Source organism: Lactuca virosa, chromosome 7 (assembly GCF_052849685.1).
Source record: "Lactuca virosa cultivar CGN04683 chromosome 7, Lactuca_virosa_CGN04683_v6, whole genome shotgun sequence".
NCBI classification, from domain to species: domain Eukaryota; kingdom Viridiplantae; phylum Streptophyta; class Magnoliopsida; order Asterales; family Asteraceae; genus Lactuca; species Lactuca virosa.
This window is the reverse complement of record NC_136432.1, coordinates 179,414,079-179,486,167: the sequence shown is the minus strand read 5'-3', so window position 1 is coordinate 179,486,167 and position 72,089 is coordinate 179,414,079. Positions and strand designations below refer to the sequence as shown.

General features: G+C 37.2%; 1 pseudogene; it reads left to right on the top strand.

The window, feature by feature from the left end:
- Positions 1-24,739: 24,739 nt before the first annotated feature.
- LOC145127356 (secreted RxLR effector protein 161 pseudogene) lies at positions 24,740-25,748 on the top strand (annotated as a pseudogene).
- Positions 25,749-72,089: the final 46,341 nt, after the last annotated feature.

Sequence of the window (72,089 nt, the reverse complement as noted above, 5' to 3'; positions counted from 1 at the left end):
ACTTGCTTTCAAGACAAGAAGATTGAAGATTTAAGTTGTTATTACAACATAACAACAAGAGGTATGTAAACCTTTCTCCTTTGTAAATTTCGAAATTAGTAGGAGCATGCTAGGGTTCTTCATGTGTTCATAATGTTATGTAACTAATAGTAAAACATAGATCCAATTATAGGGTTGCATGCACACATAGAATTGTTTGTATAAAACCCATCAGTGGTATCAGAGCCATTGGTTTTGTTGTTTTCAATTAGTTTATACAAAAGTATGAATAGGAAAATTAGGGTTTATGGCCAATAAACCCTAGGAGGCATGGTTTTCGAAATTAGGGTTCTTGAGCCCTAAATTTTGAAATTGATAAGGGTTTCACAAACCCTTTCCTTAGCCCCCAAGATTTCGAAATTTGGGGTTTACAAACCCTAGGGTTTCGAATTTGGCCTCCTCCCCTAGATAAGATCCTAAATTTTAGGGATTAGGATAATACCTTATTTTGTAATTATCTTTTAATTATTTAAAATATGGTAATTAAAGATTTTGAATTATGTCATCCCATATTTTCGATTTTAGGGGATTTAAGGGATTATGTTAAATTAATTGTTTAATTTAAAAGATAATCCTTCAAGATTTGATAATTAAAATAAATTGTCTATTTTAAGGATAATTATTAAATCAAGAGAGTTTTAATATTTAAAATTTTAAATTAAAATGTTTAAATTTTGAAAATTTTAAATTGAAATTAAAACCCTAGTGTTTTAAAATGTTTAAAATACACCCTATACTATTATAATATTACAAGATTAATATATATATGTATAACTTAAAATGCTAGTCTTACCATTAGTAGGCCTCATTCACGAAGCCAATCTATAAGGTGATGGGTTTTGAGCATTCTAACACTCCTAAGTGTACATGCAACCCTAAATACCTTGGATATATGTTTTCTCTATTATACATGCAATTATGAACTTTCCAAGGTATTACCCTATCTAGCATACAATACTTGATACTTGGGTAATCAAATGGATAGAATACATACCTTTGTTTGATGTAGCTTGTCTCCATGAAGCTTGAGTGCCTAGTGCCCCAAGTGTGACACCTCAAATGGTTCACACAACACCAAATGCACATGGAATGACTTGAGAGAAATGGAACACTCCTTGAAATCGTCTAGCCCTCATATTCACACATTAGTGCACGATTTCTTGAGCCATGTGATTCTTTTATATGGTGGCTATTAGGGTTACACCATGTAACTCATAACTTTACCCATTCCTTATGCTCCATGGATTTTAACCTCCATGGAGTATCCATGGGTCACCCTATGGACTTAGTCCACCATAAGGAATCTTGGATCACAAGCCCACATATATAAGAATGAATGATTTACACAATCAACCCATATATTTAATTAGTCTCCTTTTGATCACTTAATTAATTCCAAATTAATTCTTGATCAATACTAATTAAATAACCTTATTAATATATTAGAACTTATAATATATTAACCAACCTTAAGTGTTATTTCTCTCATTATAGTCTATCCAAATGCATGATGCCATGCAACCCAAATGGACCATGCCGGGTCGGGTCAAGTCTTACCAATTATAGTTATGGACTTAGACATTAATCCAACAGTCCCACTTGGATAAGTCTAAAACTATTATTGCGTATGACTTCAGGAACCGATCAACAATCGTAGCTCTCAAAAGCTTCTGTCGAACTCTGACCTTGTCGATGAACTCTGACCTTTGTCAATGACTTGTCCATTAGATAAGGGATCATATATTCCTCCATTCTAGATATCATATAGACTGAGACATGGATTATCAATCATTCTCTCTGTCCATTTGTTGTTTCCCGATTTCCGATTCATGATGACTGACTGATTGAACAAATCAAATCAGTCCTGGCTTGGCCAAGCACTCACATGTACCATCTTTAAATCATCGAGGGGCCCACAGATATCGCTTTTATCCTGAAGGTAAAAGGAATGGCTAAACTTCGACTCATATGGCTTGTTCTACTACTTGTTGAATCATACACAAAGGCATGTTTTATAACATCGAGTTACCAATGCGTTTTCGTGCAATCAATGTATAACCAACTCATAGTAACAACTCATATCTCTAGGTTTGAAGAATATAAGATATTATCATCTCATGATCACTCGTGATAAAATCCATGAAGTGATTCAAATGAGTGTGGGTTGAATCCAATACTCAGAACTTATGAGCACTCATGAGTGTTGTAGCACCACTTTGTCCACCAACTTGGACCTCTACAAACCAACCCATGACAGTCTTGATTCATATCTACTTCCAACATATGACCGACTGTGGATGGTTTGAATAACTTAATCATTCAGGAAGAGCGACTTAGTTATTCTGGAAGTCAAAACATGCAAAGTGAAACACAAGAATAAATGAATCAAATATGGTATCAAACCCTATGAATATAAATAAACACTTTTATTTATCACCATACTGATTACTCATTATTCATTGTTTCGGTTTTATCAACTTTATACTTGAATTAAAAACACTAGTTGTCCCATGCTCCAAGCATGTACACTATGTTTTTCTTAAACAATAGCTTTGCCATACACCGAGTATGCACTCTATGTTTGTCTATGATCCTTACTTTGTGAAATAAACCAATTGAACATAATTTCAATGATTCTAATTTCACACTCCCAAATCCTTATCGAAAAATGTGAGAATTTCAAATTCCTATTATTTATCGAAATCTGTTTAGATTTTAAACTTTTATGCACTGACCCTCCTGTAATGAATATGTACAAAGTCACAAAGACTTGTCAACAATCATTATAAGGTATTCCAATGGAGATCAACTCCATGGAAACTAAGTCTCATATTCAAAGTACATTGCTTTGGACATGCTTCTTGCATTAAGTTTTCTAATCTTACACAGATAACTTCCACCTATGGAGACAACTCCATATTCTCATTTTGACTATCACTTCTGAATAAGAGATGCCTCTTTTCAGAATATGTCAATATGGTCCTTCCAAAATTAGCACTATACTTCCAACTGTCCCTGAGCAACCAATCTTTGGTAAACCTCAGATTGTCCTCGACAATTGCTTAATCATTTTAGTCATATCCAATTCTAGACCTTTTCCCTTCTTAATGCCTCTAGGCATTTGGAAAAATTTAGAAATGACAAATATTATAGCACATGCAATCGATCCTGTACCCAAAGCAAATGGTACACGATTCATGATGTCTCACATAAAGATATGATTCTAGACCAGTCTTTTGCTACAATATTTTTATTTGCCATGTTTTCAAAATTTGACTATGAAGAGGGATGTCGTAATCATAATCGAATTTTGAGAACGCAATATATAGAATTTCCTTAAGTTGAACCAATCCAACATGAAATTCATATATATATTCTTGACTAAAGATGATTAAGGTCTCAATCTAAGCCTTTAGAACTGAAATGAAGTATATCCTCTCCCTTAATTATAGCAAAACAACTTTTTCAATCCCTGCAGCCTCACGAATTGAAACTTTTGTTTTCTATAATTAACATTGCTCCCACTAGCTTTGAACACTAACAATAATTATCATGCTCCCACTAACATGATGATTATTAGCATAACACTTATGCTCCCACTAGCTTTGACATGTACTCAGAAATCAGTTGGACTTCTAGAAATCAATACTTTATTGACTTCCTTACCAAAGTTCAGATTTCTGATACGAGATGCTTTGATAAAACTTTATCAAAATCATACACCTTTCCTTAGATAGCATGCATGTGTGTCTAAACAATTTCAGAACTATGAAAAGGGATGTCGTAATCATAGTCTCAATTGTTTAGACCTTTTGCCATCTGCTTCAAATCTACTTGGTGGAAGTGTTTCCTCACCATCATTTTCATGAATCGGAGAGAAACCTTATGACCCTTAGATTTTATGGTGTATGTGTTCTTATCCATGTTAATCGTCAAAACCATAGTCACAAGACAAGGATAATGACAAATCCAAACTCATATGGACTGAACTTATGCAATCTTAACTTCTTGCCACCTGGCAGTACAGGGCCTGCCATTGATTCCAAGTTGTTATGCAACCAATTGAGAACTTTCAGAACTCCTATGCAAAGCCAACTTTAACTGGAATGGGCACAGAATATGTCAACATGATAGGTTATAAACCTCAAGTCGTGTGCTAGTGAAGAACCTCTGGTTTTATTCTTGATTAGTTCTTGAAATTCTTTTTAGGATCTTTAAGACTCCCACTGTCCTCTTGACATATAAGACTATCTTGCCAAATATTCAAGAGATAGTGCGGATTCTTTATCAAGACAAACACTTCACACAATTGGCCTTAGTTGGTCTTTGTTTAATCCAAAACATCACAACTTACCAACTTCAAATGTACAAGAGTAGGACATTTTTACTCTTACATTTGACAAGTGTTATAAACCTTTCTTTAAGATATGTCACTCAACTTATAGTGTTGGAGTATGACTCTAAGACTTGTTTTGAAACGAAGTATGACTCATCTTCTTGATTTAACCATTTCAACAATTCATGACTCATCTTCTTAGTCATAAGAATGCACTAAGATGTCCTTAGAAGACCAATTGTGATCTGGTTCGTTAATCATTAAGATGATCACAAAACATGATACTAAAGTACTCTCCCATCTTTTCAGATTTGAGAAACTTTTATCTGTCTGCCTAATTTGATTCTTCCCATTCGTTCTGCCATACATTGAGACTTTTCCAATGTTTCAGAATTATACTTAAACTTGTAAGTATAACCATATTTACTAAAATTTAGTAAATCATGACGAATAGTCTTAACGAGCTTTGTGGTGGACTTGACCAGTGCACAAGAATGTGTACTCGATCCCTTTAGTCCTTAACTTGACTCACACATCCATGTGAACAAGTCTTAATTTTCCAATGCTTGAAAGTTCTCATTCATCATACTATTCAACTTGCATGATTCCAAGTTTCTATCCAACTGAAGCCTTGGGAATGAGAATCTTTCCTTATTTGGTAAATTATGACACTACCACAAACGAAAGAATCAAGTCCATTTTTTTTTCAAATATTGCTATCAATGGAATCATATAAACAACCATTTTCCACAAATGCCACTTGTAAGGATATTTAAAATAAATATAAAATTAAAAACTTTTATTTTATTTCAAAACTTTGCGGAAAAAACTTATCCTTATAGTGCAAATGCATACGGAAAAACTTGTTGTTATCTATTCCTAAGCAATATATCATAACTCCTAAGTAACAGCTTCAAAATTCTGGTGCGATCAAAATCCACCTACGCGATCAGAATCAGCATATACTTCCTTTAAGCTTTCTCTCTATTCTTTGATTCTTAAAACATCAACATGTGACCCAGTCACATCATGTAATGAGGATCTTAGAATAGAAACTTAACAGAGTTAGATAATGGGCTCTACCTGAAGTAGAGTCAGACTTATTGACTTTAACATCCTTAGGTAAACTTGGCAGCTTTGCAATCAACGCCCCTTCCTTTGGCAAAATAAACATATGGACCCTTTGGTAATGGGACTATCTCAGACTTAGCCTTTCTCTTTACCATTTGGTCAACCGGGTTGACTATGGCCAATCCCTTTCCATTGGGAAGAGAATGCTTTTTCTGGATTTCCAGTGTCACCATTGTCACTGTCCATAAAGTTTTTGGGAAGTTGATCTTCCAATCAAATTTGCTTTACTATCGTTCCAAATCATTGCTGATTCAGCAGCACCAAGCAAATAGATATGATCATTAAGGTTCATGTCATAGTCTGTTTCATAGTAGTCCCAAAGGAACTCACTATGTGACTTAGAAAGTGATTGAACATCCAACTTTCTCAAGACTTTGACACCCAACTCTCCCAGCTTGTCAATATGTGACTTCATCTCTAAGATGTGATCACACATAGACCTTGCTTGCCATTAGGGCTTGAGTGACCTTGAACTTGTGGGTTAGGGAGAATAATTGGAGGAGGTGGAGGAAGTAAAGTTCCAAGAGATTTGGGAAGATCATAGATGTCTGAACTAGACATCTTTTGGGAGATATTCAAGATAGTTGATCTAAAGTCCTTAATATAACACCCAATATGAAATATTAAGGCTAGGATCCAACAACCTATTTATAATTGGAAGAGGGATGCCGTAATCCGAGTTATAAAATAGTTGAAGGTAGGTAAATGACGATTTACTAATTTCCACCATGAAAAACGAAATAATGTAATTAGGTTTTTAATTGGATTTGAAACTCCTAGATCTTTTGAGATTCATTGAACTTTTCAATGGCATGTTTCAATCTCGAGTGTGCCCTTCAGGTTTTGTGACTGGGATGCCGAGGATCACAAAACAAGGTGTGAAGTAACCATGCAAATATACTTGGTACCCTTAATATTTACCCCTCAATCGATGTGCCGGTTAACCACGCGAGCTCCACCGATACTATGATAAATATTAAGTTACCCTTTGCCTACTTTGTTAAATCCAGGTTAGTGTGCCGGTTAACCACACACGCTCCACTAACGGTTTAAACAAAGTGCAAAGTGTAATTTCATGGATTAGCACCTTATTCACATTTTCCTAAGTAACTAAGATTGGGAATTTATAAGTGTTTAGTTACTTAGTATTTATCATTAATACTTTTAATGAAGGAAGAATTATAGTCCTTGTCCTACCCGTTTGGCTAACGACCCTCCACCAGTCAAGGAAGCGGTGGGTGAGAGTGGACACCCATTAAACTGCCATTTTATAGGCAGTAACCTTATACCCCCCTTATAGACCGGCTTCGTGAATGAGGCCTACTAACGGTAAGACTGACTTGCTCTTATACATATATTTATTATTAACTTATAATACTATAAAGTATAAGGGTTGAATTTTAACTTTTAAAATTCTAAGGGCTAACTTGGAATTAAAGTATTCATGGGGAAAACTTTACAAATTCCAAAACTTGAGGGCAAGTTTTTGAAAATATTCAAAACTAATTAATTCCATAACTTATGTGTTTAAAGTAGTTTTAATTAAAAAAAACTCTTCAAGTTCCATAACTTGAGGACAAGTTATGGAAGACTTTAAACTAATAATAGAATGTAACTTTTCTTTATTTTTGTAACTTATGGAACTAATTAAGGTTACACATTTTATCATTTAATGAAGTGACTCTTGAACCTCCATAACTTGAGGACAAGTTATGGGGTCATAAAACCATTTAATGAGGACAAGACTCTTCATTTTTGTAACCATTGCCAACTTTTTATGAGTTTTATGAAACTTAAATGTGACTTTTCATATAACTTGAGGACAAGTTACAAAAACACACTTTAGAATCAACTCTTAGATTAAAATGGATTGAAAACACATAATCAATTAACTTTTCTATTAATCTAATAAACTCATATGAACAAAGATAATTCACATCAATTTTTTTTCAAGTAATTAGCATAACTTTTAAACTAATACAAAACATGAATCTATTGACAATTATCTTTGAAATTGGATTAGCATGAACATTACCACATCAAAAACAAGTTTATAAGTCCAAAAACATGTAAGGATAATGTTCCTAGTCCATTTCTAGCCAAAACAGTCGAATATATGCTCTCAGGGGTTCCAAAATTCGATTTTTAAGCTAATTTTGCAAGTATAACAAGAAAACAAACCTGGCTCTGATACCACTGATGGGTTTTGAGCATTCTAACACTCCTAAGTGTACATGAAACCCTAAATACCTTGGATCTATGTTTTCTCTATTATACATGCAATTATGAACTTTCCATGGTATTACCCTATCTAGCATACAATACTTGATACTTGGGTAATCAAATGGATAGAATACATACCTTTGTTTGATGTAGCTTGTCTCCATGAAGCTTGAGTGCCTAGTGCCCCAAGTGTGACACCTCAAATGGTTCACACAACACCAAATGCACATGGAATGACTTGAGATAAATGGAACACTCCTTGAAATCGTCTAGCCCTCATATTCACACATTAGTGCATGATTTCTTGAGCCATGTGATTCTTTTATATGGTGGCTATTAGGGTTACACCATGTAACTCATAACTTTACCTATTCCTTATGCTCCATGGATTTTAACCTCCATGGAGTATCCATGGGTCACCCCATGGACTTAGTCCAACATAAGGAATCTTGGATCACAAGCCCACATATATAAGAATGAATGATTTACACAATCAACCCATATATTTAATTAGTCTCCTTTTGATCACTTAATTAATTCCAAATTAATTCTTGATCAATACTAATTAAATAACCTTATTAATATATTAGAACTTATAATATATTAACCAACCTTAAGTGTTATTTCTCTCATTATAGTCTATCCAAATGCATGATGCCATGCAACCCAAATGGACCATGCCGGGTCGGGTCAAGTCTTACCAATTATAGTTATGGACTTAGACATTAATCCAACATAAGGGGGTATAAGGTTAAGGCCTATAAAATGGCCGTATAATGGGTGTCCACTCTCATCCACCGCTTCCTTGATTGTCGGAGGGTCGTTAGCCGAACGGGTAGGATAGGGCAAACCCTTCCTCATTAAAAGTATAATGAACTATAAAAGTAACTAAATGGTTTTACAACAATTCCCAATCTTAGTTACTTTAGGAAAAGTGAATTGGTGCAATCCCATGAAATTACACTTTGCACCCTTGCTAAGTCGTTAGTGGAGCGCGTGTGGTTAACTGACACACTAATTGGATTCTAAGCATAGGTGGCAAAGGGTGACTCATTGTTTTTCATAGTTCGATGGAGCGTGTGTGGCTAACCGGCACATCGAATAGGTGACTGTAACAATAAGGGCACCATGTACATTTGCATGGTTATTGACACCCGCTTTGTGATCCTCGGCATCCCAGTCACAAACTAGAAAGGCACATCGAGATTTAAACATGACATTGAAAAGTTCAATGAATCTCAAAAGATCTAGGAGTTTTCAATACATTTAAAACTTAGCTTTAAAATTGTTTTTCATGGTGGAAATTAGTGAATCGTCATTCACTTACCCTCAAATTATTTACTTGTTGGATTACGGCATCCCTTTTCTAATTTGTAAATAATGTTGTTGGATCCTACCCCTAATTTCTCATTTGGGTGTTTAATTGGGGAGATTAATTTGTGTGGGAGAGTAATCTTTGATGGGACCAATTTCAATAATTGGATCCGCAACATTCGAATGATCACTCGATACGAGGACAAAGAGTATGTCCTCGATGAGAAGCTGAAGGAGATTGACATCAACATTGCCACTGCTGAAGAGATCGCGACCTCTGAGGGCCACGAGCGTGATGCTACGAAAGTCCATTGCATCATGCTAGCGACTATGACTGCAGAACTCCTATGAGGACATGTACCCCTATGAAATGCATCAGGACCTGCTGGACCGGTACCACCAAAGAGCCAGGAAAGAGAGGTACGAGATCATCACTTCGATGATCACTACCAAAATGAGTGATGGAGAGTCCCTTACTGCCCATCTGCAAAAGATGTAGAGATATGTCGATCGCCTGCTGAAGCTAAATGTTAACTTTGATGAAGAGCTGGCAATTGACATCATCCTTCACTCCTTGCCTCCCTGCTATAGCCAGTTCCGCATGACCTACCACATGAACAAGGAGGAGGTCTCTTTGAGAAAGCTTCAGGGCTTGTTGAGGACTGCTGAGAGCAACCTCAAGGACAAATCTGTTGCACCAACTCCAACTCCCGCTGCTGCCCTTGTCTTGGCAATAGGACAAGGGAAGGGTAATAAGAGGAAGGCTCCCTCAAAGAGTCACCACAAGGGAAATTCCCAAGACGGTACTTCTTCTAGTGGAACCAAAGTTGGTTCTGCTAAACCCAACTTTAACCCTAAGGAGGCAGAGTGCCACTACTGCCACAAGATATGTCATTGGAAGAGAAGTTGCCCAGAATATCTGCAAGCCATCAAGGATGGGAAGATCAAGCCATCTTTCGCAGGTATTTACACAATTAAATCTAATGGTCTATCACATGCTACTTCTTGGGTTCTTGATACAGGATGTGGTTTTCACATATGTTCTGATTTGCATGGACTAAAAAGAAATAGGGATGTGGATCATGGAAGGATGAATCTGATCATGGGAAACAGAAGATCGTCGCATGTGACCAAGATTGGAGTTTATTCCTTAGTGCTTAGTTATGGATTGGGTTTAGATTTAAACAATTGTTGCTATTCGCCAGATATGGCAAGAAACATCATTTCATTTCATGGTTTATATAGACAAGGTTTTAGATATTCATTTGATAATGAAAAGGGTTCTATTTATGCTTATCTTAATAATGTTTTATATTTTGAAGCATTGCCTTGTAATGGAATATATGAAACTATGATGGTTGTAGATAACTTAGGAAATGATGTTTTGTGTGTGGATTCTTCCAATAGTATGGATAAAGCATGCTTGTGGCATTATCGTCTTGGACATGTCAACAAGAAACGCATAGCCCAACTCCAAAAAGATGGAGTGTTGGAGTCATTCAACCTTAGGGACGATAACGTGTGCGAGTCTTGTTTACTTGGAAAGATGAGCAAGTCACCCTTCACTAGCACCTGTGCGAGGGGTGAGGGTTTATTGGATCTCATACATACAGATGTATGTAGACCCTTTATATCTACCACAAGGGATGCAAACCGCTTCTATGTGACTTTCACCGACGATTATAGCAGATATTGGTATATCTACTTAATCAAGCACAAGTCAGAAACCTTTGAAAAGTTCAAAGAGTTTAAACAAGAAGTGGAGAATCAGTTGGGCAGGAAAATCAAGATGCTTCGATCTGATCAAGGAGGAGAGTACCTAAGTCTTGAATTCCACGACTACCTCAAGGAATGTGGAATAGTTTCGCAATTGACGCCACCTAGGACACCACAGTTGAATGGTGTAGCTGAGAGGCGTAATCGAACCTTGCTAGACATGGTTTGTTCCATGATGAGTCGTGCTTCACTACCTATCTCATTTTGGGGGTATGCCTTAGAGACTGCCACCCATATCCTTAACTTAGTCCCTACGAAAAAGGTTGCCAAAACACCTAACGAAATGTGGACAGGGAAGGCTCCCTCCTTGGCACATATCAAGGTTTGGGGTTGCGAGACTTTTGTAAGACGAGAGACTCACGACAAGGTCGAACCTCGTAGTGAGCGATGTATTTTCATCGGCTACCCGCAGAAATCCTTTGGATATCTCTTCTATAGACCAAGTGACAATGTTGTCTTTGTTGCGAGGAGAGGGGTTTTCCGAGAGTGAGAACTCATAAGCCAAGGAGACAGTGGGACGCAAATCGATCTTGAAGAGCTTCAACAGTCGAGCGATGAAGGAACCTCTAAGATTGGCTCAACTAGAGGAGGAAACTCCGGTTGAACCGATTGACGAGTCCTTACCTCTTAGACGTTCCGAAAGGGTTAGTGTTCCGCCCCAGTTTTTTGGTTTTCATATTACTATGGAAGGGGATACGTTCATTAGTGATAGTACACTAGTGAATCTGGACGAACCTAACAGCTATAAGGAAGCCATGGCAGGCCCGGAGTCTGTGAAATGGAAGGAGGCTATGGACAGCGAGATTTAGTCCATGTATGACAACCAAGTTTGGAATTTGGTTGACAATGTACCAGGTCGTAAGACGGTCGGGTGCAAATGGATCTTCAAGAAGAAGGCTGACATGGATGGAAACGTACACACTTATAAGGCACGATTGGTTGCAAAGGGTTTCACTCAAACTCCTAGAGTTGACTATGATGAAACCTTCTCACCAATTGCGAAGATAAAGTCTATCAGGGTGATGCTGGCCATTGCTGCATTTCATGACTATGAAATATGGCAGATGGATGTCAAAACCACTTTCCTTAATGGGAAGTTGGCTTAGGATGTTTACATGGCTCAGCCAAAGGGTTCTGTCAATGCGAAGCATCCCAATAGAGTGTGTAAGCTTGAGAAGTCCATTTATGGACTTAAGCAAGCGTCTCGCAGATGGAATCTTTTTTTTGATCAGAAAGTCAAAGAGTTTGGTTTTCTGCGAGGCGAGGATGAATCATGTAACAACCTAAAATTTCCAAGCTTGTTAATCAATTAAACCTACCAGTGTTAGACTCATTTTGCTTCCAGTTATCATTGTTTGGAACCTGTTTTGAGTGTTCTAACCCTAGTACATCAAAGGAATAGGAGATTGGAAATAGCAGCTTAAGTTCCAAACTGCCTGCAACCGTAAACCTCCTCAAAAAGGGAGTTTACGGTCAAGACCAATGAGTTTACGGTCATGGTGACCATAAACCCATCCCTGTATATATGGCACTTAGCCATTTTCAATCACTTTTCACCAGGCCTAGAAATCGGATTCTCTCTCAAGGATCATAAACTTTTGCTTCCAAATCTTCAAGAACAAGTAAGTGATTCCTTCTTTGGGTGTTAGATCCTTCCTAAATCCATGTTTCACTCTTGATTCATCCAAGGATTTCATCTTTTATCTAGATCATCAAAGATCCTCAAGAACACGCTTGTGTTTTGGACCGAAAACACCTTCTTTGCCTTCAAAACCGTAAGTACCATCCTCCTTTACATCTATCTAGTTAGGATCCTTCATTTGGGACTTAAGATCATCACTCTTTACATGAACAAAAGATTTTACGGTCTATGAATCTTCATGGACCGTAAACCCTTATAAAGGGTGTTCTTATATCCCTTACCCTTTCTAAGTCTAAGCATGGTCCCTAGAATCCGATACCTTTGAATGAAACCCTTGAAAACCATCATTTGTGCAAGATTTGATGAGTTTACGGTTGGATCTCCTTAGACCGTGAACTCCATGACCGTAAGGTCATTAGACCATGAACTCCATGACCATAAGGTCATTAGACCGTGAACACATAGACCGTGAGCTCCATGACCGTAAGGTCATTGGACCGTAAACACCTAGGACCGTGAACACTTGGACCGTGAACTCAAATGGTCATACCTCTTTGACCGTAAACTGTATAGGGTGGCCATATACCATAGTTATGCAATCATATGTGATTGTATCCCATAAATGTTAGAGTTTCCAAGCCAATAACGGTGTTACCCTTCTTATTTGGTCGTCTATACACTAAATTCATACACATACATGTCTATATGTGTCTATTAGGATCATTGTGTGCTCAAGGTTACACCTGACACCCTGCAATACTTTTCCAACCACACGTCGGAACCACTCACTGCAGGTGAGTTCATACCCCTTAATCAACCTTTTAAATTATTTTAAATGCTTTTATGGAGGGAATACAAGTTGAACTATTATGGTTATTATATCAATCACATGCGATTAATAACTATCATCAATGAATTTCTTACTTTTCAAACTGTGTTATCAAACAAACTGCTTTTAAATCGTTTTACAAATTGACATCAAGTCATCAAGATGTATTATTTAACTCTTCAAATGTTTTACAAAACTTCTTTTCAGAACTTATATTTTGTCAAATGCATATCTATATAGATATAGTTATATAAGTAGTATTGAAAGGACTTAGGACTGATAGCTCGCCTTACTTCCTGTTCCTTGTTTGGTTGTGGACTTAGGGCATCGGTTGTTTGTCCGAAGGTCGTTTGAATCTTAATTATATATTATGTATATGTATATGGATATAAAAAGTTCCTTCATCCAGTTCAATACTTTTGGGTAGTACCGGTATACAAACATGTTCATACATACAAACAACATTACTAGTAAACTATAATGGGTATAGTTTAAGAGATTACTACTCACTATTACTAGTACAACAAAACATACAAGAGTCAGTACATTTATGAGTCACCACAAATGTACTATAACGAGAAACAATACATACTATACACTATACAAGAGAACATACTATGATGAGAAACTAAGAGAACTAACACTATACTATACATGAGAACATACTACACAAAGATCAGAATACGATAATTAGAATGTGAAATACTACTTCTCGATACAACAATACATTGTTGTATCACTTTGTAACCAGAGTCTCCTCGAGGGAGAGCGGGCATCGTGTGCATAGATCTATACGGGACAGACACTCCCACACCCCGACTGCTAGCTATAGTCCTAGCCGGTAAGGCCAAGGGGTGACAAAATGCCACCTCACTATTTTATGACGCCAGAGGGTCGTCAAGTATTCAGCCGTCGATCAGCATGGTTACAAACTGATTCACATCTAAACCTTTAATTGACCAACTAGAATTAAAGGCAATAAGACTTCCCAAGGAGTATAGTACATTTAATACGACTTGGAGTCTTCATTTTATCACTTTACAGTCAGTAGTGTCACTACTGAGATAAAACATTATTTTCCCTATTGTATTTACCTTGTGATCTTCTCACATAAAGGTTAATGAAAACTATATTTTGATAATGAAAGTTATACTTGGGAAAACTCATACATTTACAAATGAACAAACATACAAAAGTCGGATCTTGGTAGAAGACTACATTTCAGTAGAAAATATAGGATTTTCTAGGAAGTACAAACAATTGCAACTTTTACGAACATTTCACAAACACTTACATTACGTTGTTACAAACATTTTCATACAAACCATGGCACTAAATACTTATGAACTCACCAGCTTTAATGCTGATAAACTCTTTCATAATAACTTGTATTCTCAGGTCATCATTAGTCAGGTACCGATGAAGCTTTTGATAAGATGGAGCACATTCAAGACTCATCTCTTATTTTGACTCATATTTTTGGTGTCTTATAAACTATACAGAACGCGCATGTATTTAACTATTATGCATTGTTATGATATTGTACATGACGTCCTCCGCCCCAGAACGTTTCCGTCGTTCCGGTTTTGGGGTGTGACAAATCATGTGTATATGTCAAAGCCAGTGGGAGTATAGTTATCTTCCTCGTATTGTATGTCAATGACATACTACTCACAGGAAACGACATCCCGACACTGCAGGAAGTTAAGTCCTGGCTCGGGAAGTGCTTCGCTATGAAGGACCTCGGAGAAGCTGCCTATATTTTGGGAATAAGGATAGTGAGAAACAAAAGTGAGAGACTAATAGGACTTAGTCAGAACACTTACTTGGACAAGGTACTAAATCGTTTTAGTATGGAGAATTCAAAGAAATAGGAATTACCAATCCAAAGTAATGCCAAGTTGAGTAAGACTCAAAGCCCGAGTACCGAAGTCGAGATAGCATAAATGAGCCGAGTACCATACGCTTCCGCAGTTGGCTCGATTATGTATGTTATTAATTGTACTCGCCCTGATGTGGCCTTCACTTTGAGCATGGTCAGCAGATATCAAGGGAACCCTGGCAAAGCACATTGGACCGCAGTCAAGAACATTCTTAAGTACCTTCGGAGGACCAAGGAATGGTTTCTAGTCCTCGGTGGGAGTGATGACTTAAAGGTGCGAGGGTATAGTGACACCAGTTTTCAGATCGACAGGGACAACTATCGTTTGCAGTCGGGCTGGGTCTTTACCCTTAATGGAGCAGCAGTGACTTGGAAAAGTTCCAAACAGGAAACCGTAGCTGATTCAACATGCGAATCAGAATATATAGCGGCGAGCGAAGCGTCAAAGGAGGCGATATGGTTAAAGAACTTCATCGGAGACCTTGGAGTTGTGCCAACCATACAAGAGCCTATGGAAATTTTTTGTGATAATGAAGGAGCGGTTGCCTTGACCAAGGAACCGAGGGATCATGGTAGATCTCGACATATCGACAGAAAATATCATTTTATTCGACATCGGGTGGAAGAAGGACTCCTCGTAGTAAAAAGCGTATCGTCGGAGGATACCCAGCATATCCCCTTACAAATGGACTGAGTAGGGTTAAGCACTTGCAGCACGCTAGGAGCATAGGGCTGAAGGACGATATTAGTTTAGATTAGATAGTTTAGAAACGTGTAATTGATAAATTGTAAATAACATTCGATGATTAAATAAAAGAGTATTATTTATAAGTAAAGTTACTGTCTTTTGTTAATTGTTTACTTGTTGTTTCATTTTGCATGTTTTGACTTCCTGAATAAAAGGATTATTCAAACGGTCCACAATCGTTCATATGTTGGAAGTAGGTATGAATGAAGACTGTCGTGAATTGGTGTGTAGATTGTCTAAAGTGTGTTAGACATAGCAAAAGTTTGCTACAACGTTCATGAGTGCTTATGAACAAGTTTTGAGCATTGGAATAAACCCACGCTTGCTGGAATCACTTCATGGAATTCATCACGAGTGATCGCAAGACGATAATATCATATGGTCTTAAAACCTAGATATATGGTTTATTGTTTGCTAATTGGTTGTGCATTGATAATACGTAAACGCATCAGTAACTTGATGTTATAAAATGCATTGTTGTGTATGATTAGTGGATAGTAAATGCATATAAGTCGAAGTTTATCTGTTCCTTTTATCCTAAGAGGGTAAAAGCGATATCAGGGCCCCTCGATGATTTGATTTGACTTATGTGTCGGGCCTGGTCAGGACTGAATTGATGTGTTCAATTAAGTTCTATGTCAAATGAATCTGAGATCGAGAAACAAACTGCTGGACAATAAGTATGACTATGTTCCATGTGATTGCCCACACGATATCTAGAACAAAGGATCATACGATCCCTTATCTAAAGGACAGGTTACTGATAAGATCAGAGTTCGACAGCGTCTTTGAGAGCTACGATTGCTAATCGGATTCTGCTTGCATTTATGGTTACTAGACTTATCCAAGTGGGAGACTGTTGGATTAGTGTCTAAGCCCGTAACAATATTTGATAAGTACTTGACCCGATTGTGCATGGTCCTTTTGGGTTGCCTTCACCAAAGCAACTTGACTGGAGAAATAATAGAGAAAGAGGTTATTATGGTTTATTAATATATTATAAGAATAATATATTAAAGGAGAAATCATATTTGTTTAGTTGATATTGTTCAAGAATTAATTAAGAATTAATTTTGTGATCAAAAGAAATTAACTAAACTAGGGGGGCTGAACTGTAATTATGTAATAGTTGAAAAGTAGGGAAAAGGATGCCCTAAGGGATAGGATGGACGAATTCAAGGGGATAAGGCCTTAGAATTCGTCCAAGGATAGGGCTTCTAGAATTATCCTTGGGCTGCTTGATGGCTAAGCAACCAGATAAGGATAAGGACTGAAACCCTAATCCCTACACTTATATAAAGACCCCCTGGCTTAGGAAAATCGACCACTTGTGATTAGAAGTTCCCAGAGCCGATTTTCTATCTCTCCTCTCTCTCTCTCTCTCTCTTGCCTCTCCATTTGCTCTTGGTGTTTGTGAGCCATTAGAGGTACTACACTTATGGTACTTGCTTTCAAGACAAGAAGATTAAAGATTTAAGTTGTTATTACAAGATAACAACAAGAGGTATGTAAACCTTTCTCCTTTGTAAATTTCGAAATTACTAGGAGCATGCTAAGGTTCTTTATGTGTTCATAATGTTGTGTAACTAATAGTAAACCATAGATCCAATTCTAGGGTTGCATGCACACATAGGAATATTTGTATAAAACCCATCATTACAATCATCTTGCGGTAGAGTCTGAATAATAAATAATCTGGAACCGGGAAACATCTAGTAATGCCAAAAATTTGATCCGTGAAAACCAAAAATCAGTGCCACATCGCATCACTAAATATATCATCGTCTTCAGAAGTCTTCAAAAATCCAAACTCAAACAATCATAAAATCACATCCGGATGATATTGTCTCCCTATTTTTGATAACCAATGACCGGATATTAAAAATCAACAAATCATCGGGATGGAGAGTGTCGGATACCAAGAGCTATGCAAGCTCTCCCTAAATGTATGAAGGGTCTCGATAAAATACGAGAATGAGAGTAAAATAAATACTCTGCGGTCATATGCAGCTGCCTGATTCAGTCGCCGAAAACTGCTCGATCAAATACCAAAGTAACAATAATAACTCTGCGTGAAAAAATCTCTGTTGTGCTGAAAGAATACCGATATACCCAAACTGCGGTGCCAGAACTCTTGAAGTGGTCTTCAAAAGAAAATAAAGTCCACATGCTCGAGATACATGGTTCGTCAACCGAAGATCAAGAGCGACAAGTCATAAAATCTTCATGAAGCGAAGAATGCGGAAACAACTTTGTTGATCAGTCGCCGTTGCGGTGCAAACATTGCGAAGAATAATACGATGTCCGACTCCGGTATGGAGTAATCCTCATGGAAAGAATAAAAATTTTCAAATATAATCAGCAAGAAGTAAACCAATGTGACTATCAAAGGTTAGGTTGTGGCAAAAGATTGTATTAAAAAAATAATTGGTTTTAGAAAAAAATTTGGTCTTAATAAAAAAAATTGGTGTCAATAAAAAAAATTGGTTTTAATAAAAAAATGGTGTTAAAAAAATTAGTTAAATAACAAAAATAGGCTGAAAAAATTGGTGTAAAAAAATTGTTTAAACATTAAAAAAAATGGCTGAAAAAAAAATTGGTGTAAAAAAAATTGGCTAAATAATAAAAAAAATTGGCTGAAAAAAATTGGTGTAAAAAATGGGTGTTAAAAAATGGTGTTAATAAAAAAAATAAGGCTAAAAAAATAAAGAAAAAGAGGGGAGGGGCTGATGAGAGGGGGGAAGGAAGGAAGAGGAAGAAAGGGGGGTGGGGGGGTTGAAGAGAAAGGATGAGGAAAGGGGTGGGGGCGCTGAAGAGAAAGGAGGTAAGGGCTGAAGGGAGGGAGGTACCGCAGTGAGAGAGGAGGTTGCAGGTTTAAGAGGAGTTAGGGATGAGAGGGGTTGCGGGTGAGAGGAGTTACGGATGAGAGGGGTTGCGGGTGAGAGGAGTTGCGGGTGAGAGGAGTTGTCGATGAGAGGAGTTGCGGTTAGAGGCAATAAGAGAGGAGACTACTGTCAGAAGATGAGAGGGACTCCGGGTACAAGGCCTGAGAGGAGTACCGCAGCTGAGAAGACTTCGGTAGCAAGTCTGAGAGGGGTACTGCATCTGAGAGGATTTCGGTAGCAAGTGTGAGAGGGGTACCACAGCTGAGAAGACTTCGGTAGCAAGTATGAGAGGGGTACCGCAGCTGAGAGGACTTCAGTAGCAAGTCTGAGAAGGGTACCGCAGCTGAGAGGACTTTGATAGCAAGTCCGACAGGGGTACCGCAGCTGAGAAGACTTCGGTAGCAAGTCTGAGAGGGGTACCGCATAGGCTTCTCAGGAGGCTCTGGTAGGGCAAGTTTTGGACTTCAGTTCGGGGAATCGAGGAGGGAAAAGCTGATGACGAAAAATGCTATTTTTCATGAAAAATGATACCGAAAAGGCCATTTATTCATATTTTAACAAAGAGAATCTTTTCTAAAGTATTTTAGGTCAAAAGAGGTGTTGGGAAGGCAAAAAGGTTGAGTGTGCAGGGGTTTAAAGGGACAAAAGGTGATGAGATTGGTCAAGTCACACGGTTTTTTGTCTTTTGAGGGAATAATAAATGGAGTACTCTTTCCAAATAGAGTAAAGAGGACAAGTGACTTTTTGAAAACACTACATTACGTCCAAACTCTACATAATAAAGATTCACAGCAACATTTTTTAGTTGAAAGGTATGAATATCATACCTTTTTATGATGAACATAAGAAGTTGCTGGGAAAAAAAACTTCACAGTGTATCTCCACTTTCTTCAATAATACGCCCAAAATTTGTGTCTCATTTCCAAGGCATAAATAAAATGCCTGGAGCAAATCTTCAAAATTTTTTGTAAGACCACACAAAATTTCTTCTCCTTTTTTCTTCTTCTTCTTCTTCAACGGCATAATAAAACTTGTAAACTTGGATTTTCAGCAGAAAAATGAACGAACATCAACAACTTTTTTATTCTTCTAAGCTTGAATCAACACATAAAAATAGAAGAACTCATTATAGAAATTTCTGGTTTGAACCCAAAAATTCTTGCAAAAATCCAAAAAATCTTCAAGATAAACACCGAACGGGAGTCGTTCCCTTGAACTAGTCGCTTGAACCTTCAAGGTACGGCTCTGATACCAATTGTTGAGAGAAAAACTTTTGAGAAACACTTGAACAAACGTTAGTACAATATTATACTTGCGGAATAAGTTAATCTCAAAGGATCATAAAAGCTCAACAATAATAAATTAGATTTGTTAGATGGTTAGTTGCGGAAATATAAAGTGTTGAAAAGTAAAGGAAATATAAATGACAACAAGTTATATCAAGTATACACCAAACTGATTCATAACGAGGTTTACATTCAAACACTAGTTAGTATGTGTGATCAGTTTAAGGTAAAAAGGATCTTCGAAGATAACAAGTAGGATAGAGATATGAGAAAACGATCTTAGTATTTCAGACTGAAAGTTCAGAAAGATCGTTTTAGAGATATGATAAGAAGTAATGGTAAAAGAGTGTCGAATACTCTATTTATAGAGTTCCATAAAGATAAATCTTGAATAAACAATAATAAACTACTGACTCTAAGTAACCATGCAAGGTTCACTGGACAATATAATGCAAACACGCTAAGTCAGTTGATGTAACCAAAAAGTCTTCACTGCGGTAGAGAGGTTGTGGTTCAACTCTGGATCAAAACAAGATCTTCAATTGCGGTAGACAAACATCTGTTGTGGTGGCAAAACAGACTGGGGTAGCCAAATAGAGATGCGGTAGCAAAATGGATTACGGATCGTTAAGTTTAAGAGGGTCACTTTTTGCTTCAACATAACTCCTCTACTAAATCTCAGAAAGGGTGAAAGACCATTTTACCCCTCCATGGTCTCCAAAGTTCACAACTTGACCAAACTTTAAGAAGTCAACAGAAGTCAACACTCAAATCAACAGTCCATGTTGACTCAACTCGTCGAGTGCATCTATTGTTGGTGATTTTAGTGTCACCATGTCATTTTAAGTAACTGGAACTAACATGTGAGCTAAGGGGCTTCATAATTTGTACTCTAATATATGTACGGGGTTGTACGGAGTGCACACATGTATAAGATCGAATTAGAAGCCGGTTCGACGACTAGTCAAGGGTCCGGGGGCAGCGCCCCTGGGTCCGGGGTTTCCAAAGGGGCAACGCCCCATTGGCGGGGTCTAGGGGCAGTGCCCCTAGCGGGGTCCAAGGGGCAGAGCTCCTGGCTGGATTAATATTACTTGCTTCCAAAGCAACTAATGACAGCCCAACCCTAATGAAACCCTAATCTTGTTTAATATATAAACAACTCTTCCTCTACAGAAGAGGGTTACGATCTTAAGCTCTCGTTTTTCATCATACTTTCACAGAATCCTCTAGCATATTGGCTTACGTTTTCTGTGCCTAGAAACGTAAGTGTCCACTTGGATTATCCTAGGCTGAATTTCTTGTAACCCAGGCATAGGGTAAAAATATCAGTTCGGAAAGTGATATCACGATCCAAGTTGGTATCCAGATCTCCACCACAAACCCTAATTTCTCCAACAATCGAACTGATATTTCCTGTTTCTGGAGATGGGTGACTCAATCCGCGAGATGACCACTAAGTTTGCAAAGCTGGAGAAGTTCGAAGGTGTTGACTTCAGGCGGTGGAAGAAGAAGATGCACTTCATGCTGACTACTCTCAAGGCAGCGTACGTGCTGACTACTCCTAGACCAGCATAGCCTGAGGAAGGTGTTGTTGAGACGGCTTAAGAGACAAGAAAGAGACAGAAGCGGGACAATGATGACTACATCTGCAAAGGTCACATTCTGAACGGTATCTCTGATGCTTTATTTGATATCCATAGTGAAGCCTTGTGTGCCAAGGAGTTGTAGGACACTCTTGAACTGAAATACATTACTGAGGATGCTTCTAGCAAGAAGTTTCTGGTCAATGACTTTAATAATTATAAGATGGAAGATTCAAGGTCTGTCACTGAATAGTACAATGAACTCCTTGGCATATACGGTCAGTTTAAACTGCACCGTATGAATATGGATGAATCAATTGTTGTGTCCACTATCATTGACAAACTGCATCCGTCCTAGAAAGACTTCAAACATAACTTGAAACATCAAAAGGAGGAACTGTCATTGGTTCAACTTGCTAGTCACATTCGTATTGAAGAATCTCTTCGTGCGAAGGAAAGTGACAAATCTGAAAAACCCAAAGGAAAAGTTGAACCTGGACAGCCCTCGGTTCATATGGTTGAAAACAAACCAAGGAACCAGAACCACAAAGGACATGGAAAACGTAAGCAGGAACATGTCCCAAGCAACTCCAACAAAAAGAGAAAGGATCTAGTTTGTTGGAGGTGCAATCAAGTTGGGCATTGCAAGCGTGATTGTCGTGTGAATTTGGGCAACAATGGTGCTGGAAACAGTGGAGCCAATGGGAAAGTGAACGGCTCTTCAGCCCAAGTTAAAGGAGGTCAGTTTTTGACTAACTTTGATAATTCTAATCAGAATTATGTTTATTATGTTTCATTTATCCCTGGATCATTCTATGTGCAGGATGATGATGTTGCTTGGTGGATCGACTCCGGAGCAACGAACCATGTATGCAAGGATAAACGGATGTTTGAAACACTAACTCTGCTTGAAGATGGGTCGGTGCTGAAAATGGGAGATGATTCTTTTATTCCTATTTGTGGTTTAGGTGTCATGTGTCTTCAATTTACTTCTGGAAAGACAATTAGGTTATTTGATGTTTTGTTTGTTCCCAAGATTCGCAAGAATCTTGTTAGTTCTAGTTGTTTGAATTCTGCTGGTTATAAACAAGTTATTGAGTCGGATAAGTTTTTTTTGTCTAAGGGTGGAATGTTTATTGGCTTTGGATATTTAAATAATAGAATGTTTCGTTTAAATATTATTGACAAATTATTACCTGTTCAGAATTCTGCATTTGTATCTTCTGCTTCTAATGTTAATAAATCTATGCTTTGGCATGTAAGATTAGTTCATGTCAACTTTAGAAGGATGCATGAGATGTCAAAAGATGGATTAATTCCAGCTTTTGATATGACATCTGATAAATGTAAAACATGCATGCTTACAAAAGTGACAAAACAGCCCTTTCCTAGTGTCACTAGAAATTCAGCTGTTTTGGAACTTGTACACAGTGACCTGTGTGATTTTCATTCCACTCCTTCTTTGGGGAATAAAAAGTATGTAGTCACTTTTATTGATGACTGCACTCGGTTTTGCTATGTGTATTTGTTGCATTCTAAGGATGAAGCCTTAGATAAATTCAAAATATACAAAACCGAGGTGGAATTGCAATTGGGCATTCCGGTCAAATGTCTCAGGACTGATATGGGAGGTGAATATATGGATCCCATATACTTCCAATCAATGGGTATCATTCATGAGACCACGACACCTTACACGCCTCAACAGAATGGTATTGTTGAACACAAAAATCGAGTTTTAAAGGAAATGGTAAACTCGATGTTGTCTTACTCGGGATTGAGTGAAGGATTCTGGGGAGAGGCCATGTTCACGGCCTGCTATTTATTAAATAGGATTCCAAATAAAAGGAACAAAACAGTCCCATATGAACTTTGGTTCAAGAAAAAGTCGAATTTGAGTTATTTTCGGGTTTGGGGATGTCGGGTAGTTGTAAAACTCACCGAGCCCAAAAAGAAGAATTTCGGAGAACGTGGAATTGATTGTATATTCATTGGATATGCTGAACATTCCAAGGCATATAGGTTTTATGTAATAGAACCTAATGATTCGATTTCGATTAACACTGTTATCGAATCACGAGATGCAATTTTTGATGAGATGTGGTTTTCATCGATTCAAAGGCCTAAGGATCTGACTTTTGGTGCTCTTAAAGAGCAAAATTCAGAAAGTCAAGATGTTGGTAATGTTCAAGAACCACAAGAACTTCGTAAAAGCAAAAAAGGCAATATTGCGAAAAATTTCGGATCCGACTTCCAACTGTACTTGGTGGAAGGTTCAAGGGATGAAATTAATCTTGAATACTCTTATTGCTATAGTATCGAAGATGATCCTAAGACTTATCAAGAGGCCATGGAGTCTCGTGATAGTGCCTTTTGGAAGGAAGCAATTGATGATGAAATGTCATCAATTCTTGAAACAACACATGGGTGTTGTCTGATTTGCCTCCAAGTTCTAAACCACTCGGTTGCAAATGGATTTTCAAAAAGAAAATGAATTTTAATGGGACTATTGACAAATTCAAAGCCCGGTTAGTCATTCAAGGTAAAAAGCCGGTATTGACTATTTTGATACGTATGCTCCAGTTGCACGTACTTCTACTATTAGATTGTTGGTTGCCTTGGCAAGTATCCACAATCTGGTTATTCACCAAATGGATGTGAAAACATCATTTTTAAATGGTGATCTTGACGAGGAAGTTTACATGAAACAACCAGAAGGTTTCATTATGCCCGGTAAAGAGCATACGGTTTGTAAACTTGTCAAATCTTTGTATGGGCTGAAACAAGCGCCTAAACAATGGCATCAAAAATTTGATGAGGTGGTTTTGTCTTTTGGTTTCAAGACAAACCAATGTGACAAATGTGTTTATAGTAGATTTAATGATGCTACTAGTGCTGGAGTGATCATTTGCTTATATGTAGATGACATGTTGATTTTTGGTACCGACCAAAATCAAGTGGATGAAACAAAGAAATTGTTATCATCCAAGTTTTCCATGAAAGATTTAGGAGAGGCTGATGTAATTCTTGGAATAAGAATTAAGAGGATGAACAAAGGATTGGTAATGACTCAAAGTCATTATATTGAGAAAATTCTCAAGCGGTTTAATTTTACCGAGTGTTCTCCTGTGAGTACTCCTATAGACCCAAGTGTGAATTTAATGCCAAATAATGGCGTTCCCATTTCACAATTGGAATACTCTAAGGCTATTGCTAGCTTGATGTATGCCATGACAAGTACCAGACCTGATATTGCTTTTGTTGTGGGTAAGTTGAGCAGGTACACTAGCAATCCTAGTGCTCAACATTGGCAAGCAGTGAATAGAGTATTTAAATATCTCAAGGGAACCATGAATTATGGTTTGAGTTATTTGGGGAGTCCTTCGGTTTTAGAAGGTCATTCAGATGCAATTTGGATTACCAAGATGGAGGACCATTCCTCAACTTCTGGTTGGGTATTCTTGCTTGGGGGAGGTGCCATATCTTGGGCTTCCAAGAAGCAATCTTGCATTACAAACTCGACAATGGAATCTGAGTTTGTTGCGTTAGCAGCTGCTGGTAAAGAAGCAGAGTGGCTAAGGAATTTAGTCTATGAGATTCCTTTGTGGTCTAAACCGATAGCACCTATTTCTATCCTTTGTGATAGTGTTGCCGCTTTGGCTAAGGTATATAGCCAGGTTTATAATGGCAAGTCTAGACATCTAGGTGTTAGACATAGTATGATTAGAGAACTAATAATGAATGGTGTGATTTCGGTTGAGTTTGTGAAATCGCAACAAAATTTGGCAGATCACTTGACTAAAGGTCTGACAAGAGACTTAGTGCACAAGTATGTAATCGGGATGGGATTAAAGTCCATTTAATTCTATAATGATGAGACACACAATTCCCTCCTAATATAATGTTAGGAGTTGAATTCAATGTGGAAAGCTCATACTTATAGATTGGAACACATGAAGTATTCATCCCAGGTATGTGTTCGGTTCTGCAAGTTAGCCAGGTTGAAGTTTAACTTCTTAATAATTCCTTTGATAAATGTATGTGCAGATACATGGAAAGGAGTTACCTACGTGATTGTGAAGTGTAGCAGCATTTCAAGAGGTTGTGGACTTGACCTTGATACGATCATGAGAGGATTGGGACACACAAGCTTTATAATAGTGTCAAGTTGTATTATGCTAGAAATTCACTAAACTAGTATGTATTTTACTTTCTGGTATTCAAATGGGTCTGGTATTCAAATGGGTTGATGGGTTCAATTCTTAGAACACCCTGATTCTCGAGTATTTGCAAATGTATGATACTAAGTGGAAATTCAACCGTTTCGATATTTTCATTATGTACTAGTTTGTTTTGTTTAATAAGGTTATGTTTGTTCAAGGGTTACACTAAAATGGGGGAGGAATGTTGGTGATTTTAGTGTCACCATGTCATTTTAAGTAACTGGAACGAACATGTGAGCTAAGGGGCTTCATAATTTGTACTCTAATATATGTACGGGGTTGTGCGGAGTGCACGCATGTATAAGATCGAATTAAAAGCCGGTTCGAGGACTATTCGGGGGTCCGGGGGCAGCGCCCCTGGGTCCGGGGTTTCCAAAGGGCCAGCGCCCCTTTGGCGGGGTCTAGGGGCAGCGCCCCTTTCTGGATTAATATTACTTGCTTCCAAAGCAACTAATGACGGCCCAACCCTAATGAAACCCTAATCTTGTTTAATATATAAACAACTCTTCCTCTACAGAAGAGGGTTACAATCTTAAGCTCTCGTTTTTCATCATACTTTCACGGAATCCTTTAGCATATTGGCTTACGTTTTCTGTGCCTAGAAACGTAAGTGTCCACTTGGATTATCCTAGGCTGAATTTCTTCTAACCCGGGCATAGGGTAGAAATATCAGTTCGGAAAGTGATATCACGATCCAAGTTGGTATGCAGATCTCCACCACAAACCCTAATTTCTCCAACATCTATGCGACTCGTCGAGTTCCTTCTGTTCTCAGAAAATCGGGAAAATTCAAGTCAACTCGCCGAGTTGTCTCACCAACTCGTTGAGTTTGTACAATGTCCAGCATATCGGGGAAAACCCTAACCAACTCGTCGAGTTAGCTAACCAACTCGTCGAGTTCCTTCAGCCCTTTCTCTCATTCAGACGCTTTTAAGCAAGACTAAGGCCCCAAAGCTTGATAAAGCTTGAGTCCTTAGGCCTAAAGGGACTAGTGATGGGTTTGAGCCATAAGAACTTTCCTATGTGCACATGCAAACCCTAATGCTTGGATCTAGGTTTCTCTAATTGAACATGCAATGTATCCAAGGCTTACAATTCTAGATCTAGTGAATACAATAGAAACTTGACATATGAAATCAGATCTAGATGAATACCTTTAGTTGGTTGCTTGAATCTTCTTGTTCGTGGAGCTTAGAGTCACAATTGTCACTCCTCTAATGGCTTACAAACACCAACTAGCAAGAGTATGATTTAGAGAGAGAGGAGAGGTGTAGAAATCGGCTCTAGGGTTCCCACGGATGCAAGGTAGCCGATTTCTCCAACCCTAGGGGTTTATTTATACTGTGAGCTTCTAGGGTTACATCCTTAACCCTAATTGAATAACTTAATCCCTAAGCAATCCAAGGAACCTTCTAGAGTAAGGCTTGGACGAATTCAAGGAGCCCATACTCCCTAATTTTGGCCACCCTATAGCCCTTAAGGATCCATAGCCCAAAAACTAACTATCACACAATTGACAGTTCCAGTCCTCTTTATTTAATTAACCTCTTTTAGTCACCAAATTAATTCCTAATTAATCTATGACTAATATTAATTAAATAATATGATTATTCCTTTAATATATTATTCTCATAATATATTAATAAATCATAATATCTTCTCTCTCTTCATAAATCACCCTGTCAAGTTGCTATGGTGAAGGCAACCCAAAAGGACCATGCACAACCGGGTCAAGTACTTACCAAATATAGTTACGGGCTTAGACACTAATCCAACAGTCTCCCACTTGGATAAGTTTAGTAACTATAATTTAAGCATATTCCAATTAGCAATCGTAGCTCTCAAAGACGCTGTTGAACTCTGATCTCATCAGTAACATGTCCTTTAGATAAGGGATCATATAATCCTCTGTTCTAGATATCGTGCGGACAATTACATGGAACATTGTCATACTTATTGTCCAGCAATTGGTTTCTTGATCTCAGATTCATTTGACATAGAACTTAATTGAACACATCAATTCAGTCCTGACCGGGCCCGACACATAAGTCAAATCAAATCATCGAGGGGCCCTGATATCGCTTTTACCCTCTTAGGATAAAAGGAACAGATAAACTTCGACTTATATGCATTTACTATCCACTAATCAAATCATACACAACAATGCGTTTTATAACATGAAGTTACTAATTCGTTTACGCATTATCAATGCAGAACCAACTAGCAAACAATAAACCATATATCTAAGTTTTAAGACCATATGATATTACCGTTTTGCGATCACTCGTGATGAATTCCATGAAGTGATTCCAGCAAGCGTGGGTTTATTCCAATGCTCAAATCAAGTTCATAAGCACTCATGAATGTTGTAGCAAACCTTTGCCATGTCTAATACATTTTAGACAATCTACACACCAATTCATGATAGTCTTCATTCATATCTACTTCCAACATATGAATGACTGTGGATCGTTCGAATAATTCGATTATTATCAAATAATTCAATTATTCAGGAAGTCAAAACATGCAAAATGAAACAATAGGTAAATGATTAACATAAGACAATAACTTTACTTATAAATAATACTCTTTTATTTAATCATCGAATGTTAATAACAACTTTATCTATTACACGTTTCTAAACTATCTAATCTAAACTAATATCGTCCTTCAGCCCAATGCTCCTAGCGTGCTGCAAGTGCTTAACCCTGCTCAGTCCCTTCGTAAGCGGATTTGCTGGGTTATCCTCTGACGATACCATCTTCACTACGAGGAGTCCTTCTTCCACTCGATGTCGAATAAAGTGATATTTTCTGTCGATATGTCGAGATCTACCGTGATCTCTTGGTTCCTTGGTCAAGGCAACAACTCCTTCATTATCACAGAAAATATCCATAGGCTCCTTTATGGCTGGCACAACTCCAAGGTCTCCAATGAAGTTCTTCAACCATATTGCCTCCTTTGACGCTTCGCTTGCTGCAATGTACTCTGATTCGCACGTTGAATCAGCTACGGTTTCCTGCTTGGAACTCTTCCAAGTTAATGCTCATCCATTGAGGGTAAAGACCCAGCCCGACTGCGAACGATAGTTATCCCTGTCGGTCTGAAAGCTGGCGTCACTGTACCCTCGCACCTTTAAGTCATCACTCCCACCGAGGACTAGAAACCATTCCTTGGTCCTCCGAAGGTACTTAAGAATATTCTTAACTGCGATCCAATGCGCTCTGCCAGGGTTCCCTTGATATCTACTGACCATGCTCAAAGCGAAGGCCACATCAGGGCGAGTACAAGTCATAGCATACATGATCGAGCCGACTACGGAAGCGTAAGGTACTCGGCTCATCTCTGCTATCTCGACTTCAGTACTCGGACTTTTAGTCTTACTCAACTCGGCATTACTTTGGATTGGTAACTCCTCTTTCTTTGAATTCTCCATACTAAAACGTTTTAGTACCTTGTCCAAGTAAGTATTCTGACTAAGTCCTATTAGTCTCTTACTTCTGTCTCTCACTATCCTTATTCCCAGAATATAGGAAGCCTCTCCGAGGTCCTTCATAGCGAAGCGCTTCCCGAGCCAGGAGTTAACCTCCTGCAGTGTCGGGATGTCGTTTCCTATGAGTAGTATGTCGTCGACATACAATACGAGAAAGCTTACTACACTCCCACTAGCTTTGACATATACACATGATTCATCTTCGCTTCACAGAAAACCAAACTCTTTGACCTTCTCGTCAAAACAATGATTCCATCTGCGAGACGCTTGCTTAAGTCCATAAATGGACTTCTCAAGCTTACACACTCTATCGGGATGCTTCGCATTGACAAAACCCTCTGGCTGAGCCATGTAAACATCCTCGGCCAACTTCCCATTAAGGAAAGCGGTTTTTGACATCCATTTGCCATATTTCATAGTCATGAAATGCAGCAATGGCCAGCATCACCCTGATAGACTTTATCTTCGCAACTGGTGAGAAGGTTTCGTCGTAGTCAACTCCAAGAGTTTGAGTGAAACCCTTCGCAACCAATCGTGCTTTATAAGTGTGTACATTTCCATCCACGTCAGTCTTCTTCTTGAAGATCCACTTGCACCCGACCCTCTTACGACCTGCTACATTGTCAACCAAATTCCAAACTTGGTTGTCATACATGGACTGAATCTCGCTGTCCATAGCCTCTTTCCATTTCGCAGACTCCGGGCCTGCCATGGCTTCCTTATAGCTGTTAGGTTTGTCCATATTCACTAGTGTGCTATCACTAATGAACGTATCCCCTTCTGTAGTAATATGAAAACCATAAAACTGGGGTGGAACACTAACTCTTTCGGAACGTCTAAGAGGTAAGGACTCGTCAATCGCGTCAACCAGAGTTTCCTCCTCGGGTTGAGCGCCAGTGTTAGAGGTTCCTTCATCGCTCGACTCTTGAAGCTCTTCAAGATCGATTTGCCTCCCACTGTCTCCTTGGCTTATGATTTCTCGCTCTCGGAAAACCCCTCTCCTCGCAACGAAGACAACATTGTCACTCGGTCTATAGAAGAGATATCCAAAGGATTTCTACGGGTAGCCGATGAAAGTACATCGCTCGCTACGAGGCTCGAGCTTGTCGTGAGTCTCTCGTCTTACGAAGACCTCACAACCCCAAACCTTGATATGTGCCAATGAGGGAGCTTTCCCTGTCCACATCTCGTGAGGTGTTTTGGCAACCTTCTTCGTAGGGACAAAGTTAAGGATATGGGCGGCAGTCTCTAAGGTATACCTCCAGAATGAGATAGGTAGTGAAGCAGGACTCATCATGGAACGAACCATGTCTAGCAAGGTTTGATTACGCCTCTCAGCCACACCATTCAATTATGGTGTCCTAGGTGGTGTCAATTGCGAAACTATTCCGCATTCCTTGAGGTAGTCGTGGAATTCAAGACTTAGGTACTCTCCACCTCGATTAGATCGAAGCATCTTGATTTTCCTGCCCAACTGATTCTCCACTTCTTGTTTAAACTCTTTGAACTTTTCAAAAGTTTCCGACTTGTGCTTGATTAAGTAGATATACCCATATCTGCTATAATCGTCTGTAAAAGTCACATAGAAGCTATTCGCATCCCTTGTGGTTGATCTAAAGGGTCCACATACATCTGTATGTATGAGATCCAATAAACCCTCGCCCCCCGCACAAGTGCCGGTGAAGGGTGACTTGGTCATCTTTCCAAGTAAACAAGACTCGCACACTGATGGGTTTTATACATAAGAACAATCCTATGTGCTCATACAAACCCTAATGCTTGGATTTAGGTTTCTCTATTGTTCATGCAATGAATCCAAGACATACAAACCCTAATCTAGCATACATAATTTTGAAATTAACATATAACATCAGATCTAGATGTTTACCCCTTCAATGGAAGCTTGAATCTTCTTTCTTGGAGCTTAGAGTCATAATTGTAACTCCTCTAATGGCTTACAAACACCACAAGCAAGAAGGCAACTATGAGAGAGGAGAGAGGATGCTTAATTTCGGCCTAGGGTTTCTCTTGGGAAGCAAGTGGCCGAAAATTGCAAGCAAGGGTCTCTTTTTATACTGTAGGCTGCTAGGGTTTCAGTCTAAACCCTAATGGACAGCTTAGTCACCAAGCAGCCCAAGGAACCTTCTGGAATAAGGCCTTGGACGAAAATATGATGATCATCATAATTTCGTTTCCCCTTAGTCCATTAGGTTTCCCAGTCCAAAACTCAACTATCACACATTTGACAGTTTATGCCCCTTTATTTAATTAATCTCTTTTACTCACTAAATTAATTCCTAATTAATTTATGACTAATACTAATTAAATAAATATGATTTCTCCTTTAATATATTATTCTTATAATATATTAATAAACCATAATATCCTCTCTCTTTCTTTAAATTACCTTGTTAAGTTGCTTTGGTGAAGGCAACCCAAAAGGACCATGCATAACCGGGTCAAGTACATACCAAATATAGTTACGGGCTTAGTCACTAATCCAACAATCTCCCACTTGGATAAGTCTAGTAACTATATCTCACATATGACTTCAGAATCCGGTTAGCAATAGTAGCTCTTATACGCTTCTGTCAACTCTGATCAAAATCCTGTCCTTCAGATAAGGGATCGTATAATCCTCTGTTCTAGATATCATGCTGACAATACTTGTTGTCCATCATTTTGTTTCTCGATCTCTGATTTATTCAACATAGAATTTAGTTGAACACATCAACTTCATTCTGACCGGGCCCGGCACATAAGTCAAACTAAATCATCGAGTGGCCAAGATATCGCTTTTATTCTCTTAGAATAAAAGGTACAGAAAAACTTCGACTTATATGCTTTTATCATTTCCTAGCTAAGTCACACACAATAATGCGTTTTATAACATCAAGTTACTGATGCGTTTTCGCATTATCAGTGTATAATCAAGTAGCAAACAACAACCATATCTCTAGGTTTAAAGATTATATGATATTATCATCTTGCGATCACTTGTGATAACTTTCATGAAGTGATACCATCAAGTGCGGGTTTATTCCAATGCTCAAAACATATTTCATAAGCACTCATAAACTTTGTAGCAAATCTTTGCTATGTCTAAAACCTTTTAGACAATCTACAAACAAATTTATGACAATCTTCTTTCATATCTACTTCGAACATATGAGCGCTTGTGGACCGTTCGAATAATCTTATTATTCAGGAAGTCAAAACATGCAAAATCGAAACAATAGATAAATAATCAACACAAGATAGTAACTTTCTTATAAATAACACACCTTTATTTAATCATCAAATGTTGAATACAAAATTATCCATTACAAGTTTCCTACCTATCTAATCTAAACTAATATTGTCCTTTAGCCTAACGCTCCTAGCGTGCTTCAAATGCTTGACCCTACTCAGTCCCTTCGTAAGGGGATCTGCTGGGTTATCTTCCGACGATACCCTCTTCACAACGAGGAGTCCCTCTTCTACCCGATGTCTAATAAAATGGTATTTCCTGTCGATATGTCGAGATCTGCCATGATCCCCTGGTTCCTTGGTCAAGGCAACCGCTCCTTCATTATCACAGAAAATTTCCATGGGCTCCTTTATGGATGGCACAACTCCAAGGTCTCCAATGAAGTTCTTCAACCATATAGCCTCCTTTGACGCCTCGCTTGCCGCAATGTACTCTGATTTGCATGTTGAATCAGCTACCGTCTCTTGCTTGGAACTTTTCCAAGTCACTGCTCCTCCGTTCAGGGTAAAGACCCAGACCGACTGTGATCGGTAATTATCCCGATCCGTCTGGAAACTAGCATCACTGTACCCTCGCACCCTTAAGTCATCACTCCCACCGAGGACTAGAAACCATTCCTTAGTCCTTCGTAGGTACTTAAGAATATTCTTGACAGCAATCCAATGTGCTCTACCAGGGTTCCCTTGATATCTGCTGATCATGCTCAAAGAGAAGGCCACATCAGGGCGAGTACAGGTCATAGCATACATAATCGAGCCAACTGCGGAAGCGTAAGGTACTCGGTTCATATCAGCTATCTCTGCCTTTGTACTCAGGCTCTGAGTCTTACTCAGTTTGGTATTGCATTGAATTGGCAACTCCCCTTTCTTGGAATTTTCCATACTAAAACGCTTTAGTACCTTTTCCAAGTATGTATCCTGACTGAGTCCTATTAGTCTCTTACTTCTGTTTCTCACTATCCTTATTCCCAGAATATACGCAGCTTCTCCGAGGTCCTTCATAGTGAAACACTTCCCAAGCCAGGACTTGACCTCCTGCAAGGTTGGGATGTCGTTTCCTATGAGTAGTATGTCATCGACATACAATACGAGGAAGCTCACTATACTCCCACTGGCCTTGACATACACACATGACTCATCTTCATTTCGCAGAAACCCAAACTCTTTGACCTTCTCGTCAAAACAAAGATTCCATCTGCGAGATGCTTGCTTTAATCCATAAATGGATTTCTCAAGCTTGCACACTCTATTTGGATGCTTCGCATCGACAAAACCCTCTGGCTGATTCATGTAAACATCCTCAGCCAACTTCCCATTTAGGAAAGCGGTTTTTACATCCATCTGCCAGATTTCATAATCATGAAACGCAGCTATTGCGAGCATTACCCTAATAGACTTTATCTTGGCAACTGGTGAGAAGGTCTCATCATAGTCAACTCCAGGAGTTTGAGTAAAGCCCTTCGCGACCAATCGCGCTTTATAAGTGTGCACTTTCCCATCCATGTTTGTCTTCTTCTTGAAGATCCACTTGCACCCGACTGTCTTACGACCTGGTACATTATCAACCAAATTCCAAACTTGGTTGTCATACATGGACTGAATCTCGCTGTCCATTGCCTCTTTCCATTTAGCAGACTCTGGGCCTGCCATGGCTTCCTTGTAGCTATTAGGTTCGTCCAGATTTATTAGTGTACTATCACTAATAAACATATCCCTGTCAGTAGTAATATGGAAACCATAAAATTGGGGTGGAACAATAACTCTACTCGAACGTCTAAGAGGTAAGGACTGGTCAATTGGTTCAACAGGAGTTTCCTCCTCAGGTTGAACGCCAGTGTCAGAGGTTCCTTCATCTCCTGACTCTTGAAGCTCTTCAAGGTCAATCTGACTCCCACTGTCTCCTTGACTTATGAGTTCTCTTTCTCTGAAAACCCCTCTCCTAGCAACAAAGACAACATTGTCACTTGGTCTATAGAAGAGATAGCCAAAAGACTTCTGTGGATAGCCGATGAAATAACACTTCTCACTACGAGGTTCTAGCTTGTCGTGAGTCTCTCGTCTTACGAAAGCTTCACAACCCCAAACCTTGATATGCGCTAACGAGGGAGCTTTCCCTGTCCACATCTCGTGAGGTGTTTTGGCAACCTTCTTTGTGGGAACTAAGTTAAGGATATGGGCGGCAGTCTCTAAGGCATACCCCCAGAATGAGATTGATAACGAAGCACGACTCATCATAGAACGAACCATGTCCAACAAGGTTCGATTACGTCTCTCAGCCACACCATTCAATTGTGGCGTTCTAGGAGGCGTCAATTGCGAAACTATTCCGCATTCTTTTAGATAGTCGTGAAACTCAAGACTTAGGTACTCTCCCCCTCGATCAGATCGAAGCATCTTGATTTTCCGGCCCAACTAATTCTCTACTTCATTCTTAAACTCTTTGAACTTTTCAAAGGTTTCTAACTTTTGCTTGATTAAGTAGATATATCCATATCTGCTATAATCATCTGTAAAAGTCACGTAGAAGCGACAAGCGTCCCTTGTGGTGGATCTAAAGGGTCCATATACATCAGTATGTATGAGGTCCAATACACCATCACCCCTTTCACATGTACCAGTAAAGGGTGACTTGGTCATCTTCCCAAGTAAACAAGATTCACACACGTCATCGTCCCTAAGGTCGAATGACTCCAAGACTCCATCCTTTTGGAGTTGGGCTATGCGTTTCTTGTTAACATGGCCAAGGCGACAATGCCACAAGCATGCTTTGTCCAAACTATTGGACGAATCAATATTCAAGACATCATTTCCTAAATTATCTACAATCAACACAGATTCATAAATCCCATTACAAGGTAATGCATTGAAATAAAAAACACCATTCAAATAAACATTAATAGAACCATTGCTATTATCAAATGAATATCTGAAACCTTGTCTATATAATCCATGAAAAGAAATGATGTTCCTTGCCATATCTGGCGAATAGCAACAATTATTTAAATCTAGTCCTAACCCATTACTCAACACTAAAGAATAAACTCCGATCTTGGTTACTGGTGATGACTTCTTGTTTCCCATGACCAAGTTTATTCTCCCATGCTCCACTTCCCTACTTTCTCTTAGCCCCTACAAATCAGAACAAATGTGGAAACCACATCCAGTATCAAGGACACATGAAGTAGCAAGTGATGAGTTATTAGATTTAATTGAATACATACCAGCAAAGGTGGGATTTATCTTCCCATCCTTAATATCTTACAGATATTTAGGGCAGCTTCGTTTCCAGTGGCCCTTCTGGTGGCAGTAGAAGCTCTCTGCTTCCTTGGGGTCAGAAGAGGGCTTAACAGAACCTGCTTTGGTCCCACTAGAAGAGGAACCATCTTGGGTCTTACCCTTTTGGTGGCTCTTAGAAGGAGCCTTCCTCTTTTTACCCTTTCCATGGCCAATTGCCAACACAGGAGCAGCTACAGTAGAGGATGATGCAATAGATTTTTCTTTGAGGTTGCTCTCAACAGTCCTCAGGAGCCCTTGAAGTTTACTCAGGGTGACCTCTTCCTTGTTCATGTGGTAGGTCATTCTGAACTGGTTGTAGTAGGAAGGCAAGGAGTGGAGGATGATGTCGATAGCCAAATCCTCATCAAACTTAACATTAAGTTTGAGAAGACGATCAACATACCTTTGCATCCTTTGCAAATGAGCGGTTAGGGATTCTCCACTCCCCATCCTAGCGGTGATCATGTTGGTAATGATCTCATAGCGCTCTTGCCTCGTGCTTTGGTGGTACCTATCCATCAAATCTTGGTGCATCTCATAAGGATACATGTCCTCATAGGACTTTTGGAGTTCGAGGTTCATGGTGGCCAGCATGATGCAATGAACTTTCGTAGCATCACGCTCGTGGGCCTCAAAGGCGGCCATCTCTTCAGGAGTAGCAACTTCTGGGTTGATCTTTTCTAGTTTCTCATCGAGGACATATTCTTTGTCCTCGTAGCGAGTTATCATGCGAATGTATCTCATCCACTCGTTGAAATTCGACCCATCAAATGTCACCTTTTGACATAGGTTCATCAGCGAGAATGACCCAGAAGCGTTGTTGTTTACGTTTGCGTTAGACATCTGAAATAGAAAGGAACAAAGTTTGATTAGAATTGAATCCCCAATTAAACACCCAAATGAGAAATTAGGGCTAGGATCCAACAACATTATTTACAACTTAGAAAAGGGATTCCGTAATCTAAAAGTAAATAATTTGAAGGTAAGTGAATGACGATTCACTAATTTTCACCATGAAAAACAAAAAGAGATTAAGTTTTAAATGTATTTGAAAATTCCTAGATTTCCTTTGAGATTCATTGAACATTTCAATGGCATGTTTAAATCTCGATATGCACTTCAAATTTGCGACTGTGATGCCGAGGATCGCAAACAAGTTGTGAATAACCATGTGAATCAACATGGTGCACTCAATGTCTCTATCACCTAATCAATGTGTTGGTTAGCCACGCACGCTCCATTGATCTATGATAAACATCGAGCCACCCTTCGCCACCAATGTTAATCCCAAATTAGTGTGCCGGTTAGCCACGCACGCTCCACTAACGTTTGACAAGGGTACGAAGTGTAATTCCATGGAATAGCATCATTTTCACATTTTACCCTAAAGTAACTAAGATTAGGAATTTGAAAAACATTGTAGTTACTTTGCAATATTCATTATAATTATAATGAGGAATTAAGTGCCCTAACCTATCCGTTCGGCTAACGACCCTCCACCAGTCAAGCAAGCGGTGGGTGTGAGTGTACACCCATTAAGCGCCATTTTATAGGCAGCAACCTTATACCCACCTTATAGACTGGCTCCGTGAATGAGGCCTACTAGCGATAAGACTAGCTTATTCTTATACATATATATATATATATATATATATATATATATATATATATATATATATATATATATTAATTAATCTTGTAATAATATAATAGTATAGGGTTGAATTTTAAACTTGTAAAATTCTAATGGTTTGAAATTTAAATCATTCAAAATTAAACTTTTAATCATAAAATTTAAATTTCAAAACTTGAGGACAAGTTTTGAACTTTTCAAAACACAAGGGATCAAATAAAAAATAATATAAATCAAACAATTTATTTTATGATTATCTATATTTGACCTAATCCAATTTTAGTCACAAGATAATTACCAAATAATTTAAATAATCCATATTTATCTTATAAAGAAACTATTATTCAAAAGATTTGAAATTATCTTTTGTTTTGGTAAGGATAATCATTTGCATACAATAAAATTCGGATTTTATTATCAAAAAATGATTTTGGCATCAATCCTACAGCAAAACAGCAAGTAAATCCCGAAACATACTCTGTCTCACTCCCGGACTCGCCGAGTCAGTCCTGGACTCGCCGAGTAGGGCCAACTCGCCGAGTCCAGATACTGACTCGCCGAGTTGAGTCGGGCAGAGGCAAGAAAAACGATTTTCAGCAGAAAAACGACAATTGCATCACATACAACAGAAACCAATCGTAGCTCTGATACCACTGATGGGTTTTATACATAAGAACAATCTTATGTGCTCATACAAACCCTAATGCTTGGATCTAGGTTTCTCTATTGTACATGCAATGAATCCAAGACTTACAAACCCTAATCTAGCATACATAATTTCGAAATTAACATATAACATCAGATCTAGATGTTTACCTCTTCAATGGAAGCTTGAATCTTCTTTCTTGGAGCTTAGAGTCACAATTGTAACTCATCTAATGGTTTACAAACACCACAAGCAAGAAGGCAACTATGAGAGAGGAGAGAGGATGCTTAATTTCGGCCTAGGGTTTCTCTTGGGAAGCAAGTGGCCGAAAATTGCAAGCAAGGGTCTCTATTTATATTGTAGGTTGCTAGGGTTTCAGTCTAAACCCTAATGGACAACTTAGTCACCAAGCAGCCCAAGGAACCTTCTGGAATAAGGCCGTGGACGAAAATATGATGATCCTTCATCATAATTTCGTTTCCCCTTAGTCCATTAGGTTTCCCAGCCCAAAACTCAACTATCACACATTTGACAGTTTATGCCCCTTTATTTAATTAATCTCTTTTAGTCACCAAATTAATTCCTAATTAATTTATGACTAATACTAATTAAATAAATATGATTTCTACTTTAATATATTATTCTTATAATATATTAATAAACCATAATATCCTCTCTCTTTCTTTAAATTACCTTGTCAAGTTGCTTTGGTGAAGGCAACCCAAAAGGACCATGCATAACCGGGTCAAGTACATACCAAATATAGTTACAGGCTTAGACACTAATCTGTCATCGTCCCTAAGGTCTAATGACTCCAACACTCCATCCTTTTGGAGTTGGGCTATGCGTTTCATGTTGACATGTCCAAGACGATAATGCCACAAGCATGCTTTATCCATACTATTGGAAGAATCCACACACAACACATCATTCCCTAAGTTATCTACAACCATCACAGTTTCATATATTCCATTACAAGGCAATGCTTCAAAATATAAAACATTATTAAAATAAGCATAAATAGAACCCTTTTCATTATCAAATGAATATCTAAAACCTTGTCTATATAAACCATGAAATGAAATGATGTTTCTAGCCATATCTGGGGAATAGCAACAATTATTCAAATTTAAATCTAAACCATTACTAAGCACTAAGGAATAAACTCCAATCTTGGTCACAGGAGACGATCTTCTGTTTCTCATGATTAGATTCATTCTTCCATGCTCCACATCCCTATTTCTTTTTAGTCCCTGCAAATCAGAACATATGTGAAAACCACATCCTGTATCAAGAACCCAAGAAGTAGCATGTGATAAATTATTAGATTTAATTGTGTAAATACCTGCGAAAGATGGCTTGATCTTCCCATCCTTGATGGCCTGCAGATATTCTAGGCAGCTTCTCTTCCAATGCCCTATCTTGTGGCAGTAGTAGCACTCTGCCTCCTTAGGGTTAGAGTTGGGTTTAGCAAAACCAACTTTGGTTCCACTAGAAGAGGTGCCATCTTGGGACTTTCCCTTGTGGTGGCACCTTGAGGAGGCCTTCCTCTTCTTACCCTTCCCTTGCCCTATTGCCAGGACAAGGGCAGCAGCAGGAGTTGGAGTTGATGCAACAGATTTATCCTTGAGGTTGCTCTCAGCAGTCCTCAACAAGCCCTGAAGCTTGCTTAAGGAGACCTCTTCCTTATTCATGTGGTAGGTCATGCGGAACTGGTTATAGCAGGAAGGCAATAAGTGAAGGATGATGTCAATTGCCAGCTCTTCATCGAAGTTCACATTCAACTTCAGCAGGCGATCAACATATCTCTGCAACTTTTGCAGATGGGCAGTAAGGGACTCTCCATTGCCCATTTTGGTAGTGATCATCGAAGTGATGATCTCGTACCTCTCTTGCCTAGCACTCTGGTGGTAGCATTCCAGCAGATCCTGATGCATCTCATAGGGGTACTTGTCTTCATAGGACTTATAGAGTTCAGCAGTCATAGTCGCTAGCATGATGCAATGGACTTTCGTGGCATCACGCTCATGGGCCTCATAGGCCGCGATCTCTTCAACGGTAGCAGTATCGATGTCAATCTCCTTTAGCTTCTCATCGAGGACATACTCTTTGTCCTCGTAGCGAGTGACCATGCGAATGTTGCAGATCTAATTACTGAAATTGGTCCCATCGAAGATCACTTTCCCACACAAGTTCATGAGTGAGAATGAACCAGAGGAGTTTGACCCAGAAGCGTTGTTGTTTGCGTTCGACATCTGAAAAAGAAAAAGAACAAAGTTGATTAGAAAATGAATTTCCCAAATTAATCACCCAAATGAAAAATTAGGGCTAGGAACCAACAACATTATTCACAAATTAGAAAAGGATGTCGTAATCTAACAAGTAAATAATTTGAAGGCAAGTGAATGTCGATTCACTAATTCTCCACCATGAAAAACGAAAAAGAGATTAGGTTTTAAATGTATTGAAAAACTCCTAGATCTTTTGAGATACATTGAACTTTTCAATGGCATGTTTAAATCTCGATATGCCCCTCTAGTTTGTGACTGGGATGCCGAGGATCACAAAGTGGGTGTGAATAACCATGTAAATGTACATGGTTCCCTTATTGTTACAGTCACCCATTCGATGTGCCGGTTAACCACACACGCTCCATCAAACTATGACAAACAACGAGTCACCCTTTGCTACCATTGCTTAGAACCCAATTAATGTGCTGGTTAGCTACACGCGCTCCATTAACGTCTTAGCAAGGGTACAAAGTGTAATTTCATGGAATTGCATCAATTCACTTTTGCCTAAAGTAACTAAGATTGGGAATTATGTAAAAACATTTAGTTACTTTATATAGATTCATTATACTTTTAATGAGGAAAGGTTTGCCCTATCCTACCCGTTTGGCTAACGACCCTCCACCAATCAAGGAAGCGGTGGGTGAGAATGGACACCCATTAAACGGCCATTTTATAGGCCATAACCTTATAACCCCCCCCCCCCCTTATAGATCGGCTTCGTGAATGAGGCCTACTAACGGTAAGACTAGCATTTAAGTTATATATATATATATATATATATATATATATATATATATATATATATATTAATCTTATAATATAATAAGTATAAGGGTGAATTTTAAACTTTGTAAAATTCTAAGGTTTGAAATTTAAATAAATCAAATTAAACTTTTAATCACAAAACTTAAATTTCAAAACTTGAGGACAAGTTTTGAACTTTTCAAAACATAAAGGATCAAATAGAAAATAATATAAAATAACTAATTAATATAATGATTATCTAGATTTGACCTAGTCAATATTACTTGCAAGACAATTCACCAATTAATTCAAATAATCAATTATTATCAAATAAGGAAATTATTATTTAACCAAATGGTAATTATCTTTTGTTTTGTCAAGGATATAGTCAAACATATGATAAAATTCGGATTTTATGGACCCAAAACGATTTAGGTAAGTATCCTTAAGCAAAACAGCAAGAAATCCCGATAATCACTCTGACAGACGCTCTGACTCGCCGAGTCCCATTATGGACTCGTTGAGTTCATACGACTCGCCGAGTCCACAATGAGACTCGCCGAGTCTGTCAGTCAGGGGCACAAAAAAATGATTTTTCATGGCAAGAACAATCAAACAATGCATCAATTCAATAGAAATCAATCAAAGCTCTGATACCACTGATGGGTTTGAGCCATAAGAACTTTCCTATGTGCACATGCAAACCCTAATGCTTGGATCTAGGTTTCTCTAATTGAACATGCAATGTATCCAAGGCTTACAATTCTAGATCTAGTGAATACAATAGAAACTTGACATATGAAATCAGATCTAGATGAATACCTTTAGTTGCTTGCTTGAATCTTCTTGTTCTTGGAGCTTAGAGTCACAATTGTCACTCCTCTAATGGCTTACAAACACCAACTAGCAAGAGGATGATTTGGAGAGAGAGGAGAGGTGTAGAAATCAGCTCTAGGGTTCCCAAGGATGCAAGGTGGCTGATTTCTCCAACCCTAGGGGTTTATTTATACTGTGAGCTTCTAGGGTTACATCTTTAACCCTAATTGAATAACTTAATCCCTAAGCAATCCAAGGATCCTTCTAGAGTAAGGCTTGGACGAATTCAAGGAGCCCATACTCCTTAATTTCGGCCACCCTATAGCCCATAAGGATCCATAGCCCAAAAACTAACTATCACACAATTGACAGTTCCAGTCCCCTTTATTTAATTAACCGCTTTTAGTCACCAAATTAATTACTAATTAATCTATGACTAATATTAATTAAATAATATGATTATTCCTTTAATATATTATTCTCATAATATATTAATAAATCATAATATCTTCTCTATCTTCGTAAATCACCCTGTCAAGTTGCTATGGTGAAGGCAACCCAAAAAGACCATGCACAACCGGGTCAAGTACTTACCAAATATAGTTACGGGCTTAGACACTAATCCAACACCTAGTAGTGTCCAGATCTGATGTCTTAGCTTCAAAACATGCTCAAAACCAATATTAACTAAAAAAGAAGCTAGAAATAGCCATAAACTCTCTAATGGAGAGATCTAACAAACAAGCGATCAAGGTAATGCTTTTTACCTTCAAATGAATGCTAGAATTGAATGGATGCCAGATCTAAAGACTCCTTCTTGTTTCAAGCCCTTTACTCTTCAAGTTTCTGGGAGTCGGGATGTTACACAGTGAACCATCTCTTCCTCCATTGTGATTTTGCCAAGGCTATCTAGTACTGGATTTTTAAATGGTGTGGAATTACGGATAAGAGGTTCACCAACGTTTCAGAATTCCTCAGCAAAGGTAATATTTGGGCCAATTGTCAAAGGAATAAAATAATAGGAGACATGGTGTTGTTTTGTGTATTATGGAGTATATGGATCACCAGGAACATTAAGACATTCAAAAATACATATGTTAACTCTGCAAGTGTTGTCGATGATATTATCTCAAACTCATACTCATGGTGCAAACATAGAAGTCGATTGAATTGTGGTGGTTAGGCTGAGTGGAACTGATCGCCGTTTGCTCATTTAGCTCTTTCTTGAATTTTGTTTTCTTTTTCTTCTCTATTTCTGTTATGTATTTGTTTCTATTTTGCCTTTTGTTCTTTCCCTCCTGATACTCTTGTCACAGTTTTAGCCACTTGATAATCATAGGCTTATAATGATATTTGTCATTTTCAAAAAGCCACTTGATAATCATATGCTTATAATGATATTTGTCATTTTCAAAAAAAAAAAAAAAAAAAAAAAAAAATCAAGTGTTGCTCTTCTCTTTGAGATGGAGAGTTCAATAAATAGTATTAGAATTAGAAGTACTTAATAATATATAAAATTGACATTCCAAAAATATTTCTATTCTCTATGTTTCTTGTACTCGTCCGTTCTTGGTATATTTGGCCTTCTTACCGTTACAAATAATAATAAAAATAATAATCGTAATAAAAGATAATGTTTTCATCTTTAAGGACCACGTGAAATGTATTTCCTTTTAAGTTCGTTTGGGAGAGTGGTGAAAGACTAAGCAGTCCCTACCGAACTTTGTACACGCGTCACACTTTTATAGGATATTTTATGAGTGGACTTGTTTCGAATTTTGCCTTTATGGTGAAAGACCAAAAGAATGGCGACAGGTTTCCAATCGGACGATCCACAATGCTAGGAGATCAAATTAACGGTGGATCCACATGAAACTTGTTGCTTATACGGGATTCCAAGGTGGGGTTTTGTCTTTTTTATAACGAGAAGTAGACTCCACCATATTCCACTAACGAGAAACGCGTAGGACCCACTAAAATCTAGATGAAAAAGTTTGACACAACATGAATGAACCAACGATGTTGTAACACGTATAAATTCTCTATGGAATGTCCATGCACCTGATATTTTTGGTAAACATAAAATCTAAATCGTTTTCATTGATCACTTCTAAAAATCGGTTAAAACTCTTTTGACTTTATTTTTGTAGTCAATGAAACGTAATTGAACTTAATACAACACGTCATATGTCAATAACGAACCAAAAGTTTGAGTAGATAATGACAATTTATAAATTTAATTATTTAATTATTTAATTATTTAATTATTTAATTATGATTTTATACTAAGTACATAATTTTTTACGCTACTAAAATATAGATAACAACTATAAGGAAACTTGTCATTAATAATAATAATATTTTTTTATATTGTACAAACATTCTAAAACATAAATTTTTATGTTTGTCTAAAATACTACAAATCAACTCTCCAACCATAAATATTAGTTCACAATGATTAACTGTTCAAGTTTCTATCTAACAAATTTAATTTATTAATTAAATATGTTGTTAAATGTCAAACATTATTATATTAATGATAGATTTTTTTATTATCAATATAGTATATTTAATATTTCAGTTAAAATATAGATTTGAATATAAATTGTAGAAATAATATATAAACTTAAAATTTTTGAACTTATTTTTGAAATAATTTAAAAACTTTTAAATTAAATAAATAAATGTTCATACTATAAATTTACAAACTTAAAAAAAGATAAAATATGTTAAATATAAAAAACATAAATCAAAATGTTAAATTAACTAAAAAGAAATATCTAGAAACTATTTTGTATACAAAATGAAAGTTTTTTTTTTCAAATAAGTAGTTTTTTTTAAATTAATCAATAAATAAGAGATAAAAGTAATATAAAGTTATAAATTATATTATTCTATCTTATAAATAATGGTTGATATTTTGAATAATCATAACAAAAATTTAAAAATTGCCAAAAAAAATTTACTAAAATTTTAATAATAAAAATATGTCAAAGTGGCACTAAATTTATAAAATATGTTTAATTTTATTAATATGCAAGTCGCAGGAGTTCATTACATGATTTAAATCGAATAAATTTTTATATCATTCATATTAGTTATAATTTTTTATTTGAGCTTAATATAAAAAAATTGTTGTTTTTTTTTGTTTGAAATCTTAAACACATAATTACTTTTAATAATATATATTTATCAAAAGTCTAAATAAATAATTTTACTTTGTACAACATATTGATATTGGTCTACTAGGAAATCAATAAGTATAGATATTAGGCATGCAATTATAAGTTTCGTAATTTTTTTAACACTTTCTACAATAAATTACATTCGCATTTCAAAATATATGCGACGTTCTGATATGATATGTAGAAAATGTTTGATAGTTGGAAAAACATATGAATTAATAGAAAAGAAGTAAAAGGGACTTATGGACAAATATATTTGTTGATGGTCACAATATGTACAAACATAAATGATTAATATGAAAATATAATGGAAATTTCCAACCCGGATTTCCGTTGAATAATACTTTTTTTTTAGGAAAAAATAAAAAGAAAAAATGAAATTTGATACTAATGCTTTTACTTTTCGTTTTTCTTTCTTTTTTTTCTTTTTCTTTTCTTTGGGGAATTGGTATGCAACGAGTTGGAAATCACACAGAAATTTTACATTCAATTCAAATATGAATAGAAACTTCTTTCATTACTGTTATCTTTTACGTTTAGAGGAAAATGACATGATGTAACATCCGACTTTTAAACACAAAGTACATCCGAAAAAAATAATTTTTTTAAAAGAATATGGCATATATTTATGTCTACAGATAGATACAAGTAGTTATCAATAAGGATTACACATAATAAATTTCAACAACAATATGAGTCAAGGGTTACCATATCTTCACTACAACATTGCAATCTTTTTAAATCTTCATAAACCCGCACAACAACACAAAGGTTAAACTATAAAGTTTGGTGATTAATCTCTAACTACATTGCATTTAATAATTATACACACTAATTACATCAATAAATAATTACTAACTCCATGGAATCACTAGTTATCTTTCACATAATTCACATGCACATACATTGCATATAAATATATAAACACATATACACACCAATCACCAAACATATAATTTTCTTAAAATACTTATTATAAGACCCAAACTTCTCATCAATTAGTATCACAAGCTAATTATTATATTTTTTCATTGTGATTAAACTTTATTATCTCTTAAAAGCCTAACCACATATCTCAAAAATAAGATATCTTATTTGCACAAATATTACTCATATGATTCCATTATTCATTTCATTAACAAATCTCTTATGATTAGACATCGTAACCTCTCAAGATATAGTCACATCAATGATGGTAAGTTTCGAACTTTTAATTAGTAATGATCTATAACTATCACAAGATTAAACGCATATTTATACTTTATATGGAATAACGTTATTCAAATTATATTTAAAATACTATCGTTTACACAATACATTTTTACTCATAATATAATTCCATTACTTATGTTGTTTAAAATCCCTAGGAATTGAATTTGTCATCTCTCGGAGATCAAATCACATATTTACTAATTTCACATTATTACCATAAAGGTAACTTCTACATGGAAAGACCTCATATACTTCTCAATTAGAAGTTCTCGTCATATCGATCTTCTACATGAATAAATATAATCACCTCTCAAAGGTCTAATCATGGTAAGTCTCAAGTGGAAATTCTCATTAAATCAATCTTCCATATTAGTAGAACTAATCAATCATGTAAGTCACATATATATATATATATATATATATATATATATATATATATATATATATATATATATATATATATATATATATATATATATAGACCTTTGAGAGGTGATTATATTTATTCATGTAGAAGATCGATATCACGAGAACTTCTAATTGAGAAGTATATGAGGTCTTTCCATGTAGAAGTTACCTTTATGGTAATAATGTGAAATTAGTAAATATGTGATTTGATCTCCGAGAGATGACGAATTCAATTCCTAGGGATTTTAAACAACATAAGTAATGGAATTATATTATGAGTAAAAATGTATTGTGTAAACGATAGTATTTTAAATATAATTTGAATAACGTTATTCCATATAAAGTATAAATATGCGTTTAATCTTGTGATAGTTGTAGATCATTACTAATTAAAAGTTCGATATATATATATATATATATATATATATATATATATATATATATATATATATATATATATATAGGTTTAGGTTTTATGGAAAACAAAAAACCCTAAAAATCATAAAAATGCATAAAAAAAATACTTAGAGATCACAAAACCTTTTTTTGAATTTTTTTTATAAAAAATCGCAGCTTTTTATTAAAATTCGTTGACAAAAAAAAATAAAAAATCAGTTTGTTTTTTTTTTATAAGAAAAAAAAAATTTCAAAATTTTTTTCAACGAATTTCTTTAAAAACCTGCAATTTTTCATAAAAAATGTCAAAAAAAAAGTTTTGTGATCTCTAGGTATTTTTTTTATGCATTTTTATGATTTTTAGGGTTTTTTTGTTTTCCAAATAACCCTTCCCTATATATATATATATATATATATATATATATATATATATATATATATATATATATATATATATATATATATATTCATTAAATTCTTGCATAATATCTTTGACAATCATATAACATGATCATTAACTCATCACAAGATAAGAAAAGATTACTCACATGATTATGTTTCATGTATATGAATTCTAGCTTTAGATATCCCGCATCTGCTCCCGTTTCAGGAAATTTCAATAACTGTCAAACAATCACATAACTCTTTAGTATTATAACTCAAGACACCACTTACTCATATATTAACTTAAATCTTCCGTTGAATGCAAAAACATTAAATTATGTATTTAAACTTGGTAAACTTCATGAGTTACTTATCCTTATGTCTTAATATATTAAGACCTACACATAACTTCATTTCACCAATCTAATTATCACTACAAATACACAAGTCATTTATTCACAACTTATTTTCAAAATCAACTTTCACATCAAAATCATTAACACCTCATGATTTTATTATTTACATGTCTTAATTTATTAAGACATCAACATCATTTCAACTTATTCACCATTTTGAGTATCATAACTTAAAGTACAAATCATTTATGCATGACTTAATACCATAACTTAATTCATTAAGTCTAAATTAGTTATACTCCATCAATACATCATCATTTCCACTTAATTCATGCAAATATCACTTTAACTTCAGCTAAATTCACATTCCATAATTTAGGGTTCTTGATTACCTTTATTCCATTTTAATAAAATTCAAGGATTCTTTACATTAAAACCTCATACTCATGAATCTTAGCATTATAACAAGTTACTAACACTCTACTTGTATCAATTTTTCCATTAATTTCATCATCCAAGAACATACACATCTTAGGGTTTATGAACTCCTAATCAATTAATATGGTTTTAGTAAGGAATGTGAGTGATTACCTTGTCATAAGTAAGAATCATTGATCTCTCAAGCATCTTCCTTTGACCCCCCCTCCCCTTCAAATCGAGCTCCAGAACCCCAAAATCGCGCTCTCCTGCTCTCCATAACGTACCTCTGAAAAATGGGGTTAAAACGATTGATTATTGTACTTAAAACCTTCTTTTTTATTTATTTATTTTATTTCTGACCGTCATCACGCCGGGTTACATTCTTGCCACATCGTGGTTTCATAACATTTTTATCTCAACTTCGGATGACCATAATTTCTTTATCCGGACTCGAATTTCGACGTTCTTTATTTCCACGTGTTCATCTTCGAGTTTATGTTTCTTCTGCCAAAATGGAATATATTTTTATTTATACTCCTATATACCAAACGGTATACATTATTCATTCGTTAAAGTTGCACACAAACACATACTTTACATCTGTGTTTCGTATACTTTAGTAAAATACACGACATTACCCTTTATTCAACCAATAAACGTAATACACATTTTTTTAATATATATTTCTTATATGAAACTGGTGTTGCACATGAATAGTATAAAATTGACAATTTTGACCGTTTAAAAAGAAAATCATAAGTAGACATGATTAATTGATTTGTTTTCAAATCAATTCGGAAATAACAAGGTGAGAGACTTTTTGATAACTTCAGAATATAACCCTTCATATATCATTTTTGCATCGGTCAGCATGCAATATATCTAGCGTGCAATATATCTCATATCTCTAATAATCTATGAATGTATGAAAATGAGTTAAATGGTTAAGAAACTTTATATTTTCTTAATTAACTATTAAAAAGTTAGAATCATTCAAAATTAAATTGTTTAGTTTTATCTAACAAACCTAACATTGTAGGAACTATAGCATCTTAACATTCATAAAATGCAATGCAACTTACGTCTAGGATTTTGTTTAACACTAACTTTATATTATCATCAAGGTGGGATCATTTAATAATTAAACACTTTAAAAGAAATTGTCTTAACTTCGAATCTCACTGTAAGTTACCAAACTTAGTTGCTTATTCCGTTAACACCAAACATATAGGCTGAAAAGAGAAAAACATGTGGGAATTTAAATCATCCATATGGTCAATTCGGATTGTATTATATGGATTACCAAAAGAATAATTAAAAAAAAATAGAATACTATAAAAAGAATCGTCTAACTTGGGAGAACATGCCAAACAAGTCGAAGATACTTACCGTAGCATCTTCAAAATTATTTTAGTATATTGTTTGTGTAAAAAAAAAAACCCACTCGCTATTTTTTTTTTACCCAAGGCCTACTAAATTAATATTTTCATGATATCATTTTCATATTATATCTATAAAAGCTATTAACTAAATTTTAGAATAAAAAAATGTTAAGAGGGTGAGGGTCTACTCCAATCTTTTTGGCCCACTTACGATTGTGGGTTTGAATTTAATCTTTGATTAATGGGTTCATATAGTATGTTTCTTCTTGACCCAATATACACTGTTTGTTCTCATGACAATTTGCTTACTAAAGCAGTAAGTAACATGGATTGGGATAGTTGTGGCAACTGGGTTAAGTTTTTTTACAAAGTCATGCGTCAGTTTCGTGGGCCTTTCTTGGGCCATTGTGTAGTGCTCTTACATTGGTCGATCTTGCCATATAAATGTTTCTAAGTTATTTTAAACTTTATTATGTTAAAATTAGTTGTTACTTTAGAGGTCCACACGTACTAGAAAAAAAAATTCTATAGGGGTTTTCAAAACGGATTTAATTAGAAATTGTAGAATCGGTGTTAAAGAGTTTAACTTCGCAATTGACAATTGTTGCATGTAGTTTAACTTCGCAATTGACGTCACCCTCCACCTATTTTGGTAGTTGTGAGTGATATCCTAAATGTAACTTTTTTTCATTGATTCATTACTCCCATGGTTCTAAACGTTCACCTTCAAACGAAATGACTTGTTATGACATTTCTACACTAGCCAAGTAATTATTTAAACAAATGCATTTCTTAATTGATTTGAAGGTGAGTCTTGATTTTTGTATTGGTATTACAAATTTATTAAGGGATTTCGAAACTACTATAGAAACTTGGATTGTTACTAATCACGAGCCATGAAGGCTAAAATTGAAATTGTGCTATATTTTCTTTCCACCAAGCCAAAGTATATAGGTTTTTTTTATTCTTCAATACTCGTATAGGCTAAAACATTTGATGCCATATAGTCTCTCAATTTGTTAATTGGAGGGGGAATTCATTGACGTTTATTAGCATCCTATAGTATAATATTATTTAGGGTATTAGTATCACTGCCATGATTACAAACTAAATGATTCTAATGCTATCTTCTCATTTATTTGATTACTTTGTTAACCATATTTGGTTGGATTGTCTTAGCAACGAGATTATGAACATCGATGGGTGATGTCGACATTGTGGCCACCAAACATAATCCAATAGGAGCCAATGAGTCCATAAGTGGCCACCAAACATATTTTCCCGCTCTTGGGGACGACTAGATACAAAGAAGAAATGTTAAACTAATGAATTAGGATGCATGTTATGCAAGACCTAACTAGCTAATCTATTGCTTTTTGTTTGATTTTGTAAAGCGTGGAGAACATAGTTTTTACACTAAGGGGCGTGGTTTCAAAACACATCTAACTTTTTCTTTACCAACCTAGCACCACAACATTTTCTCTAATTTTCCTCTCACTTCCATTTTCACCTAAGAAATGATCATATCTCCCTTTCTCTCATTTGTTAAATTTTCATTTAATAAATTAAGATGTTTAATGTATTTATAAATAAATTCAAGGTTAATAAAAATCCAAAAAAAATTCATTTATTCCAACTCAAATAATAAAAATTACATAATAATAATCAAAACAAGACAAACAAAACAAACAAAACAATAATTAAAAAAACATATCACTCTAAATCGTCGTTTATATCCTCATCTAAAATACATAGCCGACTTATTTAATATGTCAACCGCGTTTTTCAAGATAGATGTTGTTGAATATGTATGACTGCTCAAAAACATTGATTTCATTATTGGAAGTGTGGACATCAATGAATACATGTAAAATCCATAAATCATGAAAACTATACTTCTATAATTATCATAGACTCTCATGTGTTGTTTGTTTTTTGTAAAAAACCTCTTCAGACCTCTTATTGTTGTGTGGCGCAGCACACGCGCAACACTTTTAATCTCGCAGTTGTTTGTTTTTTAGAAGTCTTCAGAGTAAAAAACCGTTGCGCGTGTTCTATTTGGCGCAACACTTGTATTGCCTCTTCCAACCTTTTACTCTTTTTTTTTCTTACTGAAATCTTGATTATATGTTGCTGAAATATTATTTTACCTTTTTCTTTTGTTTTCTTTTGTTGATTTTTTTGTTTTTTTATATTAAATAATAATAATTTTTGATGAAATATCATTATTTTTTACTAAAATATCTTAATTTTTTGTTGAAATATCATTATGTTTTGCTGAAATATCATAAACTATTTCTAAAATATCATACATTATTAAATTTTCGGTATTAAAAAACTATTTTCGATTTATAAAACCAGTTTATTTTAATTTTTTAATATCTACAGCAGCATGCAGATGTTAAAAGAACAAACACGATTCTAATTACAGTCTGCAGCCGTTTGGTCCACCTCGTCTACTGCAGAGGGTTGCAGAGGTGGTCCGCAGACTTCACAAATTTTTGCTTCAAAAAAAAAACAACACCTAAATGACCGTCTCGAATGGATTGACTACACCATGCATTATGAAAAATTTCCTACAAACAATGTATATAATCAATGCTACTATGCATTCAAGGAAATCCATATTTATTACATGTGTCACATACAATTTTGAACATCATTAAACGTAGGTTTACACAAATATCATGTGAAGTAAACTTTAAAGACACACTTAGCAAACCTATAAAAACTTCCCTTATGATCCGCTCCAACATCCTAAAATAAGCTTCACATGAGTCGACTATGATGCCTTACAACAGATTGCAGTTGTGCATTTTTATATTCGAGTAAAATATTTTTTAGCCTCTGCCTCCATTTGAATTGGACAAACTAAAAACTATTATTCAAATCATCAACTATACGAAAGAATAATTGTTTGCCCGTCTAGAATCGTACACGATACTGATCAAAAGCTAGAAAATATTATATATATATATATATATATATATATATATATATATATATGGAAGAATGATGCTTGTAGAACCAAATGAAATTCATAGAACCATAGAAGTAATTTATAACCATAAGATTATTATATCAATGGATGAGAATGTAAGGATGCATAATAATATAATATATTATTATACATAGAATCACATATATACAATGATACAATAAAAAATTTCAATTAAATAAAAGATTAAACGCCAAAAAAAAGAAACTAAATGAACTAAATTTATAACCATACATGCTCTCTATTATTCACGCTTCATCGACCGCTCCCAAATCGTCCCTGTCACACCCCAAAACCGAGAACGGCGGAATACGTTCTGGGGTGGAGGACGTCATGTACAGTATCATAACAATGCATAATAGTACAGACAAGCAACAACATCCATTGCATTAATATAATAATTGTAATACAAGCGTGTTCTGTACAGTTTGTAAGACACCAAAAAGTATAATCAAAATAAAAGATGAGTCTTATATGTGCTCCATATTCTCAAAAGCTGCATCTGTACCTGTCTACTGATGACCTGAGAATACAAGTTATTTTGAAAGAGTTTATCAGCATAAAGCTGGTGAGTTCATAAGTATTTAGTGTCATTGCTTGTATGAAATGTTTACAACAATGTAGTATGATAGTTGATATCAATGTTTGAAAATAGTATGCTCCCTAGAAAATCCTATATTTTCCAGTAAAAGTAGTCTTCTACCAAGACCCGGTTGGTTACATGTTTGATCCTTTGAAAATGTAAAAGTTTTCCCAGTGAAACTATCAGTATGAAAATATAGTTTTAGACTTTATTCATATATAGTAATTGGGAAAATAATGCTCTACCCCAGCAGTGTCACTGCCGGCTTAATGTAATGAAAATGCAGATTCCAGGTAGTATTAAATGTACAATACACCTCGGGGAATCTATTTTGCCTTTAATTCTTAAAGTGTTAATTAAAGGTCTGAATGTGAACTCGTATGTAACCATCCTGATTGACGATCGAATAACTGATGACCCTCCGAGTCATATGTAGAAATGTGACATTATGTCACCCCTTGGCCTTTCGGCTGGGACTGTAGCTAGCAGTCGGGATGTGGGAGTGTCTGTCCCGTATAGATCTATACACATAATGCCCGATCTCCCTCCAGGAGACTCTGGTTACACGGTGATAGCACAATGAAGTGTCGTATCGAGAAGTAGTATGTCACATTCTGTTTTAGTATATTCTCTTGTATATTGTATAATGTATTTTCTGGTATAATGTATAGAGTGTTCTCTTGGATAGCATATAGTATTCTCTTTGTATAGTATTTATCATGTATTGACTCATAACTGTACTGACTCTGGTAGATGTCATTGTAATAGGAGTAATGAGTAATATTCCTTAACTATACCTATTATAGTTAAATAGTAATGTTGGTTGCATGCCTTTGTTACACAAAGGTATTGAAATGAAGTGAAGACTTTTATATCCAACACAAATATATATGATATATAACTAAGAATTCAATGACAGTCGGACAAATAACAGAATACCCGAAGTCCACAACCAAACAAGGAACAGGAAGTAAGGTGAGCTATCAGTCCTAAGTCCTTCAAGTCTTACTTATATAAATATATTAGTATAGATATGGTTTTGAAGATAAAACAAGTTTAAAAGAGTTTGAAAACAGTTTTAGCATTTAAAGAAATTGATAAAAGGTTTGAAACACTTGAAAACCCAAAGTTTGATGGAAATCTGAAAGTAACAATAAATTATGTAGTCTGTTCTAGTTATTAATCACATGTGATTGATACAATAACTATAACAGTTCAACTTGTATTGCCCCCATAAAAGCATTTAAAATCATTTAAAAGGTTAATTTAGGGGTATGAACGCACCTGCAATGAGTGGAGTGGATGGAAGCGCCGGGTAGGATGCTAGGTGTCAAGTGAGGACTTGAACACACACACGGATCCTATGTAACATGTAGTGATAGATAAATGTATCTAATTAGTTATTTAATCCCTAATTAATCAAGTAAAGACACTCTAATGCATGAAAACACTTTGTTTCAAGTGCTAGGAGTGCTAAGGGTTGCATCTAAGGAGAGTATGACCTCACATTGGAGTTTACTCCTCAAATGGTGGCCCTTATGTGTGTTTACGGTTTCTGGACCATTTCCCCCATGAGTTTACGGCCGTAAACTCATGGAAATGGTGCATTTGTGTGTTTCAAGGTCCTATATCTCACAAAGAAAGGTTCTAAGTTCGAAACAAAGGCTTAGGAAGTGGTTAGGGCACAAAAGGACCCCTCATTGGAGTTTACGGTCCTTGGACCATCCTTGAGAGTTTACGGTCGTAAACACTTGGGTTTACGATCGTAAACCCATGAGTTTACGGCCGTAAACTCATGTATGCCTCAATATTTTCGTGTTTTGGTGTTTCTAGCTCATGCATGCAAGTTTCTAGCCCTTTATCCAAGCATTTGAAGGTGTTAGGGGCATCAAAACACCCTTTGGGGGTGTTTACGGTTTTGGGAGATCCCCAAACCGTAAACACATATGTTCTTGGGGTTTTGGATGATTTTCCATGGATTAACAAGTATACTAAGCAAAAACCAAGAATCCATGGATGAACACTTGAAGATCTAAGTAAAAACCAAGAATCCATGGATGAAATGATGTATAAACACTAGATTAAGTGTTGTATGAAAGAATCTAGGAAGGAAACACTTACATTTTGGCGGATTTGAAAAAATGAAATTATGATACTTGAGAGAAAAAGCTTGGTGTTCTTGAGGTGGGAAGTGGAGAATGAGGAAAAAGTGTGTAAACTCATGCTATATGCATGAGTTTTCGGGAGAATGGTGTTTACGGCCCAAACACCTCTTGTTTGGCCGTAAACACCTAGGTAAGGTGTTGATTGTTTTGTTTGCTACACCTCACTAATAACTTCACTTCCTTTTATTTAATCGTTTGACGAAAAATAAAATAAAACACCCAAACGGACTTAAATCCGGCCAAAATATACTGAAATGTTTTTGAATATTATATGAAGTGTTTAACGGTAGAGATTATACAAATGAAAATTTTGGATTGTCACATCATCCCCCCGTTAGAGGGAGTTTCGTCCCGAAATTAGAGTTCAGACAACTAAGTTATTACAAAATAACTAAGTAAAAAGATGAGGATATTTAAGTCTCATTTGATCCTCGCGCTCCCATGTGAATTCTGGTCCTCGCTTGGCGTTCCAACGAACCTTCACGATTGGGATGCGGCTTTGTTTCGTTCGTTTGACCTCGCGGTCCATAATCTCTACAGGTTCCTCCACGAAGTCGAGGCTCTCGTCGATCTCGATCTTGTCGAGTGGGATTACAAGAGTCTCGTCGGATAGACACTTTTTCAAGTTTGAGACGTGGAAGGTAGGATGTACATTACTGAGTTCGCGGGGTAGGTTGAGTTTGTAAGCTACGGGGCCGATCCTAGCAAGGATCTCGAAAGGCCCTATGTATCTTGGATTCAGCTTTCCACGCTTTCCGAAGCGTATCAAGCCTTTCCAGGGTGAGACTTTCAAAAGGACTCGGTCTCCCACTTGGAATTCCAAAGGTTTCCTTTGTTTGTCTGCGTAGCTTTTCTGTCAGTCTCTAGAGGCTTTCAATCGTTCACGAATCTGAACGATCTTCTCTGTCGTTTCCAGAATGATTTCCGAACTCGTGAGAGTGCTGTCAGGAACTCGTCCTTTAGCTAATTGAGTGTCACCCACCTCAGCCCAGCACAAAGGGGATCTGCACTTCCGGCCATAGAGGGCTTCGAATGGAGCAGCTTTGATGCTCGTGTGATAACTGTTGTTGTACGAGAATTCGACAAGTGGTAAGTGGGTATCCCACGCCTTACCAAAGTCGATCACGCAGGCTCGCAGCATATCTTCCAAAGTTTGGATAGTCCTCTCACTTTGTCCGTCGGTCTGTAGATGGTAGGCTGTACTCATGTCCAGCCTCGTTCCTAAGGAGCTTTGTAATGACTGCCAGAACCTCGAAGTGAATCTACTATCTCTATCTGAGATGATAGATATAGGAACACCATGCAGCCGTACGATCTCCCTAATGTATGTTCTCGTGAGCTTCTCCATCTTGTCGGTTTCTTTGATGGGTAGGAAGTGTGCGGACTTGGTCAATCTGTCGACGATGACCCATATGGTATCAAGTCCACCTGCTGTCTTGGGTAACTTGGTTATGAAGTCCATAGTGATCCGCTCCCACTTCCACTCGGGTATCTCCGGTTGTTGGAGTAGACCTGACGGTTTCTGGTATTCGACCTTGACCTTCGCGCAAGTAAGACATTTACTTACGAAGGTAGCAATCTCTGCTTTCATGTTAGGCCACCAGTATGACTTCTTGAGATCCAGATACATCTTATCTGAACCTGGGTGGACGGAATATCGAGTATTGTGCGCTTCTTTCATGACCAAGTCTCTGAAGCCACCGTGTCTCGGTGTCCAGATCCGGTCCATGAGATATAAGGCTCCGTCACCCTTGGTTTCCAAGTTTTTATCCATTCCTCGCAGGGATTCTCCCGCTATATTTTCAGGTTTCAAAGCTTCGAGCTGAGCCTCCTTAATTTGTACGGATAGATGCGAATGGATAGTCAGTGTTAGTGACTTGACTCTTCGGCCAGAATATTCTTTCTGACTCAGGGCGTCTGCTACTACGTTGGCTTTACCCGGATGATAACGAATTTCACATTCGTAGTCATTGAGTAGCTCGACCCACCGTTGTTGTCTCATGTTGAGCTCTTTCTGGTTGAAGATGTGTTGGAGGCTTTTGTGGTCGGTATAGATGGTGCTCTTCGTACCATACAAATAGTGTCTCCAGATTTTTAAGGCGAACACAACCACTCCCACTTCGAGGTCGTGCGTGGTGTAGTTGACCTTGTGTGTCTTCAGCTGTCTTGAGGCGTAGGCGATGACCTTACCTCGTTGCATCAGAACACAGCCGAGCCCTTGGTTGGATGCATCGCAGTACACCACGAAGTCTTCTATCCCTTCGGGGAGGAACAATATCGGTGCGGTGCATAAGGCTCGCTTTAGAGTTTGGAATGCCTTCTCTTGTTTCTCTTCCCAGTTAAAGGCCACGCCTTTCTGGGTCAATGTAGTCAGGGGTTTCGCAATTCGAGAGAAGTTTTGAATGAACCTGCGGTAGTAGCCAGCGAGGCCTAGAAATTGACGAATTTTTGTAGGCGTCTTTCGTGCTGACCAGTTCTCAATGGCTTTAATTTTGGAAGGGTCCACGTGGATTCCTTCTTCGCTCACCACATGCCCTAAGAATTCGACTCTTCGGATCCAAAATTCGCACTTAGAGAACTTCGCGTATAGCTTCTCCGATCGTAAGGTTTCCAGGACTTGTCGTAGATGATTGCTACGCTCTTCCTTACTTCGAGAGTAGATAAGTATGTCATCAATGAAGACGATGATGAACTGATCCAAGTAAGGAAGGCATACCCTATTCATCAAGTCCATGAATACTGCGGGCGCATTGGTCAGTCCGAACGACATTACTACGAACTCGTAGTGTCCGTAACGAGTTCAGAAGGCTGTCTTCGGAACATCCTCCTCAAGCACTCGCAACTGGTGATACCCGGACCTCAGATCAATCTTGGAAAAGTAACTCGCCCCTTGCAGTTGGTCAAATAAATCGTCTATGCGAGGAAGAGGGTAACGATTTTTGATCGTAAGTTTGTTGAGTTCCCTGTAATCGATGCACATACAGAACGATCCGTCTTTCTTCTTCACGAACAAGACTGGTGCTCCCCAGGGTGAGAAGCTCGGCCTTATAAAGCCCTTGCTGAGCAGCTCGTTAAGTTGACCGGACAGTTCTTGCATCTCAGCAGGCGCTAGACGATAGGGCGATTTGGCTACGGGGGTGGCCCCTGGGATTAAGTCGATTCGGAACTCGACTTGACGTTGGGGAGGTAATCCCGGTAGCTCTTCTGGAAAGACGTCGGGGAAGTCACGTACCACGGGGAAGTCTTTCAGGTCTTTTGTTTTCTGGCTCGTGTCGACGATGTGTGCAAGGAACGCGCGATATTCCTTACACAAATATTTCTGGGCTTGAATACTTGAGATGATACGAAGGCTCGTACTGGGTTTGTCTCCGTAGATCAACAAGGTTTCGTTATTTGGTAGGTTCAGACGGATTGCTTTGTCGAAACACAGAATATTGGTACGATGGAGACTCAACCAGCCCATGCCCACAATGACATCGAAGCTCTTGATTGCTACTGGTATGAGGTCGATTGGAAACGAATGGTTATCTAGTGTGAGGGTACAACCTATGTAGATTTCATTAGAACTCTCCGTCTTTCCGTTAGCCATTTCTACGACGAAGGTTTCTTTTAGTGGTTTCGGTGATTGTTTAAGTAAGTGTTTAAAGTTTTGGTTTACGAAACTCCTCTCTGCCCCACTATCAAATAGGATACAAGCATAAGAGTTATTAAGAAGGAACATACCCGTGACTACTGTGGGATCTGCTACTGCTTCATTGTGGCCAATAGCAAGTAGTCTGCCTACTCCTCCCGCATTCCCAGCCTTTGGACAGTTTCTTTTGAAATGTCCTACCTCGCCACAGCCGTAGCAGGCCTGGCTTACTCCCGAACTGGGGACCTAGGAAATGGGTTTGGGTGGTGTTCGGCAAAACCGGGCAGTATGGCCCTTCCGGTCACAGTTAGTGCGGTGCATTTACCGGCAGGGGCCGTTGTGATGGAAAGAGCACTTGGTGCACTTGGGTAGACTCCCTGCATATGTTTTGGCTGGTACAGGGGCAGCAGGAGTAGTGGCAGCATGGACAGCCACCGTTTGTTGGTTCTTTGAAGAGGATTGGGCTGTTTTACCCTTCTTTCGGTACCACCGCTTCCTTTTGTTGTCGGATGTCTTGGTCGGTGCAGTGGCAACCGTTGTGGTTGCTGATGGAGTGTAAGGAACTTCATGATCAATCAACCTTTGGGCCAATTCCTTGGCACTGTCAAAGGTCGTAGGGTGTGACGCTAGGACGTTCCCTCGATACTGGGGCACTAAACCCCAGATGTATCTTTCAATTTTCTTGCCTTCGGTGGGGACCATATTTGGACACAAAGTCACCAGGTCGCAGAACCTGGCTGTATACGCCACTATGTCGGCCCCTTTCATTTTGAGGTTCCAGAGTTCCTCCTCGAGTTTCTGAATTTCGCCCCTAGGGCAGTACTCCCTTGTCAGAAGGTTCTTCAGTGTGTCCCATCCCATGGCGTTGGCTGTTACTAAAGAGAGTGATTTGACATGGCCGTTCCACCACGTCAAGGCCCTTTCGGTGAAAGTGCAAGCTGCGAACTTTATCTTGTTGTCTTTGGGGCACGAGCACATCTCGAAGATGGCTTCAGTTCTTTCGATCCATTGGGATAGTGCAATGATCCCTCCGGTCCCATTGAAGAATGTTGGTTTGCAGCTCATGAAATCCTTATAGGTACACCCCTGTGTACGTGGGTGGATTTCACCATGTCTAGAGTTGGTGCCCATTCCGGCTCCACTTGCATCGCCATAATTTATTTGGGCCATAGCTGCGGTCACAGCTGCGGTTACAGCTGCCTGAAACATCACCGCATCAAACTGTTGCGGAGGAGGGGGTGGTGGTGTTTGACTTGCAGGCGTGTTTCTGGTCGGACGCCTGCGAGGAGGCATCTTTTACTAAAAATTTATAAAGATGAGGACAATAGTAAGTATCGACTGTAAGTATGAGGAGAGTGTTTCATGGACTAAATCGCCATAGTCCAATTGTTAGATAGAATCATATCAATAGAGTAGGAAAAACACAAGAGTAGGAACTTCTCACTAGATTAGATTAGACAACTGCCAAAATTACTAGTATTAATGATGTAAAATGTGTTTGGGAAAAATGACCTAACAGTAGGTCTTACATCAAACCATAAGGGAAAAATGTTGGCAGTTTAGAAGTCTAGTTAGAGTACTTTCAAAGCTAGGAAAGTTCACAGACAAGTGCTCTATAGAGCATAGAAAAGATATGCTATTCCTTAATCAAAAGAGAAAGATGAGTTAATATCTTCTACCGGCGACGGGTATCCCTCGGACGAACCCTTAGGTCAGCCAGTTAACGTACAACTTCCTGAAGATGTCGTTCATGCGCTCTATGACGCACTCGGAGTTCCATGACTTCGGCTCGGGATGCAGCCAGTTGCTGCTGTAAAGCCTCATTGGTCCTCCTAGTCCTATCCATAGCTTCTTCGAGTTGGCGGATACGAACAGTGTTAAGGTTAGAATTTCCACAACTCTGCCGATGGCTGCGTGGCTTTGTTCGACGTTCCTAGCAATCCTACGGACCATGATGGGCAAGACTCGGTCAGCTGAACCTCCCTCGCTTATGTTGTAAAAGCTTCGATTTCCGTTGAAGGGTAAGGGCTGACCCTGTTCATCACTCCATCGATTCAAGGTTGTTGCCCACATGGGAGTGGGGCCTTGAAATGTCGGACGGGGGTTGGGGTTTGGAGCTGATGGGGGTAGGTTGTTGACTTCTGGTTCAGAGTCGGAGCTATCCGAAAAGCCTTCGGCACGGTGATCATCCAAAGGGATTGGGTGATCATCTTCCGGCTCGTCATCAAGCCATCCTCCAATGCCTTGGTTGGGATAGTACGGATCGCCAGGGAGATGAAAGCCAGCCATGCTATCTACACGAGAACGGGGAAAGAATAGTTAATAGACGTACTAATCTAAGATACTTATAAGATGATCGTTATTAGTTGATTCAATACTTGCATAGTGCATACCAATTACATGCAACTGAAACAGGATAGACCTTCAAATAAGTGACCCTAACTCTAAATCCACAACCAAACAAGGAACATGAAGTAAAGCAAAGATCACAGATTCTAAGTCTATAGCGCCTTAGTCACATGTAACCTTGGCGTACCCACTTAGCAACTATTGTCCTACTAGTAACGACCTTTTTAGTTCTCACATATGTAATTCATAGTAATGCAGAATACTCCTATAGTATTCTTGTTCTAATGTTCTTGTAGTAGAGTGGGTAAGTTTTTAGACTTGTTGCAACACCACAACCATTCTTAGGCACATGCTAGTCACTCCTCGGGAAATGTAGTTGATCAGGCTACATCCCCCCAGATTTGACTATATGTCTCTAAGCCTAATCGTGCTGTCCAACAATCTTAATACTTTTGTTCTGTTCTAGTATGATACTGACCTTGGTATAAATAGATGTATATATATACTTAGTTAAATATTTTATTATTTAAAAGTATATATTCTTGGTCAGAGTGTTTTAATCCCGATGTGTTTATAGTTCGTATATCTTTTATGGGTTGATATACTTGATTCACTATAAACAGTGCTCTGATACCAATCTGTCACACCCCAAAACCGAGAACGGCGGAATACGTTCTGGGGTGGAGGACGTCATGTACAGTATCATAACAATGCATAATAGTAAAGACAAACAACAACATCCATTGCATTAATATAATAATTGTAATACAAGCATGTTCTGTACAGTTTGTAAGACACCAAAAAGTATAATCAAAATCAAAGATGAGTCTTAAATGTGCTCCATATTCTCAAAAGCTGCATCTGTACCTGTTTACTGATGACCTGAGAATACAAGTTAATTTGAAAGAGTTTATCAGCATAAAGCTGGTGAGTTCATAAGTATTTAGTGTCATTGCTTGTATGAAATGTTTACAACAATGTAGTATGATAGTTGATATCAATGTTTGAAAATAGTATGCTCCCTAGAAAATCCTATATTTTCCAGTAAAAGTAGTCTTCTACCAAGACCCGGTTGGTTACATGTTTGATCCTTTGAAAATGTAAAAGTTTTCCCAGTGAAACTATCAGTATGAAAATATAGTTTTAGACTTTATTCATATAGAGTAATTGGGAAAATAATGCTCTACCCCAGCAGTGTCACTGCCGGCTTAATGTAATGAAAATGCAGATTCCAGGTAGTATTAAATGTACAATACACCTCGGGGAATCCGTTTTGCCTTTAATTCTTAAAGTGTTAATTAAAGGTCTGAATGTGAACTCGTATGTAACCATGCTGATTGACGATCGAATAACTGATGACCCTCCGAGTCATATGTAGAAATGTGACATTCTGTCACCCCTTGGCTTTTCGGCTGGGACTGTAGCTAGCAGTCGGGATGTGGGAGTGTCTGTTCCATATAGATCTATACACATAATGCCCGCTCTCCCTCCAGGAGACTCTGTTTACACGGTGATAGCACAATGAAGTGTCGTATCGAGAAGTAGTATGTCACATTCTGTTTTAGTATATTCTCTTGTATATTGTATAATGTATTTTCTGGTATAATGTATAGAGTGTTCTCTTGGATAGCATATAGTATTCTCTTTGTATAGTATTTATCATGTATTGACTCATAACTGTACTGACTCTGGTAGATGTCATTGTAATAGGAGTAATGAGTAATATTCCTTAACTATACCTATTATAGTTAAATAGTAATGTTGGTTGCATGCCTTTGTTGCACAAAGGTACTGAACTGAAGTGAAGACTTTTATATCCAACACAAATATATATGATATATAACTAAGAATTCAATGACAGTCGGACAAATAACAGAATACCCTAAGTCCACAACCAAACAAGGAACAGGAAGTAAGGTGAGCTATCAGTCCTAAGTCTTTCAAGTCTTACTTATATAAATATATTAGTATAGATATGGTTTTGAAGATAAAACAAGAGTTTGAAAACAGTTTTAGCATTTAAAGAATTTGATAAAAGGTTTGAAACACTTGAAAACCCAAAGTTTGATGGAAATCTGAAAGTAGCAATAAATTATGTAGTCTGTTCTAGTTATTAATCACATGTGATTGATACAATAACTATAACAATTCAACTTGTATTCCCCCCCATAAAAGCATTTAAAATCATTTAAAAGGTTGATTTAGGGGTATGAACTCACCTGCAGTGAGTGGAGTGGATGGAAGCGCCGGGTAGGATGCTAGGTGTCAAGTGAGGACTTGAACACACACACGGATCCTATGTAACATGTAGTGATACATAAATGTATCTAATTAGTTATTTAATCCCTAATTAATCAAGTAAAGACACTCTAATGCATGAAAACACTTTGTTTCAAGTGCTAGGAGTGCTAAGGGTTGCATCTAAGGAGAGTATGGCCTCACATTGGAGTTTACTCCTCAAATGGTGGCCCTTATGTGTGTTTACGGTTTCTGGACCATTTCCCCCATGAGTTTACGGCCGTAAACTCATGGAAATGGTGCATTTGTGTGTTTCAAGGTCCTATATCTCACAAAGAAAGGTTCTAAGTTCGAAACAAAGGCTTAGGAAGTGGTTAGGGCACAAAAGGACCCCTCATTGGAGTTTACGGTCCTTGGACCATCCTTGAGAGTTTACGGTCGTAAACACTTGGGTTTACGGTAGTAAACCCATGAGTTTACGGCCGTAAACTCATGTATGCCTCAATCTTTTCGTGTTTTGGTGTTTCTAGCTCATGCATGCAAGTTTCTAGCCCTTTATCCAAGCATTTGAAGGTGTTAGGGGCATCAAAACACCCTTTGGGGGTATTTACGGTTTTGGGAGATCCCCAAACCGTAAACACATATGTTCTTGGGGTTTTGGATGATTTTCCATGGATTAACAAGTATACTAAGCAAATAACTAGCTAGAAGGAGTATACTTACTTATATGAAGCTTGTAAGGGTGTTTAGGACCCAAAAACACTAGTGTGTGTTCTTGGTGTTTTGAAGAACACTTGAAGATCTAAGTAAAAACCAAGAATCCATGGATGAAATGATGTATAAACACTAGATTAAGTGTTATATGAAAGAATCTAGGAAGGAAACACTTACATTTTGGCGGATTTGAAGAAATGAAATTATGATACTTGAGAGAAAAAGCTTGGTGTTCTTGAGGTGGGAAGTGGAGAATGAGGAAAAAGTGTGTAAACTCATGCTATATGCATGAGTTTTCGGGAAAATGGTCTTTACGGCCCAAACACCTCTTGTTTGGCCGTAAACACCTAGCTAAGGTGTTGATTGTTTTGTTTGCTACACCTCACTAATAACGTCACTTCCTTTTATTTAATCGTTTGACGAAAAATAAAATAAAACACTCAAACGGACTTAAATCCAGCCAAAATATACTGAAATGTTTTTGAATATTAAATGAAGTGTTTAACGGTAGAGATTATACAAATGAAAATTTCGGATTGTCACAGTCCCATACCAACACTCACTAAATCGTTCATTTTTTTCGTTACCAAGAATCGATATTTCCAAATATCAGACCACGAAAGATATTCATTTTCATGTTGTGAGAATGTTTGCATCCCTTCAGCTTCCATCAGATTCGGGGTTAGTAATAGCCTTCCATCATCGTTCCAAAAAGAAACCATGAAATCTTAATCACATCCCTCAGTACCTTTCCTACCTAAAATCTTCATTCGAAAACCACAAACTCCACCTCCACACCACCTACGGTGAAGACTAGACCTCAGTTTACATTGGTTCACAACCACAAGCGTCGTCTCCACCTGCTGTTGGGCAACCGATTATGATGTCTTGATGTTCATGCATATGTTGGTGTATTTGATCAGAAACAATGGACATGTTGAAGGATGTGTTGGGAAATAGGTAAAGAAGGTTAATAAGGCAACGGTAAAGGGCAGGACTAGGGTCGGCCGGTGTCATGCACAATCGACCATTGCAAAATAATCAATTTTCTCTTTTCTTTTTCCATATGCTAAACTGTTTCTCTCTAGTCGATCGTTTTACCTTGCGAAGACCAGAACTCTACTCCAACATGATCACATGAAAATCCTTCAATTTAGTATCAAATAAATCCTTCAATTTGTTTTGCATAGTGTTGTATGTTGATTGGTGTACTTAAATCATCCTTTTATATGAACAATTAGAGACATAAACTTCAACAACTAAACCTGAAATTAGAACATTGTTTTTTTATAAGTTCGGACTTTGTGTATCAATCAAAGTTTGCCTGTCGTGGTTCTGTTTGTAACGATACCAAAGGAAATACTGAAACTTTTTGTGATTTTGAAGATATATAAAGCTATTTGGTAAGACGATTCTCTAGCATTCATTATGATGGTTTGAATGTGTTAAGGTAATTGACCAATTTTCGCACAAATATATAGAAAATGTGCTTATATTTCATATATATATATATATATATATATATATATATATATATACATATATACATATATATATATATATATATATATATATATATATATATATATATATATATATACACACACACACACATACATATTCGTTTTTTATGTGTTTATATGTGTTGGAGATCAGCAGTGTTGAATTTATTCGCTACATAATACAAAGCGAGACAACTTTCTTATAAGTTTAGGGAGGGCTGTGCTAACCAGGTTTCATTCCATAATTTTTTCCGATTACCATTGTTCTTTTCTATTTTTTTATAGTTTTATACATGTTTCCTAAACATATATAAACCTACATGTTACAGGTTTGGCTATGTCAAGAGCCACTGGATTCTCATTTGTTCTTTACTTGGAATTTTTTGGATTTTGTATAAATGTTCATTCATGAACATAAAGACATCTACCTTTAGTATAAATGTTTAGTTATGAACATATATGAACATATGAAAATAAATACATTTGGGTTTTAGTATAAGTGTTTAGTTATGGTAATAATTTTCATACATGTTCACATATGAACATGTATAAACATGATTAAATTTTTAAGTTTTTGAATAGATGTTCATTTTAAAATAAATTTTCATTTATGAATAAATCCTATGAATATTAACAGTAATCATAATTTTTTGATGTTTGAAGTTAAAATTTTTCCTTCCTGTTTTATTAGGATTAATTTTAAATAAATGATATAATTTAGGAACATAATTAATTATATATTATTTTCTTTATAAAATAAAATAGTTTTATGGTTCTATATATTAAAATGATTTTATGTTGAATCCGCCCATATATATATAAGGTCCCAAAAATAAGACCCAAAAATTTCATTTTTAAATTAATAAAACCAGTATCCAAAGAACATCATAATAACAATCCAGATAAAACAAATGTATCACATCAGAGTAAATCAAGAAAATGCGGAATGAGGTAGTGTGTGCCCTGCAATCATCCCGAGCTATTCCCTTTGGAACTGGAAGTACCTGAAACATAAACTGAAAACCGTAAGCACAAAGCTTAGTGAGTTCCCCAAAATACAACATACCATACATAATAAACACATAATGGGCCCCGCTAGTCATCGGGCCCCGCTCGGTATACAGATCGGGCCCCGCCCGACATACATATAAACATATATCATATAAACACATACACATGCAATAATCACAAAGATACATAGCATACAAAATGGTCATCGGGCCCCGCCCGGTAAGCATACAAGTACATAACACATGCAAGAGTCATATAGACATCTATCACCCTAACATAACATAATAATGGGCCAACATTGGTGCCTTCGACCCACTAAACACAGTGAGGAAACTCACCTCGAACTGCTGAATCACACGAATGAATCTCTGGTTGCTGGTCCGACAAATCCCCAAGCTATCAATACCAAATAACATCCAATTAATAATTAGTTTCCAATCCATAACCATTAGTCCAAAAATTAGGGTAAAAAGACCATTTTACCCATTACCTAGTTTGGTCCTAGACTAAGGCCCAAACCTACAATCCAAAAGGCCTAAATACCAAAATAATCATCCAAACCCCAATCATGGACCAATTTTCCAAATTGGGCCCAAACCCTTTCATGGGCCTTAATCCAAGGACTAAAAAATTTTCCTAGCCCCAAAACACCTGAATTCAGATGGTCTAACAAAGCCCTAAACATCTAAGCCTAAAATATGGCCCAAACCGAAGACCCAATACTCGGAGGCCCACCCTGCTGAGTACGTGGGGCGTACTCAGCTCGTACGCACAACATACTTGTCTTAGGGATTGTACACTAAGCGTACCTGCTTGTACGCCCACCATACACTCTCATTCAACCATCTTCTATTTCCAGCTCTTAACTGATTAAGACATTACTCCACAACTTAAACCTGACTTCCCTGGGCTGGTTTATCACGTAAAGTTGCTAGCTTTACGTGCATTCATGGCTTATGGGTCATTTGATTTACCTTCTAACCGGGTCAGAAGTTAGGATACAATCCTCAATCTAAAGTCAGCTTCTTTGTTTCCCTTTCTACACCTTTGGACTCTGTCCAAATCAATGATCCAGTCTCCATTTTTGTGTTGATTCGGTCCAAGGAAAAATACCCGCTGACCGAGTCTTTTGTGCGTCGTTCTCAGATATACCCTTTTCGCTGCTTCTTTCTTGCGTATGCCGAACCTTGGTTCTCTATCAAACCAATGCATAACTTCTCCTTCCATCACCATCGGTTCGCCTGCAATCAATAGTCATATACCTCCTCCACCATCGTTGGACTTCTCCTTCAATCGATCACATATCTTTTCCACCACCAACGATCATCTTCTTCTTTAATCAATTGTTTGAATCAATAAATGAAATTGATTTCATAAAACTGAGGTTTGATTGTTTACGATTTCAATTTTGCCTATTTTCATTGAAATCGATTTCAATTTTGTTTATTTTCAACTTCCTAAAAATTGTAATTCAATTCACTGTTTCTTTCTCTAAATCTTCAGTTTTGGTTTAGAGATTCAAGAAGGCTGTCGACGTCATTATCAGTTGTTTCGACTTGGGACTAATGCTTTTGTTTATGGGGCTTCAATTGGAACTTTTTTGTATTGGATAACTAGTAAAATGAATAATTATTGTGGTATACAAATAATAATCAATTTGTGTTCTGTTTTTGATATTTCATTTTGTATTATGTTCTTTATTTTTAGAGTTTTGATTCTCACACTTTCATTGAGACTGAAAATCCATGTATAAACTAATTCAACATTTGTTAATGGAACAAACTATATATCATATTGACATTATCAAATTCATATTTCGCTATTTGTTATATGGAATGGATAGATGAGTTGAATGAATTAATGTAGATTATATATTACTTGTCAATCATTTGGAATTTCATGTGTTGTCTTTTTGGGATTATATATTACATGTGAATCATTTGGAAAACTACCATGAACTCAAATGATGGAGGTTAGTGATATAAATTAAAGAAAAAACGATTCTTGATATATTATAAAAAGATGTTGTTTGAGGGTAATATAGTCGTTTTGCATAGTCAGTCAGATTCAAAATCAAACAACAAGTTTCAGTCAGAACTTCTAACCCCGTCAGCTTCTAACCCAGTCAGTTGTAACTCATTTGATAGCTATCAAACGACCCGTTAATGAAGTTCTTAAAGCTCAAAAGGACTTAATATATGACTTAATGCATGCATGAGGCCATAAACACCATAAATGTAATGCCCGTGTTTCTAGGCTAGGCATTAATATTGACGTAATAGTCTAGGTTAACCTTTGTAACTCATTTTGAAGAAATGAAAAGGAGTTATGTGAATATTATGTGAAGATTATGTGTTTTATGCTTAATTATTAGGGTTTAATTAATTAAGAATAAAAATGAGCGTTGAAAATAAATATTAGATAAAGCCGATATCTATTAAGAAAGTTGTAGTGGTCGTGACAAGGATTACAAATATATAACGAATACCGAAATCCGAGTTATAACGAAGAAGTTATGACCTATTCGAAGTTTCGCGACAAAACCGGCACGGTGCCGAATGACGTAAAAAGTGAGTTTTTGATAAACTATTTTTTAGCCTTAGTGATCTAAACGAAAGTCGTAGTGTTCGTCAAACCGAGAGTATGTATAAAAAGAACGCCCAAATCTGACTTCGTATGAGGAAGTTATGATTTTTCTAAGTTTCAGCATAGCAGTAGACAGCTAAAAACTCGAATTTTAGATCGAGTGATTTTTAGCTGACACAACCTAAACGAGAATCGAAGGTCTCGTCAATAGTAGTACAACGGTAAAAAGACAGACGAAAACGGACGTCGGATGAAGAAGTTATGAATTTTTAACGGATTTCCTGTCCCGGTTTGTTAAAAATAATAATAAAAAAATTAAATTCAAAATTAGCCGACGAAGTCTAAACGAAAGTTGTAGAGCGTAATTTTACCTATGCGTGCATATAAAGAACGTCAAAAACGGAGCTCGTATGCGAAAGTTATGGATTTTAGAAGTTTTTGCACAAAAATCGAGAAAATTCGCGTAGTCATGCTTCGGCCACGTCACCTTCGCTCCATGCGTGCCACGTGTCCGAAATTGCTGAGTCATCCGAAGCCGTGGCGCATCCGAGGAGTGACGCGTGTGCAGCCTCGTCCGAGCCTCGCACCACCTGCCGCGTGTCCGACCTTCGCACCACCTGTCTCCCTTCCATCTTGCTTCGGATCCGAACCTCGGACCTAGACTTCGGTCCAATCAGAGGTCAGCAGCAGGACCCTCGCACGTGCGACCCATGTGCCTCCTCTTCGGATCTGCTGCCACCTGGTAGCTTCTCAGCCATCCGATCAGAAGCCTCGCCCCTATAAATAGAAGGGTGCGAGACCTCCCGGGGATAATTTGGAAATTTGTCAATTTTCACCTCTCTTTCAATATTTCTTTCATTCCAACTTCCCCCAAAGCCCCGGTATCATACCAAACATCCGAAACACGTCCCGAAGTGCCCGAGAAGCCCGAAAAATTTATCTTTTCGGTTTTGAAGCCCGACCCTCGCAGAGCTCGGTTTCTCAATAAAACTCCCGATTTTATTAGAAAGAATCGTTTTAGGAAACGAAGTGCTGCCCGATTATCATTAAATCAAGTGAGTGTGTAGTCACTTTCACCTTACACATAGATATGAGGTATTTACCTTAAAATACGTGCTATGTGTAAATATATTAATTCTTTATTTGAGGTGGCTGTTGAATAGATGTTTTATACAAGTTTTAAACTGTATATGTATTTTATCTACAAATATGTTGGCTAGAACATGGGTAGAAGAAATAGTCGATGGGTGTTAAAATGATGAGAGGCCTCGATGTTGTTGTTGTTGTTGTTGTAGTCGTCTAGCGGAGTATAGATGACAACCACAGACCTTTCTAGACAGTCCAGTGGAACACTAGCAGGTTCGCAACTTGTAGGTGTTGGTGAACTAAATGTTCATTGGTGTACTCCATCCCCCTCATGGTTGCCTTTAGGACATGTATGGCTGAGGAGTCCCCTTAGCATTAGTGTCCATCCCGATGATATTCCTTAGGCTAGGTCCCTTGTGATAGGTGTTTAGGGACATAAAGTGAGGATAACGGGAATGGGTAATCAGGGTTATTGTTGATTGGTGAACTTAATAAGTTTATTACTATTGTGGGTTGAAAACCTTATATGCTCACCAGGCTCCTAAGCCTGACCCACTGAACTTTTTATGTTACAGGCAGTGGACCCCGAGCATAGTCGGATGATGATGAGAGATTTTTGGATTATAGGCCAGTAGTTGTAAATAACTGTTGAAAGGCTTATAATGTCTTGTTTATGCTTTTGATCTGTATCGGAACATGACATCCCGAGGTTTTGATATAAAAGGAAAATATATACTTTCTTAAAGAAAGGTTTTGATAAATTTTTATCATGTTTTGTTTTGGGGACCAATTCCGCAACATCTTTTAAAAGGATTTCTCTGATTTTATTTTAAAAAGCATAAATTAAATCGGTCTTTTCTGGCCGAGAAATTAGGGGATGTCACAGTTGGTATCAGAGCATTAGTTTAAGCGAACTAAGAAATTGTAGGATTTCTAGACTTAAAATTAGAATGCTAAGTGATGATTGTGAGATGAGTGTCTACCATATTTTAGACACGAGCACTAGTTTATTTTAGGAAAGATGCCTAAAATGCTTTTATGTGCTAAATGCTATATGTTTGCCATATATCCCATTATTTGTTCGGATCTATGGTCTGTTGCCGACCGGATTTGGAAACCTTATGTGTGTAGGATTCAAAGCGTATGATTACGATATTAGAACTAACATGTAAACGTTTTGGAGTGATAAGGGAATTGAAATATATATCAAGGATAAAGACCTAAATTCGCCTTATTCGGTGTATAGATTGTAATGGCAAGAACTCGAAGTGGAGCGGGAAATGCAAATAGAAACCAACAACCTCAACCCCAAGTGGTGGAACAGGTGCCTATAGTAGGAGCTGCACCAGAACCCATCACCATGGCTAGAGTACGAGCCATGATTCAGACCATGATGGCTGAACAAAGGGAGGAATTGAGGCAAATGTTGCTGAAC